The sequence below is a fragment of the Bombina bombina genome, chromosome 3 (genome assembly GCF_027579735.1).
Source record: "Bombina bombina isolate aBomBom1 chromosome 3, aBomBom1.pri, whole genome shotgun sequence".
In the NCBI taxonomy this organism is placed as follows: Eukaryota; Metazoa; Chordata; class Amphibia; order Anura; family Bombinatoridae; genus Bombina; species Bombina bombina.
Window position 1 is genome coordinate 964,330,813 of NC_069501.1, and position 72,089 is coordinate 964,402,901.

Below are 72,089 nucleotides of genomic sequence, written 5' to 3' on the forward strand. Positions count from 1 at the left end.
TATAGGTAGGCTGATCATATTTAAACTTGAATAAATGACACGTTTAATCAATACATGTATCATTATTGTTATTCCAAAACAATCAAAACATATCTTAAAACATCAATGGCATATGTATTTCTCATGTGTATCTTTTAAATGTTAAAGATATACACCATAGCTATAGTTCAAGGGACAGTCAAGTCCGAAAAGATGATTCATGATTTCGTGACATTCCTAGATAGCAATCTAGACACATACTAGTTCCTAAAATATAAATACGTTTCTTAGTGATATGCCAAGCTGTCAACTGAGTCCTTGGATTGTCTGCGGTTTTTCAGCGATCTCGGATGCGCCATGTTGCTTAAGACGTCACCTGCCAGGCTGTCCAATGATTCCTTGTATTGACTGACGTTCTTACGTGATCAAGAATGTGCCTTTTATTGGATGGCGTTTTGACGCGATCAAGGATGCGCCTTTTTTTTTGGGCGTTCTTACGTGATCAAGAATGTGCCTTTTATTGGATGGCGTTCTTACGTGATCAAGGAAGCGCCATGTTAAGATGTCACATGCAAAGGTAAAAAAACGTCTGATTGTATTACGTAGTCCCGCAATATTTGTTTGTGCACGTTAAACACGTTTGTGACTGCAGCCAATTTTAAAAACCTTGCGAATATGTATTATTTGCATCATGTTACATTGTTGACCCGTAGCTGATAAAGACCACCACATTCTCTTTTGCTGGATGTCTGGTTGAATAAACAAACGAAAGCAAAATGTTTTCATGCATATGATATTTCGAGGCAAGTGCAAATCTCTATAGTCCATGTTGTTTAATATGTTTGTCAACAATATGTTCCTTTTTCAGAAAAATGACTGTTGTGTTTAATGTTAAAGATATCTAATTAATAAATATGCGCTATTGTGTTAGAATAAAGTAATCAATATGCATTTAGCTTTATCATATGCTAAATATATGATGCCGACTTCTTCTAAATGTAATTTCGTTGTATATTTTATTAAAGGTTCATTAGACACTCACATTATAAATGAAATCTTTTAATTTGGTCTCTAGTTAGATAGTCCATTGTTTAACAAATACACGTTTCATTTTGCTTCTGTTCAAATAAAATGTAATTAATTATCAGACTCCTCGCCAAGCCTCTAAGTTTCATGTGAGTACCATCTCCAGCTTTCTCCTGTTTTGTGTATGATGGTGTATTGTCTTGTTTTACGGTTGTAATGGTGGTTCATCTATATTTTCAATAGAGCTAACCCGATTTTCTTTGAAAGTGTTTGAAGCTTTGTAATATTGATATCAGTATATGTTAATCTTGTTGTTTCTAGTAGTGTCTATTACATATAGTTCTGTTAAAAATATAGTATACTGTTCCTTTAATGCAAATGTTGATTTTTGTATCATGTATGAGTTCCACATTGGTTAATCTTGAAATATATTATTGTTAGCATATTTTCACCCCCCACTCCTAAAAGGACTTTAAACCATATTCATTGTTAAAACAAATGTCTTTCTAAAAATAAATGAACACAATAATGTCTCTTTAAGAAAATAGACTTTATTTAACACGTCAATATAAATCTGATTTCAATATTTATTGTTTGAACAAGTACATGTAGATATACCAACAATCTTCAAATATATGTTAGCATATGTAATTTTGTTAAAGGGACAGTTTAGAAAACAAATAATGTTTTGCATTATTCTAAAAGTCAATTTTGTAATATCAAATGTTTCTCACCAATTAATCATTTGTCTGTGTTTATTTAAATTTGCTAGCTAAACCTATGAGGTTCGTGTGCTCATTTCTTCGAGCTTGAAGAGTGCATGTAATCATTATGCAATTTGACCACTAGAGGGCATTTGGATAGCATTTGTATATGTAAAACCTTGTGCTCATACAGCATATTATTTACCATGTATTGATCATTGATATCTAAAATGTTGTTATGTCAGAACAACAAATAAGTGGTCATTTTTCATAGTCATAGATACAAGGGTAAGCACATAAGTCACACGTATTTCTCCATGTTTTGTTGTTTCCAACTTGATAATGCATAATACAGTGTTTTCTTTGTAATCAATAATTTTCTGACTGTCCCTTTAAGCTGTGTTATTGGCATTCAAACAGTAATATACCATCATGGATAATTGTAATGGTAATTTTGTTTGCGATTCGGGAAACAGTGTGGACATCACATCACAGAAACCAATCAATATCATGAACAAGGATAGGTATGTGATGATGTGGTTTTCACACACTTATAACCCACACTCTGCAAACAATCTGCCTCCATGGACCCGGTCCCATAGAAGTAGATTATATACAGAGTGTGGTCCACAAGTGTATGAAAACCACATCATCACATACCTATCCATTACACATTAAATAAAAAAAACATTAAAGATGAAAAAAAATACTTACTTCCTCTTCCTTCCCCTCTTCCCACGGGGCTGAGGCTCTGGGAGGGGCAACTGCCAACTCCGAAGAGTTCTCCTTGGAGATGTTGTGGGAAGAGTGGAAGGAAGAGTACTGGGACGACCAAGGTGAGGAGGAGAAGATGGCTGAGGAGGAGAAGATGGCTGAGGAGGAGAAGATGGCTGAGGAGGAGAAGATGGCTGAAGAGGAGGAGATGGCTGAGGAGGAGAAGATGGCTGAAGAGGAGTAGATGGGCCGGCAGGAGGAGATGGGCCAGCAGCAGGAGGCCCAGCAGCAAGAGGCCCAGCAGCAGGAGGCCCAGCAGCAGGAGGCCCAGCAGCAGGAGGCGGACCAGGAGGCAGACCAGCATGCGCCTCCCGGAAAAAATTGAACATCTCTTGGTGTAGATTAGTGATTCTGTTTTGCCCTTGTTCGATTCTATTAAGTATGTTTATTATTTGGTTTTGGCCTTCAATTATTTGATTTTGTCCATCAATAATTCGAGTTCGGCCTTCGATATTTTGTATCCCGGAGTTACGCATCTGGTCTATGTAGTCCAGAAGAACCCGCACCTCCGCTATTTCCTCTTGTTGTGCTTGGCGGGGTACCCGTGCACGGCAGGGTGCCCGTGCACGGCGGTGTGCGGGTCCTTGAGGGGCCTCTGGTTCCGCGGACTCCTCCTCTGCTTCCGGGGCCTCTTCATCTGCTTCCGTGCCCTCTTCGTCACGGGGGGCCTCTTCCCTCCGAAGTGGAAATTCCTCCCCACCACTCTCATCCCGGGGAGATGGAGGAGGCTGTATTTCTTGTCCTGCCTCCTCCCCAGACTCTGTATATTAGAAAAAAAAAATGTATATATTAGCATATTTGCAAATCAAGCTTTAAATGACTTAGCTTACGATACAATTACAAATGCAGAATCATTAATCCACTTTGAAATCTAACAATCAATACGATTTCCGCATTTTCTAAACCGTGTTTGTGATATCTCTGGTCAATCTGAATGTTTTAGCGTTTGTTTTCAGTCTGTTTAAATGCACACCTAACCTATAGCCTAGATACTGATGTAACCGCAAAGTAATTGTGAATGCGTGTAAACAGCGTAATAGCATTAATCTGATCCTTAAAGGGACATGAAACCCAATGTTTTATCTTTCATGATTTAGAAGCATACATTTATAATCAACTTTCTAATGTACTTTTCTTATCTAATTAGCTTCATTCTCTGGATATTCTTTGCTGAAAAGCATATCTAAATATGCTTATAAGATGCTGATTGTTAGCTGAATATAGCTGCCTCCTGTGATTGTTTCACCGTGTGCATGGCTATTTCTTCATTAAAATATATCTCAAGAATGATTCAAATTAGGTAATATAAGTACATTTGAATGTTTTGTCAAATTGTATTCGCTACCTCAATCATGAAAGTAAAGGTTTGCGTATAGTGTCCCTTGAAATACATTCGTATGTGAATTTATTGTTCAATGAGCTTACCGGCAGATGAGAATGGCAGGTTCCCGGTATCAATTCCTCCGATACCGACTACATCCATCTCGGAGATGCTGGGCCGCAACATTTCCTCCCATCGGCAGTACTCTATTTCCAGGGCAGGTCCGCCACCGGTTCCTGCGGAATGTCGGGCCTCCAGGCTTAACTTTTTCTTGAGATCCATCTTACAGTCCCGGTAGCGATGTTTTATCGAATCCAGATCTCTGTTCCGGCCACCCACTGCATTGACTGCATTCCTTATCTCATTCCAGAGCCTCCTCTTGTCAGTCGGGGTAGTCTTCTGGTGCTGCAGCCTCCTATACCTGGCCATATAGGCCTCTACGAGGGCCTCCTTCTCCTCCATCGAAAACCTCGCCTCCCTAGTCGCCTTGGCCTTCCCCTGTGACGATGCCCTCTGTTTCCCGGACTGTGAAGCCCTACTTTGTCCGCCACTGGGCCCAGCCACTTGTTCATCTTGAACCAAGTGGCTGGGTCCACCCACCGCTTCCACCCCCGCTTCCTGCCCCCCTTCCTGCCCTGTTCCTCTCCCCCTCCCTCTCCTCCCCCCTCTACCTCTCCCCTGCCTGCCCTCCATCTGTTCCCTAAACTAAACCCCAAATAATCAAACAAAAAGTGAGTGTGATGAAATGAAAGGGGGTCAAAATAAAGAACTAAAAAGACAAAAAAAGTGCTGAAAGTGTGAGAGGGATGTAAAAAAACAAAGAGGGTAAGGAGTATTTAAATAAACCAAAAGAAGAAGAAGACTAAAAGGAGGATATGTAAACTAAATGTAACTAGGGGATGGGTATGGGATGGGGATGGGGTATGGGATAAGAGTAAATGGGATGAAAGGGAATGGGACTACAGGGAATGGGGTATGGAGTGTAGTATGAGGGGGTAGGGGGTATGGAGTGTATGTAGTGTTATTGATAAGTGTATGTATGTATTGAATGTGTTTGCGTGTAAATGTGTTAAGTGTACAGAAAAATCACTCGCTCGCTAACTCACACTACTACTAATTCTCACTAACACACTACTACTAATTCTCACTAACAAACACTCCCACTAACTCTCACTAACTACCACTAACTCACGCTCCCACTAACAACTCTCACTAACAACTCCCACTACCACTAACTCACTCACGCTCCCACTAACAGACTCTCTCCCACTCCCACTAACTCCCACTAACTCACTCACGATAACACTAACAACTGACTCTCTCACGTTAACACTAACTCACTCACAATAATGCACAAACTCTCTAATCTTAAACCTCCAATCTCCAAAGACCCACCAGCAACACAGTCAAAGAAGCCATGCTTGTGTGGTGCTTATATACCCTGTGTAAATGTTTAATGATGTACCAATTTCCGTTGTAAATTGTGTTCAGGTGTGCTTTATTAGCAATTAATATTTGTGCAATGTGTATTAGGTGTGTGAATTTGCGCATGCTCATTTTGAGTTAGTATTTGTGGAATGTGTAGAATGCGATGATGTCATAGTGGTCGTTTTCTCTAACATTGTCCAATAGTATTCTATTTAAATGTGAATTTGCGATGGTGTGGTATTAGTGAAGTGTTGTATATGTATGTTTGTCCTAATATATAGTGATATTGAATGCGATTATTTTTCTAGTGTATGTATATATTTTTTATTCCTTGTTGTTATTTTGCGAATTTCCGCATCTTAAAGTATATGCGTATTCCCCGTATTAAAATTTTTTTCAAATCCCCCCGCTTGTGAATGTGTAATGCTTGTGTGCTTTGTTGATTGATTGTTGTTGTGACATTTGCGGCGTGTTATTGTTGTGCATGATGTGGTATGCGTCATATGACCGAGCTGCGCGTATTCTCGCGAGATCGAGTGTTAGGTGAAAAAAGCTATTTTTTTGCTTTTCCATTGATCTCTATGGGAGACTGTCTAACGCGGGCAGGATTCCGCGTGTGACATACACGCGTTAGGAGCATCGTTAGATGGTCTTTTTTGTACTCTAAATACCGGAGTCAAACAATGCCGTGCGTTAGACATAAAACACGCGTGGCATTAGCAACCCATCTACCGCCAAACTCCAAATCTAGCCGAATGTAAGGAAAAAGTTTTCCAATATACAGATGGCCAAATATATCAAGGGTTAAAATATCTGCCGGTATGATACAGGTACTTGGTGAACAAAAAATCAATATAGGGCCTTAAGGTGATATCCTCCTGTTCAAATAATTTATAAGATAATTGAGTAAAGACAGATGTCCAATGATTTTATAACATTCAAGAAATTAGAAATTTAATATGGTAAATAGGTTATAAATACACCGGTGTAGATAGAAAAAAATGCTTATAAACAGTTATATGAAAAATGCATTTAAAGGAAAATATTAAAACGAAAATAAAAGTAAATGACTTCAGAAGAGTAAAAAAGTTAACTACAATAAGCACTGTATCAGCGTATAAGATGTTAAACTTGTAGAGCTGGCAAACTTAAAAGCAACAATGTTAACTTGATAATTGTGTATCTTCACAATTTAAGAATGAGGCAAGAGTTTTTATGGCAATTATAGCAGAAAAAAGAGAGCAGAGTGTCCTCCAATGATAAGGTACAAACAGTCACAGAGTTCTGACCAGACTTCGGCTTTGCCGTATAAGTATGTCAGATATAAACTTCAGTTTATTGTGTAATCCAATTTCTTGGTGGTTAGATCAAACAGTGCAATTAGCAGCAGAAAGAATAATAGTTTTAAATCCACTTACGGCTTTCAGCATCTCCGCTTTACTCGCTCGTGTCTTCTGTGTCTTCTGTGCAAAAGTAGATGTGTCGGGTCCAACCAATAGGGACCGTTAGAGTGCATGCACTAATTAAAAAAACTTCAAGGCTTGGATATTGAAGAGGATTCCTCCTACCGGCTCAGTATGTGCTATTCTGGCACGTTGAAAGAGTCGGTCCTGGGAGAGACTTAGTGGTTTCCGTGTAACAGGAGCAATCTGTGTGGACGTCTACACGTTTCAGCTGTGAAGCCTTTATCAAGATGTCCTATTGGTGTTGCTCCTCCATTTTATAGACAGATTTAACCCTTGCCTCACTTGAATCTTAATTGCCTCCTATATTTGCCTAGCCTATTAGATTGATTAGTTGAAATTATACATATCAGCTATATTCAGATGTGGACAGAGTTTTTTTGCTTACTTGCTGATAATAGCGTGATACATTTCAAATTAGAAAATAATAAGCACAAACTGAAGAGACATAAACTGAAAGAACAAATGCACAAATTGTATAAAATAACTATTAACCTGTCACTTATCTAAGAATAATTATAGAACAGTAACTGTATAAAATGGGCTGGAACCAGGACTGATAATAGTGTATAGTGCAAATATGATAATTTAAATACAGAGAAACAAGTGTATATGGCTTTAAAATAAACCAATGGGATGTTTAGTGTTAGTGGGATTTTGACTATTTCATATTGATGATTGTTCACCATTCATATAATACCAATCATTATGATTCAAACACATACAGACAGCAGCACTATAAAGAGAGAAATTATCACTATAAATATGAAAACCAAAGGCCTGCAGCCAATACCAGAACTCACTCTAATCATGGAAATTCTGAATACACAAATAAGAATAGCAGAAGAAATTCGGAATATTCAGTCCCGGTCAGGAATAGTTATGAGATACCTGAAGATGAGGATGAATATTCGAATCAAATGAATGAACAACCCAGTACCTCTAATTTTTTAGAACTAGGCAGGACACACACACACACGATCCCCCGAAAGGCAAAAGAAGAAGAGAGGGGTCAGAGGTAGAAGAAAGGGGAGAAAACATTCAATAGAACAAAACCCCCCACTGATATTAATAACGGAATGAATAAAAAAGAAAAAACACAAAGTATTTTTAATATTAGTAACTGAACAACAAGAAAATATACTTAGCAAAGGATTGTCTTTTGCACCATCCACGAAACTCAACAAATTTGAACATCTTATAATTGTAAATCAATTTGAAAGAAAACTGACCCTCAAGAAGTATTTTGCTAAATATCCCATTCTACAAAATTCTGTTCACACACAAGAAACATTCAAACATACAAATTTCAAATTAAAATCAACTTTCTTCACGAGTCAAGAAAAAGGGATTTTTTTCCAAACATTTGAGAAACTAGTGAAACAAGATATCAATAAAATAGAACAATCCAAAACTAAAGATGTACATTGGAATTTAACCTTAAAAGAAAAAAGTATCCTGAGAGACCTCCAAAAAAGAGAGGACCTAGTGATTAAACAGGCGGACAAGGGTGGAGGGATAGCGATAATGAATCGTGATTATTACTTGGAGGAACTCTATAGACTACTGGAAGATCCCATAACTTACTAAAAATTACCAAACAATCCAGGAGATATATATTTCACCCCATTACAAGAATTACTTAAAAAAGCTCACTCCATAGGTTTATTGAACGATGCAGATCTAAATTTCTTAACAGCCAGACATTTCAGAACACCCATTTTCTATTTCATTCCTAAAATTCATAAAGATTTACAATACCCTCCAGGCCGTCCAATCATCTCAGGTATTGACTCCATAACTTCCAATTTATCACAATACATCGATTATTTTCTTCAAAAATATTTAAAAGATCTTCCATCCTATCTAGCTGACTCAACACAATTTTTACAAACACTTGAGTAAAATGGTCGCAAGACTACATACTAGTAACATGTGATGCCAGTGCATTGTATACTAATATACAACACTCGCTAGGTCTTTCAGCTATAGAATACTACTTAAGTCTTGATCCTGATATATCTCCCACCCAATCCAGATTTATATTGGACTGTATCATATTTATTCTCAATAAAAATTATTTTAAATTTAATGAAAAATTCTTTCTGCAGATAAAAGGAACGGCCATGGGCACAAGATTTGCACCCAGTTACACCAATCTATTCATGGGCCACTTTGAAAAAGATCTATTTGAAGATGGCCCCTGGGGTGCGAATCTTGTGCTCTATAGGCGCTATATAGATGATCTGTTCATAATATGGAAAGGTGATCTTGAATTACTCAACCTCTTTATCGAGGACCTTAATACTAATGACTTAGGTTTATCATTTACACATGAATCTAGTAAAAATAAAATCAGTTTCCTAGACATTGAGATAGAGATTGTTAATGAAGAGATTAAAACTAGAACCTATTTTAAGAAAGTAGATGCCAATAATTATGTTGATTACCAAAGTTGTCACCATAAAACATGGAAGAATAACATTCCTAAAGGTCAACTCCTTAGATTAAAGAAACACTGCTTTAATAATTTTGATTATGAACAACAGTCCCAAATCCTAGTTAACAGATTTGTAGGAAAAGGATATAATGGGGAAAAAATTGGACAACTAGCAAACACTATCAAAAAAGTGGATAGAAAAACATTATTATTAAAAAGACTATGAAAAAGTAGACACACAAGACACTAATGAACAGGCATCTGAAATTCCGATAATAACTACCTATTCAACACAAGTCTTTTGAGAAAATAGTCAGAAGACACTGGCCCTTATTATTGAAAGATCCGATTATAGGGCACACATTAAGCAGAGAGCCCAGATTTATTTACAAAAAGGCTAAGAATTTTAAAAGCATACTAGCTCCCAGTGAATTAAAAAACAAAAAAATCATCTTTTAATCATAATATAAAAGATTTGGAAGGGAATAACATTGAGGGCTTCTTTCCCTGTCTACAATACAAATCTTGCAAATATAGTTCAAAACTTAAAAGCATAAAGTCAGATAAAACTGGTAAAGTCCTGAAAATTAATGGAATCCTTAGGTGTTCAGACACTAATATTATCTATTTAGTGCAATGTAGTTGTAATTTTAAATACTTCGGTCAAACTAGCAGGAAACTTAGAGACCATATACGGCAGACAAGACACCAATTTATACAGGCATTTTACAGAAAAACATCAGGGGAGATTAGATGATTTTAAATTTTGGGGTATAAAAAAAGTTGAGACAGATGGAAGGAGAGGCAATATGGAAGAAAAGTTACTCAGGCAGGAGGCATAATTGATCTTCAACGTTTACACTCTAGCCCCCAAAGGCCTAAACAGTGAATTGGATCTAAATTTTAGTCTCAAATAACCACTTGCTTATAACCACAATGGGGCCTAGTTATCAAGCCGTCAACCTCAAATACGCTGGAATTCCGCAGCGTATTTGTGGCGAGGCTGATTCGCCTTAGTTATCAAAGGCTCGAGACCGGCAAAAGTAGAATTCTGTGACGTAAGCATCGATCCGCCGGACTCAGTCCGACACAGATCGATTCTTACGTCACTCCAGATGTTCCGCACACAAGTGCGGCTCATTCTCACTACTTTTGCTAGCTATCAAAAAACTAGCAGGTACGCTCGGCACTTTTACGGCCCAGCGTAACTGGTTTTCAATCCGCCACCCCTGGAGGCGGCGGATCCCATAGGAATCAATGGGAGTCTGACCATAGCGAAAGTACAAGTTCGCTGCTGACAGACATCCCATTGATTTCTATGGGAGCTGTCTACACCTAACACCCTAACATGTACCCCGAGTCTAAACACCACTAATCTGACCCCCCCTACACCGCCGCAACTAAATAAAGTTATTACCCCCTAAACCGCCGCTCCCGGAGCCCACCGCAAGCTACTCTATACATATTAACCCCTAAACCGCCGCTCCCGGAGCCCATCGCAAGCTACTCTATACATATTAACCCCTAAACCGCCGCTCCCGGAGCCCACCGCAACTATAATAAATGTATTAACCCCTAAACCGCCGCTCCCTGAACCTGCCGCAACCTATAATAAATTTATTAACCCCTATCCTGCCCCCCACTACGCCCCCGCCACTGTCATAAAATTATTAACCCCTAAACCTAAGTCTAACCCTAACGCCCCCCTAACTTAAATATTAATTAAATAAATCTAAATAAATTAACTCTTATTAACTAAATGAATCCTATTTAAAACTAAATACTTACCTATAAAATAAACCCTAATATAGCTACAATATAAATAATAATTATATTCTAGCTATCTTAGGATTTATATTTATTTTACAGGTACCTTTCAATTTATTTTAACCATGTACAATAACTATTAAATAGTTATTAACTATTTAATAGCTTACCTAGCTAAAATAAAGAAAAATGTACCTGTGAAATAAATCCTAACCTAAGTTACAATTACACCTAACACTACACTATACTTTAATAAATTATTCCTATTTAAAACTAAATACTTACCTGTAAAATAAACCCTAAGATAGCTACAATGTATTTAATAATTATATTGTAGCTATCTTAGGATTTATATTTATTTTACAGGTAACTTTGTATTTATTTTAGCTAGTTAGAATAGTTATTAAATAGTTATTAACTATTTAATAACTACCTAGCTAAAAGAAATACAAAATTACCTGTAAAATAAATCCTAACTTAAGTTACAATTAAACCTAATACTACACTATCATTAAATTAATTAAATAAACTACCTACAAATAACTACAATTAAATACAATTACATAAACTAACTAAAGTACAAAAAATAAAAAAAGCTAAGTTACAAAAAATAAAAAAATAAGTTACAAACATGTTACAAATATTACAACAATTTTAAGCTACTTACACCTAATCTAAGCCCCCTAATAAAATAACAAACCCCCCCAAAATAAAAAAATGCCCTACCCTATTCTAAATTAAATAAATTTCAAAGCTCTTTTACCTTACCAGCCCTTAAAAGGGCCATTTGTGGGGGCATGCCCCAAAGAAAACAGCTCTTTTGCCTGTAAAAGAAAAATACAACCCCCCCCAACATTAAAACCCACCACCCACATACCCCTAATCTAACCCAAACCCCCCTTACAAAAACCTAACACTAATCCCCTGAAGATCATCCTACCTTTAGTTGTCTTCACTCAGCCGAGCCACCGATGGAACTGAAGAGGACATCCGGAGCGGAAGAAGTTAATCCTCCAAGCGGCGCTGAAGAAATCTTCCATCCGATGAAGTCATCTTCCAAGCCGGGTCTTGAATCTTCCTTCCGCCGACGCGGAACCACCTTCTTCACTGACGGACTACGACGAATGACGGCTCCTTTAAGGGACGTCATCCAAGATGGCGTCCCCTCAATTTCCAATCGGAAATTAAGGTAGGAAAAATCTGATTGGCTGATGGAATCAGCCAATCAGATTGAGCTTGCATTCTATTGGCTGTTCCGATCAGCCAATAGAATGCGAGCTCAATCTGATTGGCTGATTGGATCAGCCAATCGGATTGAACTTGAATCTGATTGGCTGATTCCATCAGCCAATCAGATTTTCCTACCTTAATTCCGATTGGCTGATAGAATCCTATCAGCCAATCGGAATTGAGGGGACGCCATCTTGGATGACGTCCCTTAAAGGAGCCGTCATTCGTCGTAGTCCGTCGGTGAAGAAGGTGGTTCCGCGTCGGCGGAAGGAAGATTCAAGACCCGGCTTGGAAGATGACTTCGCCCGGATAGAAGACCTCTTCAGTGCCTCTTTGAAGATGACATCGGCCGGATCGAAGACTTTTCTTCAGCGCCGCCTGGATGATGACTTCATCGGATGGAAGATTTCTTCAGCGCCGCTTGGAGGATTAACTTCTTCCGCTCCGGATGTCCTCTTCAGTTCCATCGGTGGCTCGGCTGAGTGAAGACGACTCAAGGTAGGATGATCTTCAGGGGATTAGTGTTAGGTTTTTGTAAGGGGGGTTTGGGTTAGATTAGGGGTATGTGGGTGGTGGGTTTTAATGTTGGGGGGGTTGTATTTTTCTTTTACAGGCAAAAGAGCTGTTTTCTTTGGGGCATGCCGCCACAAATGGCCCTTTTAAGGGCTGGTAAGGTAAAAGAGCTTTGAAATTTATTTAATTTAGAATAGGGTAGGGCATTTTTTTATTTTGGGGGTGTTTGTTATTTTATTAGGGGGCTTAGATTAGGTGTAAGTAGCTTAAAATTGTTGTAATATTTGTAACATGTTTGTAACTTATTTTTTTATTTTTTGTAACTTAGCTTTTTTTATTTTTTGTACTTTAGTTAGTTTATGTAATTGTATTTAATTGTAGTTATTTGTAGGTAGTTTATTTAATTAATTTAATGATAGTGTAGTATTAGGTTTAATTGTAACTTAAGTTAGGATTTATTTTACAGGTAATTTTGTATTTCTTTTAGCTAGGTAGTTATTAAATAGTTAATTACTATTTAATAACTATTCTAACTAGCTAAAATAAATACAAAGTTACCTGTAAAATAAATATAAATCCTAAGATAGCTATAATATAATTATTAATTATATTGTAGCTATCTTACGGTTTATTTTACAGGTAAGTATTTAGTTTTAAATAGGAATAATTTATTAAAGTATAGTGTAGTGTTAGGTGTAATTGTAACTTAGGTTAGGATTTATTTCACAGGTACATTTCTCTTTATTTTAGCTAGGTAAGCTATTAAATAGTTAATAACTATTTAATAGCTATTGTACCTAGTTAAAATAAATTGAAAGTTGCCTGTAAAATTAAAAAAAATCCTAAAATAGCTAGAATATAATTATTATTTATATTGTAGCTATATTAGGGTTTATTTTAAAGGTAAGTATTTAGTTTTAAATAGGATTCATTTAGTTAATAAGAGCTAATTTATTTAGATTTATTTAATTAATATTTAAGTTAGGGGGGCGTTAGGGTTAGACTTAGGTTTAGGGGTTAATAATTTTATTACAGTGGCGGCGGCGTAGTGGGGGGCAGGATAGGGGTTAATAAATTTATTATAGGTGGCGACGGTGTAGGGGGGGCAGATTAGGGGTTAATAAATTTATTATAGGTGGCGACGGTGTAGGGGGGCAGATTAGGGGTTAATAAATTTATTATAGGTGGCGACGGTGTAGGGGGTGCAGGATAGGGGTTCAAGGAGCGGCGGTTTAGGGGTTAAACTATTTATTTAGTTGCGGAGAGGTGCGGGATCAGCAGGATAGGGGTTAATAATTTTATTATAGAGGGCGACGGTATAGGGGGGGCAGGATAGGGGTTACTAGGTATACTGTAGGTGGCAGCGGTGTCCGGGAGCGGCGGTTTAGGGGTTAATACCTTTATAAGAGTTGCGGCAGGGTCTAGGAGCGGCGGTTTAGGGGTTAATACATTTATAAGAGTTGCGGCAGGGTCTAGGAGCGGCGGTTTAGGGGTTAATACATTTATAAGAGTTGCGGCAGGGTCTAGGAGCGGCGGTTTAGGGGTTAGTAACTTTATTGAGTTGCGGGGGGCTCCGGGGGCGCCGGTATAGGGGGTAGAACAGTGTAGTTTAGTGTGAGTGCTTAGTGACAGGCTAGCAATAAAGCTGGGAAAAAGCCGAAGAGCAGCGAGATCGGATGAGTGATAACTCTCACAGTCCGCTGCTCATCGCCCCGCGGCTTTTTGACAGCTTTATTTGATAACTTAGGCGTATTTTTTCAGGTCCGCGGCGGCGAAGGTAGGCGAGCTTAGGCGGGCGTATTGGGCCGGCGAAGCCAGAAAAGTAGACGGCTTGATAACTACCCCCCTTATGTGTTTACCTATTAGATCAGCCAACTTTCACATAGATAGACTAATGTCCCCTTATATATAAAGTTATTTAGTTTATTATCCATCAATTCTTGTATCACTTCCACTCTACACTATGAACTACAATATCACATATGTTTTTTATCCCTCTCTATATATTTTTTATATTTTGATATTTTTATATTTTTGTAGTTGCATATATCTCATTTTTATATATATATATATATATTTTTATATATATTGTTTCCTTTTATATATATATATAATGTCCTTTTCACACTGATCAAATCCATTAATTTTTTTCCACTTTGATGTTTTTATACATTTTCTATATATTTTTTAACATATTTTTAAATATAGTTTTAAACAAATTTTATATAAATTTGAACAGATTTTTTAAATATATTTTTATATATATTTATATATATATATATATATATAAATATCCACAACAGGTGCACTCACTCTTACTTAGGTCATCCGCCGGGGTGCTGCGTGAAAAACATATGGTGATATCAATCAACCCCAAAAGGAAGAGAAGGCGCTTCACTCTCCGGTCTTTGTAAAATTTATTTTATTTCAATTTACAAAATCATTCGAAAAGTCCCCCAAACGTTTCGATACCAGTTGGTATCTTTGTCAATGGGCATTTAAAACATATTCGTCCCAAGAAAAAGAACTTTTTCTTGGGACGAATATGTTTTAAATACCCATTGACAAAGATACCAACTGGTATCGAAACGTTTGGGGGACTTTTCGAATGATTTTGTAAATTGAAATAAAAGAAATTTTGCAAAGACCGGAGAGTGAAGCGCCTTCTCTTCCTTTTGGGGTTCATTGATATCACTATATATATATATATATATATATATATATATATATATATATATATATATATATATATATATATACAGGGAGTGCAGAATTATTAGGCAAGTTGTATTTTTGAGGATTAATTTTATTATTGAACAACAACCATGTTCTCAATGAACCCAAAAAACTCATTAATATCAAAGCTGAATAGTTTTGGAAGTAGTTTTTAGTTTGTTTTTAGTTATAGCTATTTTAGGGGGATATCTGTGTGTGCAGGTGACTATTACTGTGCATAATTATTAGGCAACTTAACAAAAAACAAATATATACCCATTTCAATTATTTATTTTTACCAGTGAAACCAATATAACATCTCAACATTCACAAATATACATTTCTGACATTCAAAAACAAAACAAAAACAAATCAGTGACCAATATAGCCACCTTTCTTTGCAAGGACACTCAAAAGCCTGCCATCCATGGATTCTGTCAGTGTTTTGATCTGTTCACCATCGACATTGCGTGCAGCAGCAAACACAGCCTCCCAGACACTGTTCAGAGAGGTGTACTGTTTTCCCTCCTTGTAAATCTCACATTTGATGATGGACCACAGGTTCTCAATGGGGTTCAGATCAGGTGAACAAGGAGGCCATGTCATTAGATTTTCTTCTTTTATACCCTTTCTTGCCAGCCACGCTGTGGAGAACTTGGACGCGTGTGATGGAGCATTGTCCTGCATGAAAATCATGTTTTTCTTGAAGGATGCAGACTGCTTCCTGTACCACTGCTTGAAGAAGGTGTCTTCCAGAAACTGGCAGTAGGACTGGCAGTTGAGCTTGACTCCATCCTCAACCCGAAAAGGCCCCACAAGCTCATCTTTGATGATACCAGCCCAAACCAGTACTCCACCTCCACCTTGCTGGCATCTGAGTCGGACTGGAGCTCTCTGCCCTTTACCAATCCAGCCACGGGCCCATCCATCTGGCCCATCAAGACTCACTCTCATTTCATCAGTCCATAAAACCTTAGAAAAATCAGTCTTGAGATATTTCTTGGCCCAGTCTTGACATTTCAGCTTGTGTGTCTTGTTCAGTGGTGGTCGTCTTTCAGCCTTTCTTACCTTGGCCATGTCTCTGAGTATTGCACACCTTGTGCTTTTGGGCACTCCAGTGATGTTGCAGCTCTGAAATATGGCCAAACTGGTGGCAAGTGGCATCTCGGCAGCTGCACGCTTGACTTTTCTCAGTTCATGGGCAGTTATTTTGCGCCTTGGTTTTTCCACACGCTTCTTGCGACCCTGTTGACTATTTTGAATGAAACGCTTGATTGTTCGATGATCACGCTTCAGAAGCTTTGCAATTTTAAGAGTGCTGCATCCCTCTGCAAGATATCTCACTATTTTTGACTTTTCTGAGCCTGTCAAGTCCTTCTTTTGACCCATTTTGCCAAAGGAAAGGAAGTTGCCTAATAATTATGCACACCTGATATAGGGTGTTGATGTCATTAGACCACACCCCTTCTCATTACAGTGATGCACATCACCTAATATGCTTAATTGGTAGTAGGCTTTCGAGCCTATACAGCTTGGAGTAAGACAACATGCATAAAGAGGATGATGTGGTCAAAATACTCATTTGCCTAATAATTCTGCACTCCCTGTATATATATATACTTAGGTATATCTTACGTTTATTCTTTTTATACGAATTTATAATTTTTTATCAAGGATCTATTTAAATATCAGCCAATTGCGTTTATACATCCTCACAATATTACCATGTACCGTCTGGTGAACAATCATCAATATGAAATAGTCAAAATCCCACTAACACTAAACATCCCATTGGTTTATTTTAAAGCCTGTATTTAAAATATCTATTGGTTTTATGATTAGCCATATACACTTGTCTCTCTGTATTTAAATGATCATTTTTGCACTATACACTATTATCAGTCCTGGTTCCAGCCCATTTTATACAGTTACTGTTCTATAATTATTCTTAGATGAGTGACAGGTTAATAGTTATTTTATACAATTTGTGCATTTGTTCTTTCAGTTTATGTCTCTTCAGTTTGTGCTTATTATTTTCTAATTTGAAATGTATCACGCTATTATCAGCAAGTAAGCAAAAAAACTCTGTCCACATCTGAATATAGCTGATATGTATAATTTCAACTAATCAATCTAATAGGCTAGGCAAATATAGGAGGCAATTAAGATTCAAGTGAGGCAAGGGTTAAATTTGTCTATAAAATGGAGGAGCAACACCAATAGGACATCTTGATAAAGTCTTCACAGCTGAAACACGTAGACGTCCACACAGATTGCTCCTGTTACAAGGAAACCACTAAGTCTCTCCCAGGACCGACTCTTTCAACGTGCCAGAATAGCACATACTGAGCCGGTAGGAGGAATCCTCTTCAATATCCAAGCCTTGAAGTTTTTTGAATTAGTGCGCGCACTCTAACGGTCCCTATTGGTAGGACCCGACACATCTACTTTTGCACAGAAGACACAGAAGACACGAGCGAGTAAAGCGGAGACGCTGAAAGCCGTAAGTGGATTTAAAACTAACCACTAAGAAATCGGATTACACAATAAACTGAAGTTTATATCTGACATACTTATACGGCAAAGCCGAAGTCAGGTCAGAACTCTTTGACTGTTTGTACCTTATCATCTGCTCTCTTTTTTCTGCTATAATTGCCATAAAGAACTCTTGCCTCATTCTTAAATTGTGAAGATATACTATTATCAAGTTAACATTGTTGCTTTTAAGTTTGCCAGCTCTACAAGTTTAACATCTTATATGCTGATATAGTGTTTATTGTAGTTAACTTTTTACTCTTCTGAAGTCATTTACTTTTATTTTCGTTTTAATATTTTCCTTTAAATGCATTTTTCATATAACTGTTTATAAGCATTTATTTCTATCTACACCGGTGTATTTATAACCTATTTACCATATAAAATTTCTCATTTCTTGAATGTTATAAAATCATTGGACATCTGTCTTTACTCAATTATCTTATAAATTATTTGAACAGGAGGATATCACCTTAAGGCCCTATATTGATTTTTCGTTCACCAAGTACCTGTATCATACCGGCAGATATTTTAACCCTTGATATATTTGGCCATCTGTATATTGGAAAACTTTTTCCTTACATTGTTTTATATTTATCACTGACAGCCAGCCTTAGGCGCCACTGACTACCCTTGTTTTTTCCAGTTTTTAAATACTCCCCCTACTTCCCTCATATCCCAGTCATTCTTTGCCTTTCGTCACAGGAGGTTGGCAGAGAAGTGTCAGAAGATTCGGAGTAGTTCCTTATGAAGGCTATCTACCCTTCGAAATGGGACTGGAGGTTTGAGTAGTCTTGTCAACCTCTCAGTGAGAGCATTGAAAACAGGGTCACAGTGTGGCTCCTTTTATCAGTATGGAATCAAGGGTTAATATCTCCGGAGGGGGATTATTGAACAGTGGGGATTAATCACATAAATGTATTTGATTATGCTGCGACATGTGTGAGATGAGGCTCAGGCAGATGTTGGAACGTACAGGGTTTTTACTTTCGTTTTTGAAAGATGCGCAGCCTGAAAGGCTTGGCGTGCTTTTTTGCTATTATAGCAGGGGCAGTCCTGCATTGCGCACCATGTGTGGTCACACTTATTTCCTCTTTCCTAACCGTGCGGTTTACCAGAGAAGAAGTGGTTTCTCTGTTTGGCCTGGGTCATAGGAGGTGGTGAGTGCCCCAGCCATTGGAGTATAAAGGTGCCGTTTTTTCTTATCAATCAATAGTCTGCTTTGTAAGCGCAAGCTATGGAGGATTCTGATGGTACTCCCTCTTTACCTAAGTCTAATACCTGTCTATATTGTGAGGAGGCCACGATATACCCGCCTGCTCAACTATGTTCCACATGCCTTGATAAAGTAATCATGTCAAAGAAGGTTAATATGTTTGATAGCACTGAGCCGTCCACCTCTGAGGAGTCTCCGTCCTGTGAGGTTCGCACCCTACATTCATCTCTTAATACACATGCAGCTTCCCGTAGCACTCCTAATCCTCCATCTGAAGGGGGGTTTTACTGCCAGACTTTACTGAGCAGTTGCAAATGCCAGTGTCTGTGGCATTTAGTGTTTTACCTCACCCTGCTAAGCGCAAGCGAAAGGTCAAATATTGCTATCCTTCCCAGGGGTCATCAACTAGTTTATTAGATTTATCTGATACAAGATTATCCGATGATGAAGGCGCCTCTAATACTACAGAGGGCGCTCTTTCTGGGTTGGAATCTGCTGCCTCTAAACCTCCAGTTGATTTTAGATATAGGTTTGAACATTTACGCTTTCTGTTGAAGGAAGTTTTGGCTACTTTAGAGGTTCCAGAGTCCAAATTGGCTGAGGAACCTTTGATTCCTAAATTAGATAAGGTTTATGAGGACAGGGTTGTACCACAGACTTTCCCGATTCCCGTAAAGAAGGCAAACTTTATTAAGAATGAATGGGAAAGGATTGGTTCTTCATTTTCCCCTTCTTCTTCCTTTAAGAAATTGTTCCCAGTCCCGGACTCTCAATTGGAGTTGTGGGGTTCCATCCCCAAGCTGGATGGCGCTATCTCCACGCTTGTTAAACACACTACTATCCCGCTTGAGGATAGTTCGGCGTTTAAAGAGCCCATGGATAAGAAGATAGAAACTCTATTAAGAAAGATGTTTCATCATACAGAATATTTGTTTCAACTGGCAGCGGCTGTTGCTGCAGTTGCTGGAGCGGCTACCTACTGGTGCGATGCCTTGTCTGAGTTGATCAAGGGGGAGGGTCCCCTCGATGTGATCCAGGAAAGAATTAAGGCCTTAAGGGTGACTAATTCTTTTATTTGTGATGCTAATATGCAAATTATTCGCCTGAATGCTAAGGCTTCAGGTTTTTCTGTTCAAGCGCATAGGGCACTCTTGCTGAAGTCCTGGTCTGCGGACATAACTTCTAAGTCCAGACTTCTTTCCCTCCCCTTTAAGGGAAAGATTTTATTTGGTCCAGGCCTGGACTCAATCATCTCCATGGTTACTGGAGACAATGGTGCCTTTTTACCGCAAGATAAGAAGAACAAACCTAAGGGACAAGGTCTGAATTTTCTTTCCTTTCATTCTGATAAATCCCAACATCCGCAGCCCTCTGCAAAGCCCGAGCAATCCAAGAGTACTTGGAAACCGGCTCAGTCCTGGAATAAATCCAAACAGAGCAAGAAGCCCGCCGAGGCAAGGTCGGCATGAAGGGGCGGCCCCTGATCCGGTTCTGGATCATGTAGGGGGCAGACTGTCGCTCTTTTCCAATGCTTGGTTTGGGGATGTGCAAGACCCGTGGGTCCTGGAGGTCATCTCTCAGGGATACAAGATAGGTTTCAAGTCTCATACACCCAAGGGCAGATTCCTCCTATCAAACCTGTCTTCCAGGCCAGAAAAGAGAGAAGCCTTTCTGGGGTGTGTGAGGGATCTCTCCTCCCTAGGAGCCATTGTCCCGATACCTCTATTCAAACCTTTTTGTGGTCCCAAAGAAGGAGGGAACTTTCCGCCCAATTCTGGACCTAAAGTGCTTAAACAAATTCCTCTCTGTCCCCTCGTTCAAGATGGAGACAATAAGGTCTATCCTTCCCTTAGTTCAGGAAGGACAGTTCATGACCACTATCGATCTGAAGGATGCTTACCTCCACATTCGAATCCACAAGGAACACTTCAGGTTCCTAAGGTTTGCGTTCCTGGATCAGTACTTCCAGTTTATTGCACTTTTGTTTGGTCTAGTTACTGCTCCAAGAGTTTTTAAAAAAGTTTCTAGGGGCTCTGCTTGCAGTGGCAAGAACCAGAGGTATAGCAGTAGCTCCATACTTGGACGATATTCTGGTTCAAGCACCATCCTGTCGCCTGGCAGAAGACCATTCGAAATCTCTTTGGTTTCTTCTTCGATCTCATGGTTTGAAGATATACTTGTCAGGGTTTTTTCCCTGTTTTGTTTGCCATGTTCTGCTGGCAGCCATTTTACTCACCTCTCTTCCTGACTATGGTGCATTGTGGGGGATGCTGCTCATTTCCTGCACTTCCTTTTATGGCCAGACTGGTGTTTATCATCCGTGTAGGACAGGATGCAGTCTCAGAATTGTGATGTCATCACTTATTATTTAAAGGGCCTCTGTTCAGTAGGCTTTGCCTTTGTTTTGTCTCAGACCTGTTTATGAGAGTTCCTGTGTATTACTTGGCTGCCTGACATCCTTCCTGGTTCCTGATCCCTGGCTTGTTCCTGACTCTGCTGTTTTCTTTGTTCCTGATTCCGGCTCATCTGACTATTCGCTTTGGCTCCTGACTCGGCTCGTCTGACTACCAGCTCTGGTTTTGACTCCTGGCTTGTTATTTGACTTGTTGACTTTTTATTATTTTTTGCTATTAATAAAAGTGTGATCATTTTTGCACTTCTCATCTCAGTTTGATTCCTGGCACGCCTGACATTACGCAAAGGCAAAGCATACTGAACAGAGGCCCTTTAAATAATAAGTGATGACATCACAATTCTGAGACTGCATCCTGTCTCACATGGATGATGCACACCAGTCTGGCCATAAAAGGAAGTCCAGGAAATGAGCAACATCCCCCATAATGCACCATAGTCAGGAAGAGAGATGAGTAATATGGCTGCCAGGGAAAAAACCCTGACAATACTTAGAAAAGAGTTCTCTTATTCCCAGTACCAGGGTAGAATTCCTGGGTACTATAATAGACTCCATATCCATGAGGATATTCCTTAGAGACCAGAGACATTACAAGCTAACTTCCACTTGTCTTGCCCAAGGCCCTCTGTCGCTATGGTGTCCAGAATGGACATCATTCCTTTTGCCAGATTTTATCTCAGACCACTTCAGCTGTGCATGCTGAGACAGTGGAACGGCGATCATTTGGATCTGTCTCAACAGATTTCTCTGGACAACCGGTCGAGAAAATCACTCTCCTGGTGGCTCTGTCCAGATCACCTGTCCCAATGGATATCCTTCTTGAGACCATCCTGGGAGATTGTGACTATGGACGCAAGACTATCAGGATGGGGAGCTGTTTGGGGTGCCAGGAAGGCACAGGGCCTGTGGACTCGAGAGGAATCCCTCCTCCCGATTAACATTCTGGAACTTCGAGCAATCTTCAATGCTCTGAAGGCTTGGCCTCTTCTGGGTTCATCCCAGTTTATCAGATTCCAATCAGACAACATAACCTTGCAATGAGGGAAGTATCTCGGATTCTGGAGTGGGTGGAGGCCCACAACTGCTCGCTGTCAGCGATCCACATTCCGGGTGTGGACTATTGGGAAACGGGTTTTGCTCAGCAGACAATCCTTTCATCCGGGGGAATGGACTCTCCATCCTGAGGTGTTTGCGGAGATTTGCAACAAATGCGGGACGCTGTAGATAGATCTCATGGCGTCCCGGCTCAATTCCATGCTACCCAGATATGGGTTGCGGTCCAGGGATCCTCAAGCAGAGCTAATAGATGCATTAGCAGTGCCCTCTAGAGCTTGGGTATAGTTTTCTCAACAGTAAGGAATGATGCCGTGGACTCTCCTCATATTAAGAAGGAAAACATAAATTTTGATTACCTGATAATTTAATTTCCTTCTGTATGAGGAAAGTCCATGGCCCCCACCCGTATACTCCGATAGGCGGACCAAAATTAGTTTTTATCTTCCGGCACCATTTATACCCTGATATTTCTCCGACTGTTCTTTGTTCCCTTGGCAGAATGACTGGGATATGAGGGAAGTAGGTGGAGTATTTAAGCCTTTGGTTGGGGTGTATTTGCCTCCTCCAAAGACACTCTCCTCATACAGAAGGAAATTAAATTATCAGGTAAACAAAATCTTGTTAAAATTAAACAAGACATTTTGGTAGGCAGACAAAAATTACAACCTTTCAATGATGATGTGTACTATAAACAACTCAATAATAAAATATGCACCAGAATAGAGAAATTTAAAAAAATATATATTTAAAAGGAAAAAGAAAAAACTAGAGAGAGACATACAAGGAAGAGTAATAGAAAATAGTGACCCAGAAGCGGATTTCATCGACATCAGATACTCCAGCTTTGTTAATTACACCAGCACCTGGTACTAGTAATGAAATTCAATTATTTCCAATAAATAACAAAGTACACAAAACATCAGAAATTCAAATCACAAACAAATAGAAAGACTACGTACACGAGCAATAGGAATTCTAACAGAGGTCCATGGAGACCACCTTATCAAAACAGACAGTCAAATCATAGATATCAAGAACATTATACGAGCAGATTTACCCCTCCTCAGACATCTAGAGGTAGATGGAATAATTTCCAAGAAAGAAGAAATTTTTGGCCAAACCAACACAAGCAAACACATTATACAGATAGGGATAATAGACCCAATAACACTGATTCCCATTTTTTAGAATTAAGAGCAAGAAGTCTCTTTTCAAATTCCAAAGACAAACACCATATCAAAACAATTCACAAAAAATACAATTAGAAGAAGAGGTTGTAGAAGAGGACAAAAGAAACAGAGAAAAAAGAACAAAGTGGTAAAAAATACCAATATGAGCAATTAATTAAAAAAAAATCTTTAATTTATCTAGTCACACCTTAAGCACAGATGAAGAAAACCCTCTAAAAAAAGGTCTTTCTTTTGCCCCCACTAATAAAACTAATACATTTAATCTATTCATAGATGCTATTAAATTCATCCGTAAATTAACATTACAGGGGCATTTTGCAAAAAGAAAGTCTAATAAAACAGATGTATCGAGCACGATAACACTGACTTAAACAGATTCTGACACTTTAGATACTCTGAAAATGCTAGAGAAAGAATCAAACACTACTGACATGGAACTAGACATTCCTTTGAGACACTGTAATTTAAAACCCAAATCTATCTTCTACCCAGTACAGTCAAAGGGCAAATTTCTTACCCAGTTTGAAGATATTGTTATGAAAGAAATGGAAGAAATGTGTAATTGCTTTACTATCAAAAAGAAAAATTTAAGCTTCAAAGAAAGAGCGGCTTTAAGAATATTAAGTAACAACTAGGATCTGGTTCTGAGACAAGCTGACAAGGGAGGAGGTATAGTGATTCAGAATCATGGAACCTATATGCTTGAAGTACATTGAATTCTGTCTGACAGAAATACATATGAAATCCTTAAGACAGATCCCACTGAAAAATTTCTACGCCAATATACGTATTTGATATGGATGGCAAAAAAGAATCACATCTTAAATGATGAGTATAATTTTCTTAAGTATATTATAAATATTGCAGTGTTTTACCATCTGCCCAAAATCCATAAAAGTGAAACAAACCCTCCCGGCAGACCCATCATCTCAGGTATAAACAGTCTCACAAGTCATCTGTCTCAATATGTAGACACTTTTCTACAACCTGAAGTGCCCAAATTAAGATCATACCTTAGAGACACGCCACATTTGTTATCTATAATAGAGAGCCTAGAAAGGAAGGAAGAATACCCCATGAAAAGGGAATTGAAAGTGTAAAATATTTTCTCGAAAAAAAATGAGGATACTAATCACAAACAGATTACATTTATCACAGAAGCAATTAAATTTATATTGAAGAAACACTATTTCTAGTTTAATGAAACACTATACTTACAGAAATGGGGCACTGCGATTGGGACAAAATTCACCCCGAATTTCGCCAATTTGTATATGGGGTTCTTTGAGGATTCAAAAATATAGACAAATAACCCATATATACAAAAAAATAACGTTTAGGAAGAGATTTAAAGATTACATTATCATCATCTGGCAAGGTGATGAAAATGAATTTAATGATTTTGTTGAAAATTTAAACAATAACGATCTTAATCTTATCTTTACCAAAAACTAGCGCTAATTTTGAAAAAAAGTGGTTTGGAAATAGCAAAGTGCTACTTGTATTTATGGCCCTATAACTTGCAAAAAAGCAAAGTACATGTAAACATTGGGTATTTCTAAGTTCAGGACAAAATTTAGAAACTATTTAGCATGGGTGTTTTTTGGTGGTTGTAGATGTGTAACAGATTTTGGGGGTCAAAGTTAGAAAAAGTGTGTTTTTTTCCATTTTTTCCTCATATTTTTTATTTTTTTTATAGTAAATTATAAGATATGAAAATAATGGTATCTTTTGAAAGTCCATTTAATGGCAAGAAAAACAGTATATAATATGTGTGGGTACAGTAAATGAGTAAGAGGAAAATTACAGCTAAACACAAACACCGCAAAAATGTAAAAATAGCCTTGGTCCCAAACGGACAGAAAATGGAAAAGTGCTGTGGTCATTAAGGGGTTAAAGCCCTTTGCATGCCTTTTTATCCTAACACCTGAAACCTCTTAGTTTTGCGCTATTATAACGTTTTATTGCAAATTTTTAAAAAAACATTTTTATTAGATGGTGTTATTATGAGTGTAACTGTACTTTTTATTTATTTATGTGTTTCATGTAACTTTTTATTTGAGCGTAACAGTTAACCAGAGCTCTGAGAGCTCTGAAGTTGTGCTAACGTGACGCACATTATATTAAACTGCACTTGAGCCAACGTGTTTACTTCCAACTTGTAATACGTGCTTTACATCCAATCCGTGATAAACCCCTTATCACTCACACACAACTGTGTGCCACTCATAATCTAGTCCATTATAATGAATGTTACTATATCCATGCAGACACATATAGAATATCAAAAAGTACACAATATAAAAATTATAACTTTAGCAGTATGTGTAATGTAATGACATAATACAAATATTCATACAATTATATTTCTTTACATTTAAATATCAATTAAGTACAATGAAAAACTAGTAGTATAATTTAGTTTGGAATTGAGGTAGAATTTCAAGCCTGACCAAACTGAATGTTTCCCAGCTAAAATGATGCCATATAAAAATATGCATAGGTGAAAACTTGCATGGAAAGAGGGGAGCAAGGCTCTGTTATGCATTGGGTAACCAGGGAGACCACTCCTTTAATTATCATACTGTATATGGCAATCCAAGTAACAAATTGAAGCCCTGCCTTTTTAAATCCTATTGACTGTCTCTACGCGGAGTATGTGTTTCATGTATAGAAATAAAGACACTACAAGCTGTTAGTGTGAGGAATCATGTTGAACTATAGAACTACATCCAGGTCAGAGGTAGGATCAGGAAACAGGAAGTATAAGGCAATGCAATGTTACCATAAACAAACAGAGTCACAGTATTTGCATAATTCAGCGCTTTGGAATCTGTTAGCGCTCTACAAATACCTGATAATAATAACTCCGTTTTACATTCAATCCAAAATTTACCTAAAACAGATTCTGAACATTCTTAAACATAACTTAATGCATGGTGGTCTTGAAACTCGACCGCTACACAAGGCCACAGGGATTTTGCCTGAGGAAAGCTGTTCAGCTCCAGAAGGTATTGATAAGGAGTTGCCCTCTTTCCTGGCTGGTGTGTTTGGCACAGAAGAACTTGCTGGTGTAAGAGGCTGCATTATGTTGTCAGTAATTATCCTTTAAAATAAACCCCCAATAAAATGCATATACAAAACAATAAAATTAATGTAAATTCCTAAGTTCTTTATATTAGTTAAAATTTATAGACGCATTGAATTATATTTATAGAAAACCAGATATTAATCAAACTATACACATTTAAACTATTATAATATGCTATGCAAAGATCATAAAAGTTACCTTATTTATTAACCTTTTTCGCAATTGAATTTCATTAAAATACCACAATGAGATATCAAGATACGAGCCACTAACATTCAGACAGTACAATCGGCTATATAGCCACAATTCATCCTATATAACTCTAATTTAAAACACCAGGGCTTATATATATTATTTGTGCAAACAACCAATTTATATGCCAATTTATCTGAGCTGAATTAAATTCTTAATTTTCTACAATTAAGACAAATTCTAAAATATATTTATATATTTGCAAAGATAAATTACTTAGCATTAATGATTAGTTTTAAAAATACACAGGGCTATGAAACACAAGTTTAAAATACAAAATACCCTTTTAAAATTACTAACTGCAATTTGACTATAGTCTTAGAATACCTTTGATTTAAATACTAAAACATAGAACGATAATACATCACCAACTTGAGCCAATTAAACAATTAATGTTTCAACTTCCACAGTGTCTCCAGTAAATCCAATTTCGCCTCATATATTGAAAGAGGTCATTTTTGCAAGATGGATAAAGCCCAGGTTGTTTTATAATAGACTGGATCACAGCAGTTTTGTCAGTCAAAAATTCAGCAGCAGAATTTTATTTTTCTCTCTTTCTTGGGATTATATTTTGCAATATAGTTCCACCCCTTTTTATTCTAATCATTGTGAAATTGGAAACGCACAACGGAAGCTTAGCATGGATTTCCCTTTGAGTCAAAACATTTGATTGGCTACTTGGATTTGCCATTTTAACAGCCAAATATCTTTTGGTTGTAATTCTGGATTTAGGCCATCGGGGGCAGCAGACAAGACAAACAGTTTCATTTTTAACACTGCTATACAGTAAAATACAGTTATTTAAAAATGTTTATTTAATATACTACAATTTCTTGATATTAACAAGTCACATGTTCCAAGTGTATTGGACCATGTCATACTATTAATCCTGATTATTTTAATATGAAACATCGGTATGTTTCTAGTGGTCATAACGACAAACAACTACACTATCAATCATTTGCTCTCCCCCAAAATCACAGCATTCAAAATCCTGGCATATATTCATACAAACACAGCATATTTCACATTCCCAACAATTTTTGAATACACAGATCCATGTTCATGGCTAAGGACATATTGTCTGTAAAACAAAGGAAAAAATGTAAAACATGTACACATCTACTTGTAGTATTTATCAGCTCAGCAAATATTTATTTAATATAGTATGTCGCAGATCAATACATATATACATATATGTGTTATTTGAGTATTTCAAACTCACATGAAAATTGTATATATAATTTCTTTATCTGAGACTTATATTAAAAAGAGACTATTGTTAGATAGATTTGACCTCAAAAGCATTTTATTTAAAAAAAAAAATCCTATTTAAATAAAAAAAAATCTGATTTAATTAAAAATAAAATCTGATTTTTTTTAATTTTTGTTTTAAAAACCACTGATTTTCATCCACCCTGTCTCTAACACATTAAAGACATTTCTTTTGGCTTTTTTATGTCCCTTTGTTTCAAAGTCGGCTGATAATGGGATGATTATATACATTATACTATACTTCATTTGGATATACCACATTAAAGTGCAACTCTATTTTTATTTATGAATAACCTCCAAATAAACACATGTATTTGTTCAGTGCAAGAACTGTAAGAAATACCAAGGCTTTTATATTAATTTGAATTATTATTGCTACCAAGGAACAGAAAGGCCTCATTAACAACGATTTCAGAGCAGATGAGGCATTATTATGCCAATGGAATTTTTTTGTTGGCAGAAAAACTTTGCATCCTGTTGACAGTTCACAATCTCCTCAAATGAACTGATAACATTCACTATTGCTATTGCTATAGTACTACGGTTTTTCTCAGTTTAATGTAAAATCCACATTATGTAAAAAGGAACATAAAACAAGTTGGGATACAAAATATAATAATATGTACATTGATTACTTTACCTTGAAATTTAATTACTTTACCTGCAAATTTATACTACAGTGCCTCATCACTATTAACCCTTTATTTTTAGTTTCCAAATTGTAAATCTCTAACTCCCCCCCCCCCCCCACACACACACACACACACATTTCCTTCTATGGCTGTATCTATATCTTTCAGTTGAAATACAATGTCTGTGTCTAAACACTGATAGGGGGGGTGGAGTTGGCTGCTCCAGGCAGCTTAGCTATGTAATTCATTTTGCCTATATTTTAAAATTATTTTAAAATACTTGCCAGCAATTTTAAACAGTTTTTTTATGCAAACTTTTTTTAATTAATTAGCCCTTTTAGGATATGCACAGATCTCAACCTGTTTTATGTCCCTTTAAACATAAATCAAACTCAAAATTAAATCCTCCATAAAATGTTTAACCTTTCTACATGTTGTGGTCATTCACACAATGTTTTCAAGTGTGGATTGTGAACATGTCATCATCAAATGTGGGGAGGGGGACTGGGATTTTGGAGCTAAACGTGCTGCCCCTGCACTTATAGCTGCCTACCAGGTGTTCAAGTGACCTGACAACAACAGGTGAATCCAGGGATGCCAGTGTTGTCCCACGTATGTGCATGGTGACATCACCATGGACTGCTGCAAGGAACCCAATTTTTTTCTTTCATGATTCAGATAGAGCATGCAATTTTAAGCAACTTTCTAATTTACCCCTATTATAAAATTTTCTTCTTGGTATCCTTATTTGAAAAATTTACGTTTTGGAGCCAGACAATTTTTGGTTTAGCACCTGGACAGCTCTTGTTTATTGGTGGCTAAATGTAGCCACCAATCAGCAAGTGCAACCTAGGTGCTGGATGAAAAATGGGCTTCTAAGCTTATATTACTGCTTTTTAAAATAAAGAGAACAAATAAAAAAATGATAATGGGGTAAATTAGAAAGTTGCTATAAATTGCATGCTCTATCTGAATTATGAAAGAAAAAATGGGGTTCCATATCCCTTTAAGGGCGCTGGATGGGGAGGTAAATATTCAAACACCTCAATCTCAGCTTTAAGACGCAAAATTTAAAAGGCAACTTTCAGGTTTTTCAACGTTGTGTGTCTTGGGATGAAAAATAGGCTGGCTTCTAAGCTTACATTACTGCTTTTTCAAATAAAGATACTAAGAGAACAAAGAAAAAATGATAATAGGAGTAAATTAGAAAGTTGCTTAAAATTGCATGCTCTATCTGAATCAGGGAAGAAAAATGTGGGTTTCATATCACTTTAAGGGCGCTGGATGGGGATGTAAATATTCAAACACCTCAATCTTAGCTCCAAGACGCAACATTTAAAAGGCAACTTCCAACGGTGTGTGTCTTGGGGGTATTAAGTATATGCACAATTTTAAAAAAGGGTAATTACACTTAACAATATCACCTGCTTACTGAGCGTTGTTAAAGCTAGAGCCAGGAATTAACAGAGGCTTAGATTACAAGTGAAGCACAAAAATATTAGTGCTATTGAGCGCTAGCACCGCTCAAGTTAAAGGGACAGTCTAGATCCAATATTTATTCTTTACTACTTATTGTTACATACCATACACGTATCTTGCAATGGTTTCATCATTTATAAGCTTGTAAGAAGTACATGAAACTTTTAAATAATCATCGCTTGTTAGCAACTGAAAATGGCGACCAAGCTCCACCCACTGCTTTCTTCTAGTCTAGCTAGCCCTTGTCTTGTGTGACCGTTTAGCAGTGCACGTTTACTTTTTTCCAGTCAGCTATTTCAAATTGTGCATGTTTAGTTTTTTCGCCTCAGCTGGAAATGCAGGGGACATTTATTGTAAGCGGATCGGCATCAGTTCTAAGAACTATTGATATTTATTGTGGCTGTCTAGTAGCAGTTCTGTTTGCTTTTTACTTGTGATTTTTCTCTACTGTGAGTGATTATCATATAAATAAACTTTATATTCTTGTGGTAATTTTTTTTTATTGATTTATGCTACTGTTAATAAAGTCTAAGGAAGTTTAACTCCTCATTACTTTTATTTAAAAAAATGTTTTTCCTGATTTCCCTATCTCTGTACAGAGACACAGCTATGCACCTATAGTTGGGCCAGCAGTAGCAATTTGATTGTGCTCAGTGCTTGTGGCTATCTATTACATGAACGTTGCTGCAGTGCTGTGAGCCGGTGGCTTTTGTCCATTGGTAATATTTTGCTTTTTTCTGTGGTTACAACTCATGATCACTCCTTTCAGTTTTGTGAGAGGAGATTAAAGGGACAGTCAACATCCAGAAAAACTTTATCCCATACCTTAGATCCACAAAAAAGATGCGTCTGCACTGCATCCCATCTTCAATACCGGTACCACTAACGTTATATGTCTAATCATCAAAAGCCCATACAGTTTTCAGCGGTAGATATGGCCGCCAAACTCCTCCCCCTCCTCCGTCCCCTTCTTTTTTTAATTCAATCCTCGTTCAGAGGAACGCTGTTCTATTGCTAATGCACATGTGCATTATAATTTTAGTCTGCTCGCTATTAGAAATAGAAAGTGTCTCCGTGAATGCGTGTAAAGAATCTAGCCGAGGATTTGATTCTAATTGGCGGATGACTTCAAGAAGAAGCCTCTTACGTAACGGTTGGGGGAGTTTGGCGGCCATATCTACCGCTGAAAACTGTATGTTCTTTCGAAGATTAGACGCATAACGTTAGTGGTACTGAAGATGGGATGCGGTGGAGGCGCATTTTATTTGTGGATCCAAGGTATGGGATAAAGTTTTCCTGGGTGTTGACTGTCGGAGGTGTACTAAGCTCAATTATCAGTCAGTCTGTGCTGATTTTGTGTGCAGGTAATTTATTCCTTTGTATGTCATTTGCAAACCTTAGTTTCAGGACCACAAACTATCCTTATGACTGAATACTGTAGATTTGTAAATGTAATTTGTAATTTATCTTCCTTATTAATTTGTGTGTGTATATATATATATATATATATATATATAAATTATATATATATATATATATATATATATATATATATATATATATATATATATATATATATATACACATATACACATAAAACAGTCAGAAGTTCCTTAGATCCTTACTTTACAAAAATATGAAACTCCAGTCCCCCTCCTCATCTCTATCTTTCTGGCTGTTAAGCAATCCTCCTGCCCAGTGGAGAACTTGCAATTTTTGGCCCAGGGTGTAATTATAATCCAGTGGCCAAGCCCCCCAGGTACAGCAGTTTTACACTAGTAGAACTAGTAGTAGTAGGAATGTTTTTCTATCTATAAGGGCAAGTAGCTTAGATCACATACCTCCTATTGCATCCGTATTCATACACCTGTAGACCTATTTATATAAAATATACATCCAAATGAGATATCAGTTTACCTATATGCCCAAATCAAAGATCAGGTCAGATACACAGCTATTTAATGCCAGTGATATGTACAAAATAATACAAATGGACTTAGCAGCCCCCTTTGTTGCTGTTAAATGCCTTAATAAAAACTCATATTAAATGTTTGATGCTTGCAGACCACTTTATGCCAACTCTGTGCCTAATAAGACCTGATATTACAGGAAGTGCAGAATTATTAGGCAAGTTGTATTTTTGAGGATTAATTTTATTATTGAACAACAACCATGTTCTGAATGAACCCAAAAAACTCATTAATATCAAAGCTGAATAGTTTTGGAAGTAGTTTTTAGTTTGTTTTTAGTTATAGCTATTTTAGGGGGATATCTGTGTGTGCAGGTGACTATTACTGTGCATAATTATTAGGCAACTTAACAAAAACAAATATATACCCATTTCAATTATTTATTTTTACCAGTGAAACCAATATAACATCTCAACATTCACAAATATACATTTCTGACATTCAAAAACAAAACAAAAACAAATCAGTTACCAATATAGCCACTTTTCTTTGCAAGGACACTCAAAAGCCTGCCATCCATGGATTCTGTCAGTGTTTTGATCTGTTCACCATCAATATTGCGTGCAGCAGCAACCACAGCCTCCCAGACAGTGTTCAGAGAGGTGTACTGTTTTCCCTCCTTGTAAATCTCACATTTGATGATGGACCACAGGTTCTCAATGGGGTTCAGATCAGGTGAACAAGGAGGCCATGTCATTAGATTTTCTTCTTTTATACCCTTTCTTGCCAGCCACGCTGTGGAGTACTTGGACGCGTGTGATGGAGCATTGTCCTGCATGAAAATCATGTTTTTCTTGAAGGATGCAGACTTCTTCCTGTACCACTGCTTGAAGAAGGTGTCTTCCAGAAACTGGCAGTAGGACTGGGAGTTGAGCTTGACCCCATCCTCAACCCGAAAAGGCCCCACAAGCTCATCTTTGATGATACCAGCCCAAACCAGTACTCCACCTCCACCTTGCTGGCGTCTGAGTCGGACTGGAGCTCTCTGCCCTTTACCAATCCATCCACGGGCCCATCCATCTGGCCCATCAAGACTCACTCTAATTTCATCAGTCCATAAAACCTTAGAAAAATCAGTCTTGAGATATTTCTTGGCCCAGTCTTGACGTTTCAGCTTGTGTGTCTTGTTCAGTGGTGGTCGTCTTTCAGCCTTTCTTACCTTGGCCATGTCTCTGAGTATTGCACACCTTGTGCTTTTGGGCACTCCAGTGATGTTGCAGCTCTGAAATATGGCCAAACTGGTGGCAAGTGGAATCTTGGCAGCTGCACGCTTGACTTTTCTCAGTTCATGGGCAGTTATTTTGTGCCTTGGTTTTTCCACACGCTTCTTGCGACCCTGTTGACTATTTTGAATGAAACGCTTGATTGTTCGATGATCATGCTTCAGAAGCTTTGCCATTTTAAGAGTGCTGCATCCCTCTGCAAGATATCTCACTATTTTTGACTTTTCTGAGCCTGTCAAGTCCTTCTTTTGACCCATTTTGCCAAAGGAAAGGAAGTTGCCTAATAATTATGCACACCTGATATAGGGTGTTGATGTCATTAGACCACACCCCTTCTCATTACAGAGATGCACATCACCTAATATGCTTAATTGGTAGTAGGCTTTCGAGCCTATACAGCTTGGAGTAAGACAACATACATAAAGAGGATGATGTGGTCAAAATACTAATTTGCCTAATAATTCTGCACTCCCTGTATTAATTAACCTACCCTAACTATTATACTAAAATTACATTAAACTATATTCAAATATTAATTAACCTACCCTAACTATTATACTACAATTATATTAAACTACCAATTAAATTAACTATATTACATATTTAAAAACCTAACCCTACTCAATAAAAAACACTAAGTTACAAAAAATAAAAAACACTAAGGCCTAGATTTGGAGTTTGGCGGTAGATGGGCTGTTAACGCTCCGCAGGCTTTTTTCTGGCCGCACCATAAATTTAACTCTGGTATCGAGAGTTCAAACAAATGCTGCGTTAGGCTCCAAAAAAGGAGCGTAGAGCATTTTTACTGCAAATGCAACTCTCGATACCAGAGTTGCTTACGGACGCGGCCAGCCTCAAAAACGTGCTCGTGCACGATATCCCCATAGGAAACAATGGGGCTGTTTGAGCTGAAAAAAAACCTAACACCTGCAAAAAAGCAGCATTCAGCTCCTAACGCAGCCCCATTGTTTCCTATGGGGAAACACTTCCTATGTCTGCACCTAACACTCTAACATGTACCCCGAGTCTAAACACCCCTAACCTTACACTTATTAACCCCTAATCTGCCGCTCCCGCTATCGCTGACCCTTGCATATTTTTTTTAACCCCTAACCGCCGCAACCTACGTTATCCCTATGTACCCCTAATCTGCTGCCCCTAACACCGCCGACCCCTATATTATATTTATTAACCCCTAATCTGCCCCCCACAACGTCGCCGACACCTGCCTACACTTATTAACCCCTAATCTGCCGAGCGGACCTGAGCGCTACTATAATAAAGTTATTAACCCCTAATCCGCCTCACTAACCCTATCATAAATAGTATTAACCCCTAATCTGCCCTCCCTAACATCGCCGACACCTAACGTCAATTATTAACCCCTAATCTGATGACCGGAGCTCACCGCTACTATAATAAATGGATTAACCCCTAAAGCTAAGTCTAACCCTAACACTAACACCCCCCTAACTTAAATATAATTTACATCTAACGAAATAAATTAACTCTTATTAAATTAATTATTCCTATTTAAAGCTAAATACTTACCTGTAAAATACATCCTAATATAGCTACAATATAAATTATAATTATATTGTAGCTATTTTAGGATTAATATTTATTTTACAGGCAACTTGGTAATTATTTTAACCAGGTACAATAGCTATTAAATAGTTAAGAACTATTTAATAGTTACCTAGTTAAAATAATAACAAATTTACCTGTAAAATAAATCCTAACCTAAGATATAATTAAACCTAACACTACCCTATCAATAAATTAATTAAATAAACTACCTACAATTACCTACAATTAACCTAACACTACACTATCAATAAATTAATTAAACACAATTCCTACAAATAAATACAATTAAATAAACTAGCTAAAGTACAAAAAATAAAAAAGAACTAAGTTACAAAAAATAAAAAAATATTTACAAACATAAGAAAAATATTACAACAATTTTAAACTAATTACACCTACTCTAAGCCCCCTAATAAAATAACAAAGCCCCCCAAAATAAAAAATTCCCTACCCTATTCTAAATTAAAAAAGTTAAAAGCTCTTTTACCTTACCAGCCCTGAACAGGGCCCTTTGCGGGGCATGCCCCAAGAATTTCAGCTCTTTTGCCTGTAAAAAAAAACATACAATACCCCCCCCCAACATTACAACCCACCACCCACATACCCCTAATCTAACCCAAACCCCCCTTAAATAAACCTAACACTAAGCCCCTGAAGATCTTCCTACCTTGTCTTCACCATCCAGGTTCACCGATCCGTCCTGAAGAGCTCCTCCGATGTCCTGATCCAAGCCCAAGCGGGGGGCTGAAGAGGTCCATGATCCGGTCAAAGTCTTCATCCAAGCGGGGCAGAAGAGGATCTTCCATCCGATTGAAGTCTTCATCCAGGCGGCATCTTCTATGGTCTTCCATCCGTAGCGAAGCGGCAGGATCCTGAAGACCTCCAGCGCGGAACATCCATCCGGCCCGACGACTGAACGACGAATGACTGTTCCTTTAAGGGACGTCATCCAAGATGGCGTCCCTCGAATTCCGATTGGCTGATAGGATTCTATCAGCCAATCGGAATTAAGGTAGGAATTTTCTGATTGGCTGATGGAATCAGCCAATCAGAATCAAGTTCAATCCGATTGGCTGATCCAATCAGCCAATCAGATTGAGCTCGCATTCTATTGGCTGTTCCGATCAGCCAATAGAATGCGAGCTCAATCTGATTGGCTGATTGGATCAGCCAATCGGATTGAACTTGATTCTGATTGGCTGATTCCATCAGCCAATCAGAATATTCCTACCTTAATTCCGATTGGCTGATAGAATCCTATCAGCCAATCGGAATTCAAGGGACGCCATCTTGGATGACGTCCCTTAAAGGAACCGTCATTCGTCGGGAGACAACGGAAGAAGAGGATGGATCCGCGTCGCCTGCTTCAAGATGGACCCGCTCCGCACCGGATGGAAGAAGATCGAAGATGCCGCTTGGAGAAGATGTTTGCCGGTCCGGATGTCCTCTTCTTGCCGGATAGGAGGAAGACTTTGGAGCCTCTTCTGGACCTCTTCAGCCACCGGATGATGGATCGCCAACCCCCGCTTGGGTTGGATGAAGATGTTGGAGCCAGGACGGATCGGTGATACCTGGATGGTGAAGACAAGGTAGGAAGATCTTCAGGGGCTTAGTGTTAGGTTTATTTAAGGGGGGTTTGGGTTAGATTAGGGGTATGTGGGTGGTGGGTTGTAATGTTGGGGGGGGTATTGTATGTGTTTTTTTTACAGGCAAAAGAGCTGAAATTCTTGGGGCATGCCCCGCAAAGGGCCCTGTTCAGGGCTGGTAAGGTAAAAGAGCTTTTAACTTTTTTAATTTAGAATAGGGTAGGGCATTTATTATTTTGGGGGGCTTTGTTATTTTATTAGGGGGCTTAGAGTAGGTGTAATTAGTTTAAAATTGTTGTAATAATTTTCTTATGTTTGTAAATATTTTTTTATTTTTTGTAACTTAGTTCTTTTTTATTTTTTGTACTTTAGTTAGTTTATGTAATTGTAGTTATTTGTAGCAATTGTATTTAATTTATTTATTGATAGTGTAGTGTTAGGTTAATTGTAGGTAGTTTATTTAATTAATTTAATTAATTGTGTTAGGTTTAATTATATCTTAGGTTAGGATTTATTTTACAGGTAAATTTGTTATTATTTTAACTAGGTAACTATTAAATAGTTATTAACTATTTAATAGATATTGTACCTGGTTAAAATAATTACAAAGTTGCCTGTAAAATTAATATTAATCCTAAAATAGCTATAATATAATTATAATTTATATTGTAGCTATATTAGGATTTATTTTACAGGTAAGTATTTAGCTTTAAATAGGAATAATTTATTTAATAAGAGTTAATTAATTTCGTTAGATGTAAATTATATTTAAGTTAGGGGGGGTGTTAGTGTTAGGGTTAGACTTAGCTTTAGGGGTTAATCCATTTATTATAGTAGCGATGAGCTCCGGTCGGCAGATTAGGGGTTAATAATTGAAGTTAGGTGTCGGCGATGTTAGGGAGGGCAGATTAGGGGTTAATACTATTTATTATAGGGTTAGTGAGGCGGGTTAGGGGTTAATAACTTTATTATAGTAGCGGTGCGGTCCGCTCGGCAGATTAGGGGTTAATAAGTGTAGGCAGGTGTCGGCGACGTTGAGGGGGGCAGATTAGGGGTTAATAAATATAATATAGGGGTCGGCGGTGTTAGGGGCAGCAGATTAGGGGTACATAGGGATAACGTAGGTGGCGGCGCTTTGCGGTCGGAAGATTAGGGGTTAATTATTTTAAGTAGCTGGCGGCGACGTTGTGGGGGGCAGGTTAGGGGTTAATAAATGTAATACAGGGGTCGGCGGGGTTAGGGACAGCAGATTAGGGGTACATAAGTATAACGTAGGTGGCGGTCGGCAGATTAGGGGTTAAAAAATTTTCATCGAGTGGCGGCGATGTGGGGGGAGCTCGGTTTAGGGGTACATAGGTAGTTTATGGGTGTTAGTGTACTTTAGGGTACAGTAGTTAAGAGCTTTATAAACCGGCGTTAGCCCAGAAAGCTCTTAACTACTGCTATTTTCAGGCGGCTGGAGTTTTGTCATTAGAGCTCTAACGCTCACTTCAGAAACGACTCTAAATACCGGCGTTAGGAAGATCCCATTGAAAAGATAGGATACGCAATTGACGTAAGGGGATCTGCGATATGGAAAAGTCGCGGCTGAAAAGTGAGCGTTAGACCCTTTAATCACTGACTCCAAATACCAGCGGGCGGCCAAAACCAGCGTTAGGAGCCTCTAACGCTGGTTTTCACGGCTAACGCCAAACTCCAAATCTAGGCCTAAGTTACAAAAAATAAAAAACACTAAGGCCTAGATTTGGAGTTTGGCGTTAGAAGGGCTGTTAACGCTCCGCGGGCTTTTTTCTGGCCGCACCATAAATTTAACTCTGGTATCGAGAGTTCAAACAAATGCTGCGTTAGGCTCCAAAAAAGGAGCGTAGAGCATTTTTACCGCAAATGCAACTCTCGATACCAGAGTTGCTTACGGACATGGCCAGCCTCAAAAACGTGCTCGTGCACGATTCTCCCATAGGAAACAATGGGGCTGTTTGAGCTGAAAAAAAACCTAACACCTGCAAAAAAGCAGCGTTCAGCTCCTAACGCAGCCCCATTGTTTCCTATGGGGAAACACTTCCTACGTCTGCACCTAACACTCTAACATGTACCCCGAGTCTAAACACCCCTAACCTTACACTTATTAACCCCTAATCTGCCGCTCCCGCTATCGCTGACCCCTGCATATTTTTTTTAACCCCTAATCTGCCGCTCCGTAAACCGCCGCAAACTACGTTATCCCTATGTACCCCTAATCTGCTGCCCTAACATCGCCGACCCCTATATTATATTTATTAACCCCTAATCTGCCCCCCACAACGTCGCCGCCAGCTACCTACAATAATTAACCCCTAATCTGCCGACCGCAAAGCGCCGCCACCTATGTTATCCTTATGTACCCCTAATCTGCTGCCCCTAACACCGCCGACCCCAATATTATATTTATTAACCCCTAATCTGCCCCCCACAACGTCGCCGACCCCTGCCTACACTTATTAACCCCTAATCTGCCGAGCTGACCTGAGCGCTACTATAATAAATGTATTAACCCCTAATCCGCCTCACTAACCCTATAATAAATAGTATTAACCCCTAATCTGCCCTCCCTAACATCGTCGACACCTAACTTCAATTATTAACCCCTAATCTGACGACCGGAGCTCACCGCTACTATAATAAATGGATTAACCCCTAAAGCTAAGTCTAACCCTAACACTAACACCCCCCTAAATTAAATATAATTTAAATCTAGCAAAATAAATTAACTCTTATTAAATAAATTATTCCTATTTAAAGCTAAATACTTACCTGTAAAATACATCCTAATATAGCTACAATATAAATTATAATTATATTATAGCTATTTTAGGATTAATATTTATTTTACAGGCAACTTGGTAATTATTTTAACCAGGTACAATAGCTATTTAATAGTTACCTAGTTAAAATAATTACAAAATTACCTGTAAAATAAATCCTAACCTAAGTTATAATTAAACCTAACACTACCCTATCAATAAATTAATTAAATAAACTACCTACAATTACCTACAATTAACCTAACACTACACTATCAATAAATTAATTAAACACAATTCCTACAAATAAATACAATTAAATAAACTAGCTAAAGTACAAAAAATAAAAAAGAACTAAGTTACAAAAAATAAAAAAATATTTACAAACATAAGAAAAATATTACAACAATTTTAAACTAATTACACCTACTCTAAGCCCCCTAATAAAATAACAAAGCCCCCCAAAATAAAAAATTCCCTACCCTATTCTAAATTAAAAAAGGTAAAAGCTCTTTTACCTTACCAGCCCTGAACAGGGCCCTTTGCGGGGCATGCCCCAAGAATTTCAGCTCTTTTGCCTGTAAAAAAAACATACAATACCCCCCCCCCAACATTACAACCCACCACCCACATACCCCTAATCTAACCCAAACCCCCCTTAAATAAACCTAACACTAAGCCCCTGAAGATCTTCCTACCTTGTCTTCACCATCCAGGTTCACCGATCCGTCCTGAAGAGCTCCTCCGATGTCCTGATCCAAGCCCAAGCGGGGGGCTGAAGAGGTCCATGATCCGGTCAAAGTCTTCATCCAAGCGGGGCAGAAGAGGATCTTCCATCCGAATGAAGTCTTCATCCAGGCGGCATCTTCTATGGTCTTCTATCCGGAGCGAAGCGGCAGGATCCTGAAGACCTCCAGCGCGGAACATCCATCCGGCCCGACGACTGAACGACGAATGACTGTTCCTTTAAGGGACGTCATCCAAGATGGCGTCCCTCGAATTCCGATTGGCTGATAGGATTCTATCAGCCAATCGGAATTAAGGTAGGAATTTTCTGATTGGCTGATGGAATCAGCCAATCAGAATCAAGTTCAATCCGATTGGCTGATCCAATCAGCCAATCAGATTGAGCTCGCATTCTATTGGCTGTTCCGATCAGCCAATAGAATGCGAGCTCAATCTGATAGGATGGAATCAGCCAATCAGAAAATTCCTACCTTAATTCCGATTGGCTGATAGAATCCTATCAGCCAATCGGAATTCGAGGGACGCCATCTTGGATGACGTCCCTTAAAGGAACAGTCATTCGTCGTTCAGTCGTCGGGCCGGATGGATGTTCCGCGCTGGAGGTCTTCAGGATCCTGCCGCTTCGCTCCGGATGGATGCTGCTTGGATGAAGACTTCAATCGGATGGAAGATCCTCTTCTGCCCCGCTTGGATGAAGACTTTGACCGGATCATGGACCTCTTCAGCCCCCCGCTTGGGCTTGGATCAGGACATCGGAGGAGCTCTTCAGGACGGATCGGTGAACCTGGATGGTGAAGACAAGGTAGGAAGATCTTCAGGGGCTTAGTGTTAGGTTTATTTAAGGGGGGTTTGGGTTAGATTAGGGGTATGTGGGTGGTGGGTTGTAATGTTGGGGGGGGGGTATTGTATGTTTTTTTTTACAGGCAAAAGAGCTGAAATTCTTGGGGCATGCCCCGCAAAGGGCCCTGTTCAGGGCTGGTAAGGTAAAAGAGCTTTTACCTTTTTTAATTTAGAATAGGGTAGGGAATTTTTTATTTTGGGGGGCTTTGTTATTTTATTAGGGGGCTTAGAGTAGGTGTAATTAGTTTAAAATTGTTGTAATATTTTTCTTATGTTTGTAAATATTTTTTTTTTATTTTTTTAAATCATCTTTGATGATACCAGCCCAAACCAGTACTCCACCTCCACCTTGCTGGCGTCTGAGTCGGACTGGAGCTCTCTGCCCTTTACCAATCCAGCCACGGGCCCATCCATCTGGCCCATCAAGACTCACTCTAATTTCATCAGTCCATAAAACCTTAGAAAAATCAGTCTTGAGATATTTCTTGGCCCAGTCTTGACGTTTCAGCTTGTGTGTCTTGTTCAGTGGTGGTCGTCTTTCAGCCTTTCTTACCTTGGCCATGTCTCTGAGTATTGCACACCTTGTGCTTTTGGGCACTCCAGTGATGTTGCAGCTCTGAAATATGGCCAAACTGGTGGCAAGTGGCATCTTGGCAGCTGCACGCTTGACTTTTCTCAGTTCATGGGCAGTTATTTTGTGCCTTGGTTTTTCCACACGCTTCTTGCGACCTTGTTGACTATTTTGAATGAAACGCTTGATTGTTCGATGATCACGCTTCAGAAGCTTTGCCATTTTAAGAGTGCTGCATCCCTCTGCAAGATATCTCACTATTTTTGACTTTTCTGAGCCTGTCAAGTCCTTCTTTTGACCCATTTTGCCAAAGGAAAGGAAGTTGCCTAATAATTATGCACACCTGATATAGGGTGTTGATGTCATTAGACCACACCCCTTCTCATTACAGAGATGCACATCACCTAATATGCTTAATTGGTAGTAGGCTTTCGAGCCTATACAGCTTGGAGTAAGACAACATGCATAAAGAGGATGATGTGGTCAAAATACTCATTTGCCTAATAATTCTGCACTCCCTGTATTAATTAACCTACCCTAACTATTATACTAAAATTACATTAAACTATATTCAAATATTAATTAACCTACCCTAACTATTATACTACAATTATATTAAACTACCAATTAAATTAACTATATTACATATTTAAAAACCTAACCCTACTCAATAAAAAACACTAAGTTACAAAAAATAAAAAACACTAAGGCCTAGATTTGGAGTTTGGCGGTAGATGGGCTGTTAACGCTCCGCAGGCTTTTTTCTGGCCGCACCATAAATTTAACTCTGGTATCGAGAGTTCAAACAAATGCTGCGTTAGGCTCCAAAAAAGGAGCGTAGAGCATTTTTACCGCAAATGCAACTCTCGATACCAGAGTTGCTTACGGACGCGGCCAGCCTCAAAAACGTGCTCGTGCACGATATCCCCATAGGAAACAATGGGGCTGTTTGAGCTGAAAAAAAACCTAACACCTGCAAAAAAGCAGCATTCAGCTCCTAACGCAGCCCCATTGTTTCCTATGGGGAAACACTTCCTACGTCTGCACCTAACACTCTAACATGTACCCCGAGTCTAAACACCCCTAACCTTACACTTATTAACCCCTAATCTGCCGCTCCCGCTATCGCTGACCCTTGCATATTTTTTTTAACCCCTAATCTGCCGCTCCGTAAACCGCCGCAACCTACGTTATCCCTATGTACCCCTAATCTGCTGCCCCTAACACCGCCGACCCCTATATTATATTTATTAACCCCTAATCTGCCCCCCACAACGTCGCCGACACCTGCCTACACTTATTAACCCCTAATCTGCCGAGCGGACCTGAGCGCTACTATAATAAAGTTATTAACCCCTAATCCGCCTCACTAACCCTATCATAAATAGTATTAACCCCTAATCTGCCCTCCCTAACATCGCCGACACCTAACGTCAATTATTAACCCCTAATCTGATGACCGGAGCTCACCGCTACTATAATAAATGGATTAACCCCTAAAGCTAAGTCTAACCCTAACACTAACACCCCCCTAACTTAAATATAATTTACATCTAACGAAATAAATTAACTCTTATTAAATTAATTATTCCTATTTAAAGCTAAATACTTACTTGTAAAATACATCCTAATATAGCTACAATATAAATTATAATTATATTGTAGCTATTTTAGGATTAATATTTATTTTACAGGCAACTTGGTAATTATTTTAACCAGGTACAATAGCTATTAAATAGTTAAGAACTATTTAATAGTTACCTAGTTAAAATAATAACAAATTTACCTGTAAAATAAATCCTAACCTAAGATATAATTAAACCTAACACTACCCTATCAATAAATTAATTAAATAAACTACCTACAATTACCTACAATTAACCTAACACTACACTATCAATAAATTAATTAAACACAATTCCTACAAATAAATACAATTAAATAAACTAGCTAAAGTACAAAAAATAAAAAAGAACTAATTTACAAAAAATAAAAAAATATTTACAAACATAAGAAAAATATTACAACAATTTTAAACTAATTACACCTACTCTAAGCCCCCTAATAAAATAACAAAGCCCCCCAAAATAAAAAATTCCCTACCCTATTCTAAATTAAAAAAGTTAAAAGCTCTTTTACCTTACCAGCCCTGAACAGGGCCCTTTGCGGGGCATGCCCCAAGAATTTCAGCTCTTTTGCCTGTAAAAAAAAACATACAATACCCCCCCCCAACATTACAACCCACCACCCACATACCCCTAATCTAACCCAAACCCCCCTTAAATAAACCTAACACTAAGCCCCTGAAGATCTTCCTACCTTGTCTTCACCATCCAGGTTCACCGATCCGTCCTGAAGAGCTCCTCCGATGTCCTGATCCAAGCCCAAGCGGGGGGCTGAAGAGGTCCATGATCCGGTCAAAGTCTTCATCCAAGCGGGGCAGAAGAGGATCTTCCATCCGATTGAAGTCTTCATCCAGGCGGCATCTTCTATGGTCTTCCATCCGTAGCGAAGCGGCAGGATCCTGAAGACCTCCAGCGCGGAACATCCATCCGGCCCGACGACTGAACGACGAATGACTGTTCCTTTAAGGGACGTCATCCAAGATGGCGTCCCTCGAATTCCGATTGGCTGATAGGATTCTATCAGCCAATCGGAATTAAGGTAGGAATTTTCTGATTGGCTGATGGAATCAGCCAATCAGAATCAAGTTCAATCCGATTGGCTGATCCAATCAGCCAATCAGATTGAGCTCGCATTCTATTGGCTGTTCCGATCAGCCAATAGAATGCGAGCTCAATCTGATTGGCTGATTGGATCAGCCAATAGGATTGAACTTGATTCTGATTGGCTGATTCCATCAGCCAATCAGAATATTCCTACCTTAATTCCGATTGGCTGATAGAATCCTATCAGCCAATCGGAATTCAAGGGACGCCATCTTGGATGACGTCCCTTAAAGGAACCGTCATTCGTCGGGAGACAACGGAAGAAGAGGATGGATCTGCGTCGCCTGCTTCAAGATGGACCCGCTCCGCACCGGATGGAAGAAGATCGAAGATGCCGCTTGGAGAAGATGTTTGCCGGTCCGGATGTCCTCTTCTTGCCGGATAGGAGGAAGACTTTGGAGCCTCTTCTGGACCTCTTCAGCCACCGGATGATGGATCGCCAACCCCCGCTTGGGTTGGATGAAGATGTTGGAGCCAGGACGGATCGGTGATACCTGGATGGTGAAGACAAGGTAGGAAGATCTTCAGGGGCTTAGTGTTAGGTTTATTTAAGGGGGGTTTGGGTTAGATTAGGGGTATGTGGGTGGTGGGTTGTAATGTTGGGGGGGGGTATTGTATGTGTTTTTTTTACAGGCAAAAGAGCTGAAATTCTTGGGGCATGCCCCGCAAAGGGCCCTGTTCAGGGCTGGTAAGGTAAAAGAGCTTTTAACTTTTTTAATTTAGAATAGGGTAGGGCATTTATTATTTTGGGGGGCTTTGTTATTTTATTAGGGGGCTTAGAGTAGGTGTAATTAGTTTAAAATTGTTGTAATAATTTTCTTATGTTTGTAAATATTTTTTTATTTTTTGTAACTTAGTTCTTTTTTATTTTTTGTACTTTAGTTAGTTTATGTAATTGTAGTTATTTGTAGCAATTGTATTTAATTTATTTATTGATAGTGTAGTGTTAGGTTAATTGTAGGTAGTTTATTTAATTAATTTAATTAATTGTGTTAGGTTTAATTATATCTTAGGTTAGGATTTATTTTACAGGTAAATTTGTTATTATTTTAACTAGGTAACTATTAAATAGTTATTAACTATTTAATAGATATTGTACCTGGTTAAAATAATTACAAAGTTGCCTGTAAAATTAATATTAATCCTAAAATAGCTATAATATAATTATAATTTATATTGTAGCTATATTAGGATTTATTTTACAGGTAAGTATTTAGCTTTAAATAGGAATAATTTATTTAATAAGAGTTAATTAATTTCGTTAGATGTAAATTATATTTAAGTTAGGGGGGTGTTAGTGTTAGGGTTAGACTTAGCTTTAGGGGTTAATCCATTTATTATAGTAGCGATGAGCTCCGGTCGGCAGATTAGGGGTTAATAATTGAAGTTAGGTGTCGGCGATGTTAGGGAGGGCAGATTAGGGGTTAATACTATTTATTATAGGGTTAGTGAGGCGGGTTAGGGGTTAATAACTTTATTATAGTAGCGGTGCGGTCCGCTCGGCAGATTAGGGGTTAATAAGTGTAGGCAGGTGTCGGCGACGTTGAGGGGGGCAGATTAGGGGTTAATAAATATAATATAGGGGTCGGCGGTGTTAGGGGCAGCAGATTAGGGGTACATAGGGATAACGTAGGTGGCGGCGCTTTGCGGTCGGAAGATTAGGGGTTAATTATTTTAAGTAGCTGGCGGCGACGTTGTGGGGGGCAGGTTAGGGGTTAATAAATGTAATACAGGGGTCGGCGGGGTTAGGGACAGCAGATTAGGGGTACATAAGTATAACGTAGGTGGCGGTCGGCAGATTACGGGTTAAAAAATTTTAATCGAGTGGCGGCGATGTGGGGGGAGCTCGGTTTAGGGGTACATAGGTAGTTTATGGGTGTTAGTGTACTTTAGGGTACAGTAGTTAAGAGCTTTATAAACCGGCGTTAGCCCAGAAAGCTCTTAACTACTGCTATTTTCAGGCGGCTGGAGTTTTGTCGTTAGAGCTCTAACGCTCACTTCAGAAATGACTCTAAATACCGGCGTTAGGAAGATCCCATTGAAAAGATAGGATACGCAATTGACGTAAGGGGATCTGCGGTATGGAAAAGTCGCGGCTGAAAAGTGAGCGTTAGACCCTTTAATCACTGACTCCAAATACCAGCGGGCGGCCAAAACCAGCGTTAGGAGCCTCTAACGCTGGTTTTCACGGCTAACGCCAAACTCCAAATCTAGGCCTAAGTTACAAAAAATAAAAAACACTAAGGCCTAGATTTGGAGTTTGGCGTTAGAAGGGCTGTTAACGCTCCGCGGGCTTTTTTCTGGCCGCACCATAAATTTAACTCTGGTATCGAGAGTTCAAACAAATGCTGCGTTAGGCTCCAAAAAAGGAGCGTAGAGCATTTTTACCGCAAATGCAACTCTCGATACCAGAGTTGCTTACGGACGCGGCCAGCCTCAAAAACGTGCTTGTGCACGATTCTCCCATAGGAAACAATGGGGCTGTTTGAGCTGAAAAAAAACCTAACACCTGCAAAAAAGCAGCGTTCAGCTCCTAACGCAGCCCCATTGTTTCCTATGGGGAAACACTTCCTACGTCTGCACCTAACACTCTAACATGTACCCCGAGTCTAAACACCCCTAACCTTACACTTATTAACCCCTAATCTGCCGCTCCCGCTATCGCTGACCCCTGCATATTTTTTTTAACCCCTAATCTGCCGCTCCGTAAACCGCCGCAACCTACGTTATCCCTATGTACCCCTAATCTGCTGCCCTAACATCGCCGACCCCTATATTATATTTATTAACCCCTAATCTGCCCCCCACAACGTCGCCGCCAGCTACCTACAATAATTAACCCCTAATCTGCCGATCGCAAAGCGCCGCCACCTATGTTATCCTTATGTACCCCTAATCTGCTGCCCCTAACACCGCCGACCCCAATATTATATTTATTAACCCCTAATCTGCCCCCCACAACGTCGCCGACACCTGCCTACACTTATTAACTCCTAATCTGCCGAGCTGACCTGAGCGCTACTATAATAAATGTATTAACCCCTAATCCGCCTCACTAACCCTATAATAAATAGTATTAACCCCTAATCTGCCCTCCCTAACATCGTCGACACCTAACTTCAATTATTAACCCCTAATCTGACGACCGGAGCTCACCGCTACTATAATAAATGGATTAACCCCTAAAGCTAAGTCTAACCCTAACACTAACACCCCCCTAAATTAAATATAATTTAAATCTAACGAAATAAATTAACTCTTATTAAATAAATTATTCCTATTTAAAGCTAAATACTTACCTGTAAAATACATCCTAATATAGCTACAATATAAATTATAATTATATTATAGCTATTTTAGGATTAATATTTATTTTACAGGCAACTTGGTAATTATTTTAACCAGGTACAATAGCTATTTAATAGTTACCTAGTTAAAATAATTACAAAATTACCTGTAAAATAAATCCTAACCTAAGTTATAATTAAACCTAACACTACCCTATCAATAAATTAATTAAATAAACTACCTACAATTACCTACAATTAACCTAACACTACACTATCAATAAATTAATTAAACACAATTCCTACAAATAAATACAATTAAATAAACTAGCTAAAGTACAAAAAATAAAAAAGAACTAAGTTACAAAAAATAAAAAAATATTTACAAACATAAGAAAAATATTACAACAATTTTAAACTAATTACACCTACTCTAAGCCCCCTAATAAAATAACAAAGCCCCCCAAAATAAAAAATTCCCTACCCTATTCTAAATTAAAAAAGGTAAAAGCTCTTTTACCTTACCAGCCCTGAACAGGGCCCTTTGCGGGGCATGCCCCAAGAATTTCAGCTCTTTTGCCTGTAAAAAAAAAATACAATACCCCCCCCCCAACATTACAACCCACCACCCACATACCCCTAATCTAACCCAAACCCCCCTTAAATAAACCTAACACTAAGCCCCTGAAGATCTTCCTACCTTGTCTTCACCATCCAGGTTCACCGATCCGTCCTGAAGAGCTCCTCCGATGTCCTGATCCAAGCCCAAGCGGGGGGCTGAAGAGGTCCATGATCCGGTCAAAGTCTTCATCCAAGCGGGGCAGAAGAGGATCTTCCATCCGATTGAAGTCTTCATCCAGGCGGCATCTTCTATGGTCTTCTATCCGGAGCGAAGCGGCAGGATCCTGAAGACCTCCAGCGCGGAACATCCATCCGGCCCGACGACTGAACGACGAATGACTGTTCCTTTAAGGGACGTCATCCAAGATGGCGTCCCTCGAATTCCGATTGGCTGATAGGATTCTATCAGCCAATCGGAATTAAGGTAGGAATTTTCTGATTGGCTGATGGAATCAGCCAATCAGAATCAAGTTCAATCCGATTGGCTGATCCAATCAGCCAATCAGATTGAGCTCGCATTCTATTGGCTGTTCCGATCAGCCAATAGAATGCGAGCTCAATCTGATAGGATGGAATCAGCCAATCAGAAAATTCCTACCTTAATTCCGATTGGCTGATAGAATCCTATCAGCCAATCGGAATTCGAGGGACGCCATCTTGGATGACGTCCCTTAAAGGAACAGTCATTCGTCGTTCAGTCGTCGGGCCGGATGGATGTTCCGCGCTGGAGGTCTTCAGGATCCTGCCGCTTCGCTCCGGATGGATGCTGCTTGGATGAAGACTTCAATCGGATGGAAGATCCTCTTCTGCCCCGCTTGGATGAAGACTTTGACCGGATCATGGACCTCTTCAGCCCCCCGCTTGGGCTTGGATCAGGACATCGGAGGAGCTCTTCAGGACGGATCGGTGAACCTGGATGGTGAAGACAAGGTAGGAAGATCTTCAGGGGCTTAGTGTTAGGTTTTTTTAAGGGGGGTTTGGGTTAGATTAGGGGTATGTGGGTGGTGGGTTTTAATGTTGGGGGGGGGGTATTGTATGTTTTTTTTTACAGGCAAAAGAGCTGAAATTCTTGGGGCATGCCCCGCAAAGGGCCCTGTTCAGGGCTGGTAAGGTAAAAGAGCTTTTACCTTTTTTAATTTAGAATAGGGTAGGGAATTTTTTATTTTGGGGGGCTTTGTTATTTTATTAGGGGGCTTAGAGTAGGTGTAATTAGTTTAAAATTGTTGTAATATTTTTCTTATGTTTGTAAATATTTTTTTATTTTTTGTAACTTAGTTCTTTTTTATTTTTTGTACTTTAGCTAGTTTATTTAATTGTATTTATTTGTAGGAATTGTGTTTAATTAATTTATTGATAGTGTAGTGTTAGGTTAATTGTAGGTAATTGTAGGTAGTTTATTTAATTAATTTATTGATAGGGTAGTGTTAGGTTTAATTATATCTTAGGTTAGGATTTATTTTACAGGTGAATTTGTTATTATTTTAACTAGGTAACTATTAAATAGCTATTGTACCTGGTTAAAATAATTACCAAGTTGCCTGTAAAATAAATATTAATCCTAAAATAGCTATAATATAATTATAATTTATATTGTAGCTATATTAGGATGTATTTTACAGGTAAGTATTTAGCTTTAAATAGGAATAATTTATTTAATAAGAGTTAATTTATTTCGTTAGATTTAAATTATATTTAACTTAGGGGGGTGTTAGTGTTAGGGTTAGACTTAGCTTTAGGGGTTAATACATTTATTATAGTAGCGCTCAGGTCCGCTCGGCAGATTAGGGGTTAATAAGTGTAGGCAGGTGTCGGCGACGTTGAAGGGGGCAGATTAGGGGTTAATAAATATAATATAGGGGTCGGCGGTGCTAGGGGCAGCAGATTAGGGGTACATAGGGATAACGTAGGTGGCGGCGCTTTGCGGTCGGAAGATTAGGGGTTAATTATTTTAAGTATCTGGCGGCGACGTTGTGGGGGGCAGGTTAGGGGTTAATAAATGTAATACAGGGGTCGGCGGGGTTAGGGGCAGCAGATTAGGGGTACATAAGTATAACGTAGGTGGCGGTCGGCAGATTAGGGGTTAAAAAATTTTAATCGAGTGGCGGCGATGTGGGGGGAGCTCGGTTTAGGGGTACATAGGTAGTTTATGGGTGTTAGTGTACTTTAGGGTACAGTAGTTAAGAGCTTTATGAACCGGCGTTAGCCCAGAAAGCTCTTAACTACTGCTATTTTCCTGCGGCTGGAGTTTTGTCGTTAGAGCTCTAACGCTCACTTCAGAAACGACTCTAAATACCGGCGTTAGGAAGATCCCATTGAAAAGATAGGATACGCAATTGACGTAAGGGGATCTGCGGTATGGAAAAGTTGCGGCTGAAAAGTGAGCGTTAGACCCTTTAATCACTGACTCCAAATACCAGCGGGCGGCCAAAACCAGCGTTAGGAGCCTCTAACGCTGGTTTTCATGGCTAACGCCAAACTCCAAATCTAGGCCACAGTTACAAAAAAACAAACCACAGTATAAAAAATTAAAAACAATTACACCTAATCTAATAGCCCTATCAAAATAAAAAGCCCTCCCAAAATAAAAAAAACCCTAGCCTACAATAAACTACGAATGGCCCTTAAAAGGGCCTTTTGTGGGGCATTGCCCCAAAGAAATCAGCTCTTTTACCTAAAAAAAAGAAAATACAAACTCCCCCCAACAGTAAAACCCACCACCCACACAACCAACACCCCCAAATAAAAACCCTATCTAAAAAAACCTAAGTCCCCATTGCCCTGAAAAGGGCATTTGTATGGGCATTTAGCTCTTTTACTGCCCAGACCCTACCCAATAAACCCTTAAAAAACCTAACACCAACCCCCGACGATCCACTTACAGTTTTCGAAGACCGGACATCCATCCTCATCCAAGAGGCCGAAGTTCTCATCAAAGCCGGCATATTCTATCTTCATCCATCCGGTGCGGTGCAGATCCATCTTCAAGACATCCGGCGCGGAGAATCCTCTTTTTCCGATGGTCGCTGTAGAATGAAGTTTCCCTTTAAAGTACGTCACCCAAGATGGCGTCCCTTACAATCTGATTGGCTGATAGAATTCTATCAGCCAATAGGAACTAAAGGGGAACAAATCCTATTGGCTGTTGCAATCGGCCAATAGGATTGAGCTTTCATCCTATTGGCTGATCCAATCAGCCAATAGGATTGAGCTTGCATTCTATTGGCTGATTGGAATTTTTAGGTTGACTCCCCATGGCAGGGCCGGCCTTAGGGCAAGGCGAACGAGGTGGCCGCCTAGGGCCCTGCAGTTAGGGAGCCCCGCACCGCGCCGGTTCAAACAAAAAAAATATATAATTTTTTTATTTTTCTTTATTAATTTTTATTTTTTTAATCAATTTTTTTTTGGCGTCATTTAAAAAAAAAAATTGCCCGCAACTTTTTACCCAGGCACAGGTAAGTGACAGGCACTCCGATTGTCACTTCTGACAGACTCTCATCTCAGTTGATCTGAGTTCCTCCCTTCTAGTCCCCGGCGTGGTGTTGGAGAGTGACATGCAGACGGTGCAGCAGGGCCGTTAAAGCCCAGCCTGGACACATACACAGCCTAGACAGCCACTAAGCCCTCTGTGCAAGGTAAATCTTAAACCCACATTATCAAACTTGTGATGATTCTCAGGCACCGCTAGTTGTTTAAACTTTAATACCGTCAAATATCACACCTCTCTACTTTGCTGACTGCAGGGAACACGGACAGCCTCATGTCACTGCCTACCCACTTACCCCTTCCTTATCTCACATTTTTTACACACAGTAATGCTAACCAGCAACTGGTAATATAGAAAAAAAGAAGAAAAATTAACCCCTTCACTGACAAGTAATAGATCATATCATTGCTACTTCTTTTTTGTCCTCTGAGTCTTCACTGATATAAATATATATGTATTTATTTATTTAATGTATTTTTAAAGTAGGCAAAAAAGCACTATGTCTATATATCTATCTATCTATCTATCTATATATATATACTGTATATACACACACAGCCACACAACAATACAATTACAATGTTTATATAGACTGCAAATTTATCAAGCCCTGCGGCAGACCAGAATGAATGTGTGGTACCTTTGGGGGGCACTTTTTGACCATTGTCAATGGCATTAGGGCAAGTATTGGTGTATTTCCTGGCCAAGAAAACAAGATGTGATGTTAGTTGTTTGGGGGTGGAGGAGCAATGCTGTATTCCAGGGATTATTTTTGGTGTAGTCCCTAACACCATGTCCTGGCTGGCACCGAGAGCTGATTAACTGTTTCTTGTCTTAGCTCTTTTGGGAGAGGGTTGGTTGGCTGGTGTATGGCATCTTTATTGTGGCCAGCCTGCAGGATCCTATGGGTATAATCAAACTCTCAGATGCAGCAAAGGTGACTGACTCCTCACAATTTTGCCATTTCAAAGATACATAACTTGAAAAACCTCTTGGGTATGTTATCTGGTGCCCTTTGCTGTGGTAAGCCAGATACCAAGTGTAAATGTGCTGCTCCATGTGTCTAATCAATTTCTACGTAACAAGGTCTGGTAAACTTTATGTCAGAAGGGAGCTCAGCCTGTACCTCTGCATGTATAACCATGGGTAAGGTGCCAGGCCTTTTAACCAAAAGCTGGAGGAGGGTAACTGGGGTAAAGGGCAAGGGAATCCAGCAGGTGCAACTGTCTGGTAGCAAGGCTAGTGGAAAGTAAGTCTGAGGTGAGACACTAGTGTGAGATGTGTGGGGGCCACATATTATGTATCCACTGTCTGAGAGACACAGTATAGCACGGCAGCAATCACTAGATACTTGAAGTGACATGAAACACAAAAATTTTGTTTCATGATTTAGATAGAACATACAATTTTAAACAACTTTCCAATTTACTTCTTTTATCTAATTTGCTTCATTCTCTTGATAACCTTTGTTTTAAAACCATATCTAAACAGGCTGCTGATTGGTGGCTTCACATAGATGCCTCGTGTGATTGGCTTTTCCATGCCGATTGCTATTTCTTCAACAAAGGATTTCTACAGAATTAAGTAAATTAGATAATAGAAGTGAATTGGAAAGTTGTATTCTCTATCCGAATCATGAAAGAAAAATTTTGGTTTTCATGTCCCGTTAAACTTCAAAGAATAGTTATACATATATTTATGACCTTGTAAACACTACTAAATGGCGGACTGTTAGCCAATTCATACCATATGTATCTGATTACCATTTTCATAGGGACTGCCTTCTGCAACATTTTTATATATTATGTAAATGCTATCGCCTAGATGACGAGATTTGCGTTAGAAGGGGTGCGTTAGTTACGCGTCTTTTATTTCCCTAGCGCACTTTTCTTAACGTAGGTATTACGAGTCTCAAAACAAACTCCTAACGCGTCGCGGTAACACGACTACCACGTTTATTTTATACGCGTAATCACGCCCGCGTTAAACATTCTCCCATAGAGATCAATGAGAAATCAAAGAAGCACGCATTTTTCAGCTAACACTCGATCTCGCGAGAAATACGCACTGCTCTGTCAAATTACGTATACCACATAATGCACAACAAAAACATACAGCAAATGTACTAACAACAATCACGCAACATAGCACAGACGCATTACACATTCACAATTGGAAAAGAAAAACAATAAACATGATTTACACTAAACAAGGTATACAGAAATACCTTACGATCCTGCAACACGGAACAAAACAACACGAAAAAACAATTCCATACTCATACACAAACAAAACATATGCATTCAACATTACGGAATATTAGTACAAACAAACATTTACAACACCTCACAAATACTACACAATTACAAATCAACATTTATATTTACACATAATACTTTTGGACAATGTTATGCAAAACGATCACTATGACATCATCGCATTCTACACATTCCACAAATACTAACTCAATATGAGCATACACAAATTCACACAACTAATACACATTGCACACATACTAATTACCAACAAAGCACACCTAGACATAATTTACAAGGCAAACCGGTACATCATTAAACATTTACATAGGGTATATAAGCACGCCACAAGCATGGCTTCTTTTACTGTGTTGCTGGAGGGTTTTTGGAGATTAGAGAGGAGAGAGATTTAGTGTGTTATTGTGAGAGTTAGTGTTAGTGTGAGTTACTGTTATTGTGAGAGAGTGAGTTAGTGTTATTGTGAGAGTTAGTTAGTAGTAGTGTGAGATAGTTAGTTAGTGGTAGTGTGAGAGAGTGAGTTAGTGGTAGTGTGAGAGAGTGAGTTAGTGGTAGTGTGAGAGAGTGAGTTAGTAGTAGTGTGAGATAGTGAGTTAGTGGTAGTGTGAGAGAGTGAGTTAGTGGTAGTGTTAGATAGTGAGAGAGCGGTAGTGAGCGAGAGTTGGTTTGGGTGAGTGTGCGAGTGGTTTTTCTGTATACTTAACACATTTACACGCAAACACATTCAATACAATTATTTCGGGCATCGGATCTCTTTCTAGCAATTTGTCCGAATATATTGACAAGAAACTTCAGCCTAGACAGCCACTAAGCCCTCTGTGCAAGGTAAATCTTAAACCCACATTATCAAACTTGTGATGATTCTCAGGCACCGCTAGTTGTTTAAACTTTAATACCGTCAAATATCACACCTCTCTACTTTGCTGACTGCAGGGAACACGGACAGCCTCATGTCACTGCCTACCCACTTACCCCTTCCTTATCTCACATTTTTTACACACAGTAATGCTAACCAGCAACTGGTAATATAGAAAAAAAGAAGAAAAATTAACCCCTTCACTGACAAGTAATAGATCATATAATTGCTACTTCTTTTTTGTCCTCTGAGTCTTCACTGATATAAATATATATGTATTTATTTATTTAATGTATTTTTAAAGTAGGCAAAAAAGCACTATGTCTATCTATCTATCTATCTATCTATCTATCTATCTATCTATCTATCTATATATACTGTATATACACACACAGCCACACAACAATACAATTACAATGTTTATATAGACTGCAAATTTATCAAGCCCTGCGGCAGACCAGAATGAATGTGTGGTACCTTTGGGGGGCACTTTTTGACCATTGTCAATGGCATTAGGGCAAGTATTGGTGTATTTCCTGGCCAAGAAAACAAGATGTGATGTTAGTTGTTTGGGGGTGGAGGAGCAATGCTGTATTCCAGGGATTATTTTTGGTGTAGTCCCTAACGCCATGTCCTGGCTGGCACCGAGAGCTGATTAACTGTTTCTTGTCTTAGCTGTTTTGGGAGAGGGTTGGTTGGCTGGTGTATGGCATCTTTATTGTGGCCAGCCTGCAGGATCCTATGGGTATAATCAAACTCTCAGATGCAGCAAAGGTGACTGACTCCTCACAATTTTGCCATTTCAAAGATACATAACTTGAAAAACCTCTTGGGTATGTTATCTGGTGCCCTTTGCTGTGGTAAGCCAGATACCAAGTGTAAATGTGCTGCTCCATGTGTCTAATCAATTTCTACGTAACAAGGTCTGGTAAACTTTATGTCAGAAGGGAGCTCAGCCTGTACCTCTGCATGTATAACCATGGGTAAGGTGCCAGGCCTTTTAACCAAAAGCTGGAGGAGGGTAACTGGGGTAAAGGGCAAGGGAATCCAGCAGGTGCAACTGTCTGGTAGCAAGGCTAGTGGAAAGTAAGTCTGAGGAGAGACACTAGTGTGAGATGTGTGGGGGCCACATATTATGTATCCACTGTCTGAGAGACACAGTATAGCACGGCAGCAATCACTAGATACTTGAAGTGACATGAAACACAAAAATTTTGTTTCATGATTTAGATAGAACATACAATTTTAAACAACTTTCCAATTTACTTCTTTTATCTAATTTGCTTCATTCTCTTGATAACCTTTGTTTTAAAACCATATCTAAACAGGCTGCTGATTGGTAGCTTCACATAGATGCCTCGTGTGATTGGCTTTTCCATGTCGATTGCTATTTCTTCAACAAAGGATTTCTACAGAATTAAGTAAATTAGATAATAGAAGTGAATTGGAAAGTTGTATTCTCTATCCGAATCATGAAAGAAAAATATTGGTTTTCATGTCCCGTTAAACTTCAAAGAATAGTTATACATATATTTATGACCTTGTAAACACTACTAAATGGCGGACTGTTAGCCAATTCATACCATATGTATCTGATTACCATTTTCATAGGGACTGCCTTCTGCAACATTTTTATATATTATGTAAATGCTATCGCCTAGATGACGAGATTTGCGTTAGAAGGGGTGCGTTAGTTACGCGTCTTTTATTTCCCTAGCGCACTTTTCTTAACGTAGGTATTACGAGTCTCAAAACAAACTCCTAACGCGTCGCGGTAACACGACTACCACGTTTATTTTATACGCGTAATCACGCCCGCGTTAAACATTCTCCCATAGAGATCAATGAGAAATCAAAGAAGCACGCATTTTTCAGCTAACACTCGATCTCGCGAGAAATACGCACTGCTCTGTCAAATTACGTATACCACATAATGCACAACAAAAACATACAGCAAATGTACTAACAACAATCACGCAACATAGCACAGACGCATTACACATTCACAATCGGAAAAGAAAAACAATAAACATGATTTACACTAAACAAGGTATACAGAAATACCTTACGATCCTGCAACACGGAACAAAACAACACGAAAAAACAATTCCATACTCATACACAAACAAAACATATGCATTCAACATTACGGAATATTAGTACAAACAAACATTTACAACACCTCACAAATACTACACAATTACAAATCAACATTTATATTTACACATAATACTTTTGGACAATGTTATGCAAAACGATCACTATGACATCATCGCATTCTACACATTCCACAAATACTAACTCAATATGAGCATACACAAATTCACACAACTAATACACATTGCACACATACTAATTACCAACAAAGCACACCTAGACATAATTTACAAGGCAAACCGGTACATCATTAAACATTTACATAGGGTATATAAGCACGCCACAAGCATGGCTTCTTTTACTGTGTTGCTGGAGGGTTTTTGGAGATTAGAGAGGAGAGAGATTTAGTGCGTTATTGTGAGAGTTAGTGTTAGTGTGAGTTACTGTTATTGTGAGAGAGTGAGTTAGTGTTATTGTGAGAGTTAGTTAGTAGTAGTATGAGATAGTTAGTGGTAGTGTGAGAGAGTGAGTTAGTGGTAGTGTGAGAGAGTGAGTTAGTGGTAGTGTGAGAGAGTGAGTTAGTAGTAGTGTGAGATAGTGAGTTAGTGGTAGTGTGAGAGAGTGAGTTAGTGGTAGTGTTAGATAGTGAGAGAGCGGTAGTGAGTGAGAGTTGGTTTGGGTGAGTGTGCGAGTGGTTTTTCTGTATACTTAACACATTTACACGCAAACACATTCAATACAATTATTTCGGGCATCGGATCTCTTTCTAGCAATTTGTCCGAATATATTGACAAGAAACTTCAGCCATTCGTGAGATCCTTACCCTCCTACCTAAGAGACTCCACAGAAATCCTCAATCTACTCAGGAACATGGAGTGGGATGATAGTTATATCATGGTAACAAGTGATGTAACATCTTTATATACATCCATCCCACACGAAGATGGTCTTGAATCAATTGGTCATTTTCTAGAGAAAGACACAAACATGCCGGAAGTCCAAAAAACATTCATATTGGATGGTATCAACTACATTCTAAAACACAATTTTTTTCTGTTGGGAAGGCACCTTTTATCGTCAAGTATGTGGAACAGCCATGGGGACCAGGTTCGCGCCAAGCTACGCCAACCTTTACATGGGCAAGTGGGAGAACATCTTTTGGGAGGCTTGCCCAGCAGGCGCGGACCTGGTCCTATACAAAAGGTACATAGACGATATCTTCCTCATTTGGAAGGGAAGTTTGGAAGATCTTCAGTATACGCTAGAAGTGATGAATAAGAACCAACTAAATCTGAAGTTTACGAGTACCATCAGCAAAACGAATGTAATATTTATGGATCTTGACATAAGAGTGACAAATGGAAAAGTAGAAACTTCAACCCACTTCAAGGAAGTAGATTTGAATAATTTTATCCATCATACAAGCACCATCATAGGAAATGGATCTCTAACATCCCGAAGGGACAATTAATGAGAATCAGGAAAAACTGTTCGGGTGAGAACATGTGGGCAAAACAGTCGTCAATGCTCAAAAACAAATTCCTAGAGAGGGGGTATAACGAATCCTCCATAAATAAAACAATCGAAGAAGTAAGTCTTATTAGAAGAGAAAATCTATTAACTTATAAGAAGAAACAAAACAGAACGACTTCCAAAAACCTCAAGATACCATTTATCACTCAATATAGTGAAAGAAAGAAAGTAATTGAGGATATTATTAAACGCCATTGGTATCTTTTGAAGGAGGATGATGTATTAGGAGAACACCTAACAGAACAACCAGGCTTCATCTTCAGGAAAGCAGACAACCTCAAATCTATCTTAGCCCCAAGTATCCCGAGGAATAAAACGACTAAGAATCAAATGGGGGTTCTAGGAAAGAAGTTGAAAGGTTTTTTCCCATGCCACTTCTGTAAGGCATGCAAACATGGAATAAAGACGGACACATTCAAATCTAAGATCACAAATGAGCTTCACAACATCAAGCAAACCATCAGATGCACAGACCACCATGTGGTATATTTAATTGAATGTGGGTGTAGCCTACAATACGTGGGCCAGACCACAAGAAAGTTGAGGGACAGGATCCGGGAGCATCTCCTACAAATAAAGTGGAAGAAAATAGATCTGCCCCTTTATAAACATTTTAAAGAGGTACATGGAAGTAATAGTGAAAGCCTAAGATACTTGGGCATTTGTAAACTAAATAAAGACTGGAGAGGGGGTAACATGGAAGCAAGAATGCTAAAAACCGAGTCCAAATGGATTTTCCATTTGGATTGTATTTATCCTAAGGGACATAATGCTAACTTTGAGATAGTCCACCTATTCTAAAAATAACTGAGTCTGAAAACAACTTTAATAACAACTATTGATAATAAGGAGATAAAGAACAATCCTTTGAAATTCAGTACCACTAGACCGAATATGTACTGAAACAACAAATGGCCAAAAGAGGTGGCATCAAAAACCACAATCCATAAGACCGATAATGGATAAACTGAGACCCCTTGAAATTAAGGAAATTATTCTAACCAGAATTGCCCTTAAGTTTCTAATCAAATGTTGGTTTTTAAAACTGTTTAACCTCTGATTTTTTGAGCACTTAGAATATTTAGAATATTATTCCCGATAAAAAAACTGTTTTTATAGTAATAAAATAGTTTGGGAGAATAGAACAACTTCCCTAACATAGAAGGATGCATTTCTACAAACAATAGTAAAAATGTGATATTGAAGCTAATCAACACATATTAATAAACATGTCGATGGAAAATTTAATTTTATACACATGTTACCATTATGTTGCATGTAATTTTTAATGTTTTTAATGTTTGTAAATCCTGGAATATGGAAGCCTAAAATCATTAAATTAATCCTTATCTTAGGTGAAAAAATCCTATAATTAAAACCACTCTAGATAAAATCAGAGATTACTAGATAATAACTCATTCCTAAACGGATAAAAAGAATAAAGACATAATTCTTTAAAATTATCTTTATAATCTAAGAGTTGAATAAGTCCTAAATTGTGGATAGGATAACACTCTCTAATAATATACATGGGAGCATAAGATAATTATTCTCCAGTAACCCATCCCGCAAGTTTTGCATTTGCCCTATTACAATCCAAATGCCCTTTTCTAAAATGGCTCCGGAAATACCGGAAATGACCTTACCGGAAGTGTGTACATCTTGAACTTCCGGTTTAGCGATATCGGCCGAAAAATTTTGGCGGGCAATCCGGTCTCATCCTGAGTCATTTTGGCGCTAACACTCTAAAGAAATACCTCTAAGAATACTATATAAGGTCAGTATACACTTAGCCTCACTATGTCTTGAAAAAGGCCCATCAGAGGGCCGAAACGCGTAGACGGACAATCGACATACGATTTGTGAGGCTTGCCATATTTCCAGGATATTGCTGAGTGGGGTGAGTTTATTTACCAATACTCTACACCCCATAGGCTGTTTGTTTAGTGCACTTTTCTTTTTCTTCTTTTAGGTATTGTTTATATTGATCAGAACTGGGACCCTCATAAAGTTAGGATTATCAGCTACATTGGACCCTATCGAGGGACACCAGGAATTGGATTTTTAACTGACTTTTAAAATCTACAACAGGACTTTGTTCATATCACCACCCAGACTTTTATTTTTTATTTTTCATATTTAGTTTTGTATTTCTGTTTTTGGAACATAGTATCTGCACATCTGATTCTCTAGGATATTATTTGATTAGGAGATTGCCAGTATTTATTTGAGGAAGTAAAGGATCCACGCACATATTTTTTATATTAGGGATTATTTGAATTTTTCTGTATCTTTACTTAACGGAGAAGTTTGTAATCTCCCACTAATGTTAAGATTGTTTTAGTTTTTATTTTTTCTCAGAACATACCGGTATTGTTCTAGTTAGGTTTGAATTGATTTACACTAATTTCACACCAATTGTTTGCACAATTTGTTATATTATTTTTTTTTCACAAAATTACTTCATCTTTGGCTCACTGTTTCTATTTCCAATTTTATTTTTATTTTCATTTTTTGAATTTTGAAGATTGTGAGTTTGGATTGTGTATTATTTTAGAATCTTTTTCACGAATTATATTGTGATTTTTTTGATTATATCACATATTCTGCACATATTAGATCGTATACTTCTTTCTTCTACTTGATTGTAACATTAATCACCGGATATTCGTGACCATAATTTCACTTGCGCAAGTGTAATCTGTTATTGGGTATCTGTTACCCCAAATCTTACTCAAGTTCTTAACATTTCCAGTTTTATTTTTCACCATTAGTTCAATGCTCCTTCAGCATCACATAGTTGACTGATAGTAGTCCAAACCTGGACTTGTAGCTATAAGCTCAGTTTTTTATACTGTATGAAAGACAGAATCTTGAGATTTCAAAAATTCTTAACTGTATTTCTATTGTATTTTTATTGTATTTTATATTGTATTGTGATGGAATATATGTGATGGGTTTGATTGTATATAACCCATATTGATTAAAAGGAATTTTAACGGATATTTGTTGCACTTAGATTCCTAAGTTTATTTCCTTGGGAACTATTTGATCTTGATTAGCCCTGTGTTATACCTTAGCCCCCTGTGGCGCTCCTATATATACCAAACTGTTCTTTTACTGTGTTGCTGGAGGGTTTTTGGAGATTAGAGAGGAGAGAGATTTAGTGCGTTATTGTGAGAGTTAGTGTTAGTGTGAGTTACTGTTATTGTGAGAGAGTGAGTTAGTGTTATTGTGAGAGTTAGTTAGTAGTAGTGTGAGATAGTTAGTTAGTGGTAGTGTGAGAGAGTGAGTTAGTAGTAGTGTGAGATAGTGAGTTAGTGGTAGTGTGAGAGAGTGAGTTAGTGGTAGTGTGAGATAGTGAGAGAGCGGTAGTGAGCGAGAGTTGGTTTGGGTGAGTGTGCGAGTGGTTTTTCTGTATACTTAACACATTTACACGCAAACACATTCAATACATACATACACTTATCAATAACACTACATACACTCCATACTTCATCCCCTCTCATACTACACTCATACTACACTCCATACCCCATTCCCTGTAATCCCATACCCCATTCCCTTTAAGCCCATACCCCATGTCCTGTAAACCCATACCCCATTCCCTGTAAGCCCATACCCATCCCATAAGTAGATTTTGTTTACATATCCTCATTTTAGTCTTCTTATATATTTTTTTGTATTTATGTATTTAAGGATATGATTAACGCAATTACGCTTTTTTACACATTATTACGTAAATGCATTCACAATTACCTTGCGATTATATTAGTATCTAGGCTACAGATTAGGTGTGCATTTAAACAGACTCAAAACAAATGCAAAAACACATTCAGATTGACCATATAGATATCAGAAACACGGTGTGCAAAATGCGGAAATCGTATTGATTGTTATATTTCATAGATTAATGTGGCTGCATTTGTAATTTGTAAGCAAAAGCATTTACATCTTTGTTTGGATCTATGCTAATATATACATTTCTTTCTTTTTAAAATATACATAGTCTGTGGAGGAGGCAGCATAGCAACTACAGGCTCCTCCTTCACCCAGGTATGAGAGTGGTGGAGATGACTCGCCACCTCGTGGAGACATGGAAGACATCCCTCTATCCTCATCCTCGGAAGAAGTCCCCACTGTAGAAGAGATCCCTGCAGCAGCCCCTCCTGCAGCAGCAGCCCCTCTTGCAGCAGCAGCCCCTCTTGCACCAGCAGCCCCTCCTGCACCAGCAGCCCCTCCTGCACCAGCAGCCCGCCGTGCAGCACCAGCCCGCCGTGCACCAGCAGCCCCTCAGGAGGAGATAGCAGAGCTGAAGATATTATGCGATTTTCAAGAACAGATGCATGCCTCCTGGAAGGAAAATGCTGAAAGCAGAATCCAGCAGACAGAAGAAATTCATGCCATTCGACAAGGACAAACAGAGCTTATCCAAGGCCAAAGAGAGATTATCCAAGGACAAAGGGAGATTATCCAAGGACAAAGCGAGATCTTGCATACTCTCAGAGATATATTGCAGGTTCTCCGGGAGGCACATAACGCGCCATCTGCTGCTGGGCCATCTGCTGCTGGGCCATCTGCTCCTGGGCCATCTGCTCCTGGTACTCCTCAATCTCCTACTCAGCCGGGTCATCCCAGTACTCCTCCTTCCCCTCTTCCCAAAACATCTCCGATGAGAACTCGTTGGAGGGGGCAGTTGCCCCCCCAGAGCCTCAGTCTCGTGGGAAGAGGGGAAGGAAGAGGAAGTAAGTATTTTTTGGTATCTATATTTTTATTTATTTAATGTGTAATTAATAGGTATGTGATGATGTGGTCTTCTTACACTTGTAGACCACACTCTGTATATAATCTGCTTCTATGGGACCGGGTCCATGGAGGCAGATTGTTTGCAGAGTGTGGTTTACAAGTGTGTGGACAACATATCATCACATACCTATCCTTGTTCATTACATTAATTGGTTTCTGTGATGTGATGTCCAAACTGTTTCCCTAATCTCAAACAAAATGACCATGACAATTATACATGATGGCATATCACTGTTTGAATGCCAACAACACAGCTTAAAGGGACAGTCAGAACATTATTGTTGTTTACAAAGAAAATACTTTATTACGCATTATCAAGTTTTGAAAAAAAACTTAGAGAAATACAGCTTTTACTTCTGTGATTAACCTTGTATCTATTCCTCTGAAAAATGACCACTTATATTGGCCATTTCAGCCAATCACTGATCAATCCAGGGTAACTATACTGCATGAGCTCAATGTTTTCTATATGAAAATGCAAATAAATGCCCTCTAGTGGTCAAAATGCATTCAGATTAGATGCACTCTTCAAGCTCTAAGAAATGAGCAGACGAACCTCCTAGGTTTAGCTATCAACTAAGAATAACAAGAGAACTAAGAGAAATTGGTGATAAACATTTGATATATTTTTTTGTAAAAATTGCATTTTTGGACATTAAAATAATTACTGTTTTTCTTGTCTTTACTGTCCATTTAAAAAATAACATATGCTAACATGTACTAATCCTTAGGGATTGTTGGTATATCTACATGTACTTGTTCAAACAATAAAATATTGGAATAGGATACTAAGCCTGTATTCCATATTTCTATTGACGTGTTAAATAAAGTCTATTTTCTTAAAGAGACATTATTGTATTTGAATTATTTAAGAAAGACATTTCATTTAGAAGAAATATGGTTTCGGGTCCTTTTACGAGTTACTTTATAAATATATGCTCACACTAATATATTTGGAGATTAACCAATGTGGAACTCATACATGACACAATACTGAGCATTTACATTAAATGGACCGTATACAGTCATTTTCAGAGAACTGCATGTAATAGACACTACTATAAAGAACAAGATGACCACATACTGATATCAAAATCCATGAGAAAATGGTTTAAAGATTTACTTAGAAAATCTCTTTAGCTATGTTGAAAAGTTAGCTTGAAAGCCCATTCCAAGTGGGAAATAAGACAAACCCCCTTCCTTTGCATATGAAAAGACCCTTTACACAAACAGGAGCAAGCTGGAGAAGGTAGCTGATGGTACTCACATCAAACTTTGAGGCTTGGGTAGGAGTCAGAAAATCCCAGCAATGTTATTTTAACATAAGCAAAACTAGACATTGATTATAAAAAAAAGGACTATATATATAGATAGAAAAAACATATATGTGTTTAAAAAAATGAGTGTATAATGTCCCTTTAATAAAAAATACCATGACATAACATCTAGAATAAGTAGCCATCTCATATATTTATCATATGATAAAGGTCAATGCATATTGATTACTTGATTCAAATACAATAGCGCATCTTTAGGAATTAGATATGGAGAAAATTAAACACAACACAGTCATTATTTATAAAAATGAAAATATTGTTGACAAACATATTAAACAAGATGGACTATATTCATGGATTTGCACTTGCCTCAAAATATCTTATGCAGGAAAACATATTGCTTTCATTCGTTTATTCAATGAGACAGCCATCAAAAGAGATTGTTGTGTTCTTTATCATCTATGGTTCAACAATGTACATGATTGACACAATCCATACTCGACATGGTTTTAAACTTGTCTTCTCATTCACAAACGTGGGTTACGTGTAAATTCAAATATTGCGGGACTACGTAATCCAATCAGATGGATTTTACACCTTGGCATGTGACATCTTAATTAACATGGCGCATCGTTGATCACGTAAAAATGGCATCCAATCAAAGGTGCATCCTTGATCGCGTAAAAACGCCATCCAATCAAAGCGCATCCTTGATCGCGTAAAAACGGCATCCAATCAAAGGCGCATCCTTGATCGCGTAAAAACGCCATCCAATCAATGGCGCATCCTTGATTGCGTAAAAACGTCAGCCAATACAAGGACTCATTTGACAGCTTGGGCATGTGACGTCTTAAGCAACATGGCGCATCCGAGAACGCGTAAAAACGTCAGCCAATACAAGGAGTCATTTGACAGCTTGGCATGTCAATAAGAAATGTATTTATATTTTATAAACTAGTATGTGCTTTATTGGTAGCTAGCAATGTCCCGCTAGATAACGTAATACTGTGATATATGAAATAGAATCCATTGTTGAAACTAAGGATATATTTCATTAGAAGCAGAGGATTATTAACTATTTAGCAAGCAGCAGGGTTTAAATAGACCTGAAAACAACATTTTATGTTACACGATTATGTAGGACATTGCAATTTGAAATACATTTTCACATTGAATTTTAATCTTTGGATTATTGTGTTTCATGTCCCTTTAAATGAGAAATAATGCTAGGAGATACATTATGAAAATAGGGATTAGTTATACATTATATGTTACCTGTAGCTATGGTGTCCATCTTTAACATTTAAAAAGGGACACATGAGAAATACATATGTCAGGGATGTTTTCAGATATGTTAAGATTTATTTGGAATACCAATAATGACATATGTATTGATCAAACATGTCTCTTATTCAAGTTGAAATATGGTCAGCCTACCTATAGCAATATATCATCGGATAATTAAAGATAAAAAATAATAAGAGAAATATATTAATCATCTAAAATACGCGCATTACACACAGTGATTGATTTTGTTACACTACTACAATAAGATATAAGTGAAATTGGAATACATGTGCTGGCAACATTCAAATAATAGTCTGTTTTTTAAAAATATTATATGTCCATGTTGATGTAAAAAGGACAAAAATACATTAGAACTGCATATCCATTCCTTAAGAATTGTGGTCAGCATCACTTAAAGTGACATGAAATACAAGCAATTAAGTTTCAGGATTCACAGAGAGGATACTATTTACATAAAATTAAGAAATTACATAGATTATCTCATTGTATCAATCCTGGGATCATTTGTTAAAGGTGCATCAATTTACGAATAGTTGATAAATGAACACATGGATGTGCAAAAAAACGAATATATATATATATATACAACCAGCAATATATAGAGAGAACTTCAGTTCTATGCTAATCATAATCTTGAAAAGATAAACCTTTATGAAAAGTATATCAAGAAAATGAATCAAATTAAATTTGAGATGTAAATATTAAATTTATTGACAATTGTATTATATTTATGAATCATGAAAGACCATTATTTGGTTTCATGTCCCTTTAAGGATTAACCACATAAACTATAGATTTCAAACAATGACATGAATAAAGAGGACAAATAATATTGGAATGACATGTATTTTATTATTATTTCATAAAACATAAAGAAATAAGATAATGTTACAAAAAACATATTGATCAATCAGCCCCATTGGAGCCATTTAACAAGGTGCCATAATGCATCACAGTCCTTGGAGGGAGTTGACAAGGGCCAACACAGCCCCATTGGAGCCATTTGACAAGGTGCCATAGTGCATCACAGTCCTTGGAGGGAGTTGACAAGGGCCAACACAGCCCTATTGGAGCCATTTGACAAGGTAAAAGAGTGCATCACAGTCCTTAGAGGGAGTTGACAAGGGCCAACACAGCCCCATTGGAGCCATTTGACAAGGTAAAAGAGTGCATCACAGTCCTTGGAGGGAGTTAACAAGGGCCAACACAGCCCCATTGGAGCCATTTGACAAGGTAAAAGAGTGCATCACAGTCCTGGGAGGGAGTTGACAAGGGCCAACACAGCCCCATTGGAGCCATTTGACAAGGTAAAATAATTCATCACAGTCCTTGGAGGGAGTTGACAAGGGCCAACACAGCCCCATTGGAGCCATTTGACAAGGCGCCATAGTGCATCACAGTCCTAGGAGGGAGTTAACAAGGGCCAACACAGCCCCATTGGAGCCATTTGACAAGGTAAAAGAGTGCATCACAGTCCTTGGAGGGAGTTGACAAGGGCCAACACAGCCCCATTGGAGCCATTTGACAAGGTAAAAAAGTGCATCACAGTCCTTGGAGGGAGATGACAAGGGCAAACACAGCCCCATTGGAGCCATTTGACAAGGTAAAAGAGTTCATCACAGTCCTTAGAGGGAGTTGACAAGGGCCAACACAGCCCCATTGGAGCCATTTGACAAGGTGCCATAGTGCATCACAGTCCTTGGAGGGAGTTAACAAGGGCCAACACAGCCCCATTGGAGCCATTTGACAAGGTAAAAGAGTGCATCACAGTCCTTGGAGGGAGTTGACAAGGGCCAACACAGCCCCATTGGAGCCATTTGACAAGGTAAAAAAGTGCATCACAGTCCTTGGAGGGAGATGACAAGGGCAAACACAGCCCCATTGGAGCCATTTGACAAGGTAAAAGAGTTCATCACAGTCCTTGGAGGGAGTTGACAAGGGCCAACACAGCCCCATTGGAGCCATTTGACAAGGTGCCATAGTGCATCACAGTCCTTGGAGGGAGTTGACAAGGGCCAACACAGCCCCATTGAAGCCATTTGACAAGGTAAAAGAGTGCATCACAGTCCTTGGAGGGAGTTGACAAGGGCCAACACAGCCCCATTGCTGCCATTTGACAAGGTAAAAGAGTGCATCACAGTCCTTTGAGGGAGTTAACAAGGGCCAACACAACCCCATTGGAGCCATTTGACAAGGTAAAAGAGTTCATCACAGTCCCTGGAGGGAGTTGACAAGGGCCAACACAGCCCCATTGGAGCCATTTGACAAGGTGCCATAGTGCATCACAGTTCTTGGAGGGAGTTGACAAGGGCCAACACAGCCCCATGGGAGACATTTGACAAGGTGAAAGAGTGCAACAGGCACAACAAATAACAAAAAAAGGCCAAATGGCAACAATAAATAAAAACAAAGTAACATGTGGACGGAAGATTCGTATCTGCGCCCTCGGAGCATCTCCGGATACTCCACTTATGGGTCATCAGCATCACCCTCATCGTCCTGTGCATGTCCAACTATGTATTCAAGCATTGTATTTTGTAGAGTCGAACTCTGAACCCGTAGCTGGGCATGCATAGTGTCATGCATCCTTCTCTGAAACAGACTGTTCCTCAGCATGGCCTGCTCTAGACGTGCTAGAGCCTTTAGCGTCAGCCATGCTGAGTCACAACCTAAAATAAAGCAAAAAAAGAAAATTAATGATAATTACAGAACATAATAAAAAGAGAGCAAAGAGACATTGTAATAATAAAGACAAATCTTTATTATAATTAAATATTATATCTAGAAGATTTACACATTAAATATGTTCTTCAGACATAAACCATTAAAGGGACAGTTTACTCAAAAATGTTCTCCCCTTTAATTGGTTCACAATGATACACTTTACCTGCTTGAGTGTATTACATTGTTTATAAGTATTTCCATTGTCCTTACATTGGCAATCAAAATAGTTTATTCAGCCTGTGGTATCCACACCTATCCTTAAACCTTTTTGGCCTTGAGGCCAAGCTGTGTAAACACAGCAAGCAGAAGAAATTACACTCCCAGTGGGTTATAGAACAGATAAGGTACTAAAAAGTTAATTTTCTATTGTTCTATCCAAGTAGTGGTGATTGGTATATGGAGTGATACGAGATCAAATATGTTATAATTTAGATTTAGAATGATACTTACAACTGTGTCTGGGAAGGACAATCCGACACCCAGGACAATGAAGGTGGGGATTGAAGGGGGGAGGGATCGGATTGGGCTGGGGAGTGAAGGGGGGAGGGATGGGCTTCCACGGTAGCCCGTACAGCTGGGGAGTTAGGGGCCTGGGTAGTTGGGTGCTGGGCAGGTGGGGGAGCTGTATGGGCAGAAATATGGGGAGAGTGGCGAGGGGGGACAAAGGGGCGTTTTTTGGGAGGGACAGGACAGGAGTAATGGGAAGGGACGGGAGTGGGTTCTACATGGGGATGGGTCTGGGGAGGGGCTTCTACCTGGGGAGGGGCTTCTGTCTGGGGAGGGGCCTGGGGAGGGTCGGGAAGCTGATGCCCAGAAATATATAATAAAAATATATTAACATCTCATACATCAGGAAATCAAATCAAGGCATTTAAACATGATTATGTTTTATGTATACTTAGAAGTGGTTTAGAATTTATAAACAATGATGACATAAGGATATGGTCTGCATATAGGCACTAAGATGAATAGCAATGACTGTCTGTACAATCCGAAGTTAATGATTGTGGTTTTGCATGGAATATGCATGTGACAGTGATGGCATTAATGACAAATCATACATAAATTAATGAAAAATACAAACATATGTTCATGCTGCATGATATAGAAAAGGGGTCAGTAGTGTATTGTACAAAATAATGGAATAATAATTTTTAAAGTGCCAAAGCTGTAGACTTTGTTTTTCTTCCAGAGAATGTTTTAAAACAATAATACATGTTCGATACATGTTATATAGATTTGACATACCATCAGACTCCAAGGGAGTCACTTCCTCCTCCACCTCACATGTTACATCAATTTCTGTAAAACATAACATGTTGTGTATACGTTAAAATCAGATATTATATGACATTAACCCCTGGGGGGAGATACAGCATATATTCAGTACTCGTATTTATCTATAATAATGTACTAACCCCCTCACAACTCATAACTTCTATTACACTATTCTCCCCTATGCCACTGTGGCTTATAAGATCCACTATCTCATTAAGGAAATTAGATATACATATGTCCTGCTAAACATTGAACATTCTCCCCTCCGCCCCCCTCCCCTTTACCTCTTCCTTATACATCACACAATACATGGTTACATTAGAGCCTTGACACCTTTTTTTTTTTTCTGGAACTACTACTAAGCGGTGTTTACCCGCTGAAGTTAGTCAAACAGGGAAACCCTATTTGAGGGGTTCCCACATGTTTAAGATGAAGGTGTCAAAAACTTGTAGACTATTTTGTGTATTAGAACAATGTTATTGTAGTTATGTATCTATGTTTTTTTTTTTAATGGTTATCATTTCTATATTTCTGCTGCCTATAACAATTGGTTCAAACGTGATCCATCGCATTAACCATTGCTCGTAAGCTTATTTTGAAGAAAAGGAGATTCCTAAAAGATTTGCATAACATATAGTTTTCATATATATGTACATTCATGTTGATTTGCAATTTATGTCGTGACAAAAAAAAAAGTTAGGAATTACATAATTTTGATGGAGCATACAAATGACATTAGATTTGTTATTCTCAATGAGTCATAATTACATTTTAGAGTCTGTATTTGTACAAATATCTCAAAAGCAGAGTACATGGAACATTTAAGAGTTCTCATGTGTGTATCACTTGATGATTGTTGTCTAAATTTATACTAAAAAGAAACATATGCTATCCATGTTCTGAAGCACAAAGATCTAGACTAAGAAGCTTTGAGATCTTAATCTTTAAAAATTAAAAATAAATAGATATATAATCAAAGGAGTAAATTATCTGTTTTATTCAAATGTAATGCTTCATCAGAATCATGATCATAATATTTATTACAAATACACCTTCAATGACATATGAATGAGTCAATGGACTTACCCTAAGCCTGCAAAGGCAGCTCATCATCGGTGCTGGATCCCTCTGGGCTCCCCACAACAACTACATCTATTAATGATATAGATATATAATAGTGAACACAGTTTGGACATCACTAAATCCCATCAGTATAGAATTGTCAAAAAATATACTTAGAAATGTGAAGAATAGAGCACTAATATGAACAATAAATGCATGAGTTAATGAAGGTGATTCTAAAGAAAATTATGTCTTTAACATATGTTTAATTTCTTACTATATTAGACAGACAATTCATCTCATATGATTCTATTGCCTATCTAAATATGCCTATTGATCAATCTTTTTAAGATAATACACATAAACAACACTTTGAATAACAACTGGTGACAAATCGAACCAAAGCCATGTGGCACATAGATCCATTTGTGCAATGTACAGTAATTTATTTTAGGACACAACACATATTGATCACAATGCAAAACAGAAGTTATTATTAAAAATATGTAATCATGGTTCTGTTAGAGTATGCTTATATCTATAAAGTAAGTCCAAGAGTGAATATGTGATTTAGATTTCAATATTGTTTCATCAAAACAATGTAAGGATGAATGAATATATTGATTATTAAAGGGACACTGACCACAATTTTTTAATTCATTGATTCAAATTGAACATTCATTTTAAGCAAAGTTAACATTTACTCCTATTATCAATTTGTCTGCATTCTCTTGCTTTATTTATGTAAAAAAAGAAGGCAGCTAAGCAATATTCTGGTTCAGAAAATATTGGTCATTTAATGTATCCACCAATCAGTGATAACAACACAGGTTGTTTCCAAAAAAATGGACCTGCATCTAAACTTACATTCTTGCTTTTCAAATAAAGATACCAAGAGATTAACGAAAATATGATTATAGGCGTAAATGGGAAATGTTATTAATATTG